Here is a 72,089-nt window from a genome sequence, read left to right as displayed (position 1 = left end):
TAGTAACAAAATCAACTGCCAAAATAAAAGTCTTAAATATTTAAAATAAAAGTTTGTAGGGATTTAATAAAACAGTATAAAAGCACTGAGAAGTGATTGTATGGAAAAAAACTTTCCATTTTTAAACTTTGCAGACGAAAAAAAATCGCAATTCAAAAGAAAGTTACTACGAAGTGGTTGGTGGAACATTTTATCAACAGACAGGAGCGATGGGACCCCGAGCTGTTACTGTAACCAAAACTGAGAAGCGAGCGAACTCAAGTTATAACTGAAATTATAGAAACCTAAGCTGCGAAAGCACATCGGAGTAGATATTTCATTAAAAAACTCTTAAACTTGCTTGAAAGCGTGAAAAATGAATGCAATTTACTGTGCAACCAAATCCGACGAAAGAATAAATGGAGCCACCAAGTTTTTCGAACTTTTTCACGGGATTATGGAAACTGGAAAAAATTTTTAACATTGCGAGTTAATATTCAAATAACGTAAATTTTAAATTATCTTTCAAAAAAAAAAAATTATATTTTAAATATCTGCAACAAGTATTATTCGTTTTGTTCTCATTGCAACAATTATACTTTAATGATATTTTATTTAATTAATTAGCATTTAAATTTTAATTTAAAATGTATAAATTATTGGGTATGAAATGTGTCGCTGCAGAAATTATGAAAATCTTATGCAGAATGGATTTTTCTGCTGTTTGAATTCTTGGATTTTATTTAAAATTTTATTAAAGTTGATTTTCAAGTAGATAATGTTTTTCTATAATTTTTTTTTATTTTTTGATATTTTTATACTTTGGCAAAAATATTAAAAATATAAATAAAATTAAATTATTCAATTTTAAAATAGAAGATAAAAAGGAATATTTTAAATGAAAGCACTGCAATTACAGCATTAAAATGTCTCTTCGTTAATTTCATTCTAATTTAATTTTTTTTAATTATTTTTTTTTTTTTTGAAAATACAAACATATACATCTTCGAATGTAGATATATATGTGTATATATATATGAAATTTCTTATATTTGCTAAAAATACTTTAGAAATATGTTGAGTTTTAAAAATTTTAATTTAAAACTGAACATGTGTGATTTAAAAATTTATTTTTAAATTAAAAAAAAAAAATTTTAAAAAGAATAAACGCAAGTGAATTGTTGGTGTCGAATGGGAACGACCCACCGGCATGAAAAGGCGGCGACACTATGATGTCTTTTTTTTGTTTTGTTTTTGGTTTTTCTAAAAAAGATTGACTTATTTTTTGAGGAAAATACATATATATATATATTTTATTTATTTTTTTCTTTATAAAAATAAGACACAAATAAACATCGTAAAATGGATAAACAATTTGGTTAGAGATCGAAGTTCAATCAAAACAAATTCAAACAAAACAGTAAAAGTTTTTGTAGTTGCAAAAAAGATACAGATACTATTGTTTATTGTATTTGTATTTGTAATTTACACAAAAAACATATATAGTTGCTTTGTTCGATTGTAAAATGTGTAGTTAATTAGGTGCAGTTAATGATGTAACGCAACCTAAAAAGTAACCATAGTAAGAGAAGCCAGTATTTTATATGATTGAATACTGTAAAGGTTCCCGATCAAAAATACACTGAATTGAGTAAATTAAATTAATTGAAATTAACCTAATAAAGGTATACATATTTTTTTTTTATTAGATTGGGTATAATGATTAGTCGCCTTTAACTGTTCGTATTTGTATCATATAATCTCTTTTGTAGAATAGAATAGAATAACTTTTGTACTATTATTCAACTATGTTACTTATATTAGGATATAAGTATCGTAATACTTATATTAAGATATTAGTATACTAATATTTATATCAGGATATTACTATCCTAATACTTACGTTAGGATATAATTATCTTAATATTTGTATTATGTTATAAGTATCCTAAACGGAAATAGAATGCTTGATTTTCTTTATTCTTGTTTACGAAACTAAAGATGTACTTCCTTTAGGAGTTATTAATTTCAGATAAAACAGATAAAGAAGAAGAACATTGTCCAGAGACATCACCTAGCAGACTGAGACAATATTCTGTCTTCATAGGTTGGTGAAGGTGAATCTATAAAAGCTTAGTGACATGCTATCTTCCATTTTGTCTTTATAAACAATTTTAATTTTATTTGATATTGACATCTAAAAACTACACTTATGTATTTGATACCGAGCTAAAAATTCAACATTAAAAACACTTTAATATTTAACACTGACTTATAAAAAGGTTCGTCATCACTACCATAGGTAGATGAATTATATTGAGATATAAACGTAGTTTCCTAAATCTCATCAGAAAATCCATCATAAGCGGTAACTTTATTCTACTAAAGAAAAGCGGCTTTTGGTATATAGTATCAAAATATAAGTACTTTGAACTATTAACGAAACATATATATCTGATATGCTGATATCGAGATCTTTTGTCCTATATATTACAGTAATTTGTCTACAAGCAAAACATAAAAAACCCTATTGATCTTAGTCGCAAATCAAATAGGTAAAATTAAGCCCACAGCAATTACAAGATTTATAAATAGTCTAGAATTGTTTTAGTTGGGCCTTTAGGCGCACAATAGATCTTTTAGGTCGTGGTGCATTCATAGCCTATTATTTAATAATAATAGTGTTCAATAGTCATCTTCAGGGTATTAAAAATATAATAAGAATTAAAACGAATGGAACTTAATTGAAGGGTACATAGTAATATGTTACACTATAGGTTGTAATGGAAACGATGAAAATATAGTGTAGTTTGCGTACTACGACGGCGGTTTGATAAGTCAGTGACTTTTTGAATTTCCCGCGAAGTTACTCCAAATGCAACAGTGCTGCCGTCAGCTGTAATCTAACAGTGGGCAACTTTCTAATTTTGAGCAAGCTACGTCGTTCAGATGGTGTTTGATAGTCGTTCAAAGCAGAAAACCCCATGAGTTTTTACGAAAATGGAAAAAAATGAATTTCGTGTGCTGATTAGGCATTACTGGCCAAAATCCACGAAACAAACGCGTATTTTGAGTGCGTATTTTGACAAAACCTATTATTTGTAGGGAATAAGAAAATTAGAAAAATGCTGGACTAAATGTATCGAGCTAAAAGGTGATTATGTAGAAAAATAAAATGTTTATTTGCTGAATAAAATATGTTTTATTCAAAAAGTCACTGACTTATCAAACCGCCCTAGTATATTATGAAACATTTCTACATCTTCCTTTTTTACTTTCAGATTTTTTTCCATGTTTTGGATTTCTTTAGATATCCAAAATATTTTTTTTGAAAAATAAAAACATTAGTAGTGTTATTTTAACTTTTTTTTAAATTGAAGAGTGTGACTATTGACAATTTATTAAAACTCTTCACCTTCAATAGTAGCTCAAGGAAGTAAGACTAAAAAAAAAATCTACAGAAGCATGAATTATGATTTTTGTAATATTTTGCTATTTTATGTTTTTGATCATTAATCAATTTATATGTGTTACATTTTTTTTTTTTTAAATATATTTTTAATATTCCATTCACCGTAATTTGGGCCACTGAACATGATGTCAGTGCTGTTATTGAGTATTTTTTTATAAACTATTGGATTTATATGTTTTCGAATTAAGTTCACAGATGTTCATCGCAACCATAAATCAAAACAAATCAAATTAAGAGGCGTGTAGGGGACAATTTGGCTTGGAAAATTGTTTCATTTTCGTTTTCAATGCTGTGGTCAGGCCAAAGCCAGATAAATTTTTAATATGCAGTTCACGAGGCAATTAAAAATGTTTCCTTTTGTTTTTGATTTAATAATTTAAATGCAGCAATAAATGTTCTTGTGCCATTGTTTATTGCAGTTCTGTGACAACATATGTAAATTCTCACACTGATTTTTAATAAAAAATAAAAACAAAAATGAAAAACAAAAGAATGAATGCTCATATATATATATATATACACTATATAAATATACAAACTAAACAATCATTATAGGTATGAATAAAATATTTATGAATAAAAAAATAACAATATTCAAACAGAAAATAAAAACTAAAAAAAGTCAATGAGTTTTTAATGTGACATTTCGATGGAAAGGGAAAATTCAATTAAATTGTGAAGAAAAAATTGAGCGCAGATACTTTCAATTGCATGAACTGAGTGAGGCTGAGGAAGGGCATTTTGTGGTTTTCTGTTATTTATTTTGCTATTGGTTTTGGGTTAAGAACTTAATTCATAATTACACGTTCTTCAGTTGTTGGCGAAATTATTTAAATTGTTTGCAGTTGCTGTGTATCGCGGTTGCGTGGGCGTGCGGTCGTGCGTTTGAATGTGTATGAAGGCATGTAAATCACAATTTGTTAATTACATTTTTATTTCGGCGTCAAGTCTCGAACTCAAATGGACGTTAATTAATTGATGCTTTCAAATTGACACAAAATTTTACAACAAAAAAGGCAAAAATTAAATTTATTTAAAAGATTCGTTTTTCACTTTGGGAAAAACTGTAATTGTTACTTTAAGCCAAACACGCGCGTCTGATGGCATTATTTGGTCACACATATTTTAGCACTACACACAAATTATTTTATAAACTGTGTAATTTTTAAATTAAAAATAATAAAAACATTTCCCTCTATATGCCTTCGTACAGAGCATAATAGACCAACAACAAGACTAAGGCAATCACACGTATAAAAATTTTGCAAATTGCAAAATGTGAGTATTTGTCACAGGTTCGCCTTTGCTGTGGTATCTGTTGGATACGACATCATTATAACCGACATCACACAGGTTTTATCTTTTTTCTGTTTAACTTTTTTTATTGTTTAATTTAATTTTTTTTTGTTTTATATTTCTTTGTTTACCACAAAATACCAATTTGCGTCATCAATGCGGAAAATGCCGCAATCAATAACAGTAGTTGTTTAAATTCACACGCGGCAGGTTGCACTATGCAAACGAATTTGTGGCCGATTCGTGGCAATGTAAATGTAACTGCTAAAACAGCAGATGGAAGGGCATATGTAAAAGCATCGCAACCGCAAAATGCATCAACACAAAAACACAACTCCGTAAAGTTGAAATTTAAATTCTTTTAGCGGTTTTCACTTCGCTAAAGTTCGAAAATTTTAGTTGTGAATCAAAAACGCGCGCACAGCTTTGAATTCGACATCAAACTAATATTCACTTTGCTATGAGCACCTTCAATTACGCGAGATACATTTTGTATCTGTGTATCTGCAGCTAACGTTTCTGCTGCTGCTGCTGCTGCTGCTTCGACTTCAGCTTCTGTTATTGTTACTGCGGGTGGTGTTCTTATCTGGCATGTATCTGAGTGTCTATCGTGCACAGATCGTTGTGATCATGCGACGCGATTGACACAGCGCCAACATTCACCACAATATCGTAACGCGACAAAAAGGTGAGATTCTTTAGTGCGGATACGTCATCAAATATATCTGCACATATTTTTGTGTTAATTTATGTGTTAAAGCTCAAGACAAAAATGGTTTTTACATACTAAAGAAAGATTTATTGAGATGATTGAGATTGAGATCAAATTAATTCTTTAATGAGTTGCACGCTTATCTTAAGCAGTTTTTAAATTTTGTACTTCCAGTAAATAAGTGCAAAAAGCCATATTGGAATTTAGTTCTACTTTATGTAACCATAAATTCAGCATTATATTTTTATCTTGATACTTGATAAAGGGTTGTTTAGCTATCTATTTAATGAATTGAAATTTTGTATGCTTATACATAAAAAGTACTGTACAATTTTTAAAGCATATCATTTTGTTTAACTTTAAATTAAAAAAAAAATTAATAAAAAGACAAGAAAACTTGTTTACTTTAAAATTGTTGTGGTTGAAAAAATAAAAAAAAAATACTAAAAAGATCTAGATGTGCTAAAGATATAAATGGAAATTATAGTACCCGTAATAAACAACTTAAAAGGCTTAGCAACTATATAAATCCACTAGGGTTTATACTGAGGATTTTCAAAGATTTAAGAGACTAAACATATCGAATCTTTTCTTCAGAATCTTTTCTTCAGCATTGAATAAATTTAAATAGTTACTAAATTATATGTAACATAATGAAAAATACTAAAAAAAAATCTAAAAGGGGTAGATGTGCTAAAGATGTAAATTAAATTAAATAAAATGACGAAATGGTCGTTATAAATAACTTAATAGAATTAGCAATTACATACATAAAAATCCATTGAACTTTATAGTTAAGATTTTCAAAGACTTAAAGGACTATACATATCGGATCTCTTATCAAATATTATTAAATTCAATCACAATAAACTATAAACTTCACTAGATTCAAATAGTTACCAAATAATATACAACATAATTAAAAATGTATTTAGTGAACGAATAAAGCACCTTAATTTAAGTCAATATTTTAATTAATATATTTATTATTAAAGTTAATTATTTTTGTCGAAAGCCACGCTTCTTATGCCGACAAAAAAGCTATTTTTAAAAATTAGAAAGATTCGAATACCAAAGTAAAGACAAGAACAAAAATTTTGTTAATTTATTAAAATTTGACGAACCATTGATTCTTTATATAACATATGAATTATGAATATTAATATTTTAATAATTTTATTTATTATTTACATAACATATAAAATTAATAAGAAAAACGTAACAAAAAATGTAGACTAATGATAAATGTGAGATTTGAAATGAAGATCTGTACAAAAGCTTAACTATACAACTAAATGGACTAGTAAACGACGGTTGGACGAAATTCCTTTAACTAAATAAGTGTTTGATTTAGTGACAGAACATTCGTATTTTTTTTACTAAAAAATAAGGTGGCAAATGATTTGACGTCCCTTGGTACGACCAACTCTCGACGATAAACTGTCTGGTAGATGCTATTGCAACTTACCAACTGTAAGTTGCAATTAGAGTATAGCTTTAAATAATATTCAATTATCTTAGCTCTTTTTTAAGGTACAGAGGGTGTTACGAGTTGAAGTTTTCTTAGAAAGACTTTTTTTCTCGGTACGACAACTCAGTTAAAATTAATAATGAAGTCCCGGCTTATAGTTTTTCTATATCCCAGAACAAAAAATAACTTAAGTCAGTTAATTACGAAGCACCCTATATATTTAAGCAATTTGAATATAAATTATATTATTTTAATTATGCCTATGTATCCTACAAAGATAAATAAATGGAAAAAAACGACAACAGGTATATTTTTTACTTAGTTCTGTCACACTAGACTGACTCAGCTTCTTATTTTTTTGAATATTTGTATGCTTAGTTTTGGATTCACTTTATTCTTTTATTCTATTTCTTTATAAAAAAAAAAAAAACTAATTTTCATTATTCCGGCAAACTGAATTCCGGCTGACTGCCTCAGCTTTTGAACTCTTCATTTTTAATTATATTAAAAGTTCACATAATACTAATACATTTTTGTCGATTTATTTTTAAGTCTTTAATTAAATTAAAAAAAAATCTTTTGTTTTTATTTATTCAATAGATTACAAATATATCTAGCTATAATATTTAACTGCCAAATACGTCACTAAATAAAAAAATTTAAATGTCACGGTGTGATTCAACTTGAGATTGTTTCTGTACTAAATCAGAAACAGTGTATTAGTATGCCTTTTTAATGAGCTTAGCTTTCATTAAAGTTGTGCAATAAAGTTCTACAAAACACATCAGTCAAATGCGAAATCTAAGTCAGATTGAAGTGCTTAAAATATTGTAGCTACTCAAAAATTTATTTTATTTTATTCCACCACAATATTTTTGTTTTAATTAGAATTTTTAGGTTTTTTTTTGTGACTGTAATGAGTAATGATATAATTTAATTAATGTGGGAAACCACACAACAAGTGAATGAATCTTTTAATAAAATAAAACTTATAAACATAAATAAACAAACACGTTTTTATTCACTATATATTATAAAAAAAAACGTATTAGATTTTTTATATACTTTGCTTTCTATAAAATTAGTATAAAAAAAAATTAGTTTAATAAAGCCTTGAAAATATTATTAAGTTTCAGAAGTAACAGTGATTTAGGGGAAGAGAATGTTAAACCTCAATTAACACGTGTAAAAATGTTTTTCAAACCTCAGTTATTTGATTTAAAAATAAATTATGTTAAATTATTGTAAATTCATAGATATTATATATAATCGGAGATTGTTAAAGGTCATATCAAATTCTGCAAGATATTTCTAATGCAGTTAGAAAATATCAGAAACATCATATCATATTTATTCTAGTCCAATGTGACAGGAAGAATTGATTAGAGATATATCTCTGTCTAATTTCCTGACTACCAGTGTGTCCATCTATTTGCTCTAATCATATCGGATACTGTTAGTGGGTAAACTAGTTTTAGAGTTTCTGAAATAATCAAATGCACATTTTTTTCAAAACTCTTTTATGAATCTAAGCATTTTAATTTAATAAAAAGCCTAAAAGCCTAATTTTCCACAAACAAAATTATCGTTTGTTACGAATGGGGCAGTGACTGTCGATAAACGATTGAATTCATATAAAGTCATTGTATGGGTAGAATTTAGTCAGAAGGTGTGATGGACCTACGCTTATCAAGAAATGATGAGTGATATTGAATTAAATCACAGTAAATTATAATATTCTATAAAATTAAATAAATAGAAACACTTAACTGATTTTGTGGGCTCCCGATATTTAAGTTAACATTTTATAAAATGTATATTTTATATAGATAATAGATATATTTTATTTATATATATATATCACAACAAAACAAAAAACATTTATTGAAAATAATGAAAAAAGTACAGTAAGAACAAAAGTAACTGTTGTTAATATTGAGCTGTAAAAGCTATACCATAACATTTAAATAGTAATAGGCGAATGCATAAATACGGTTCAACTAAAAACAAGTCTAATTTAGTGAACATTCGAATATTCGATGCATGAATCTGGTGAGAAATTATCTGACAACTGATCCAAATTCGATTCGACTAAATAATATATATTTTGTTCAAGTGACAAGTTTGTGGCATAAATTATCAATTTTAATCGCTACAGAACTCTGAACTTCAGTCCATTAACAGACATAGCGGTATAATGCTCTGATAATAATTCCAGTTGAAACCATTACATTTGGATATAGTTTCCTCCTTGGGAAAAAGCAAGATCTATCTAACACCTCTATTGTTATTTGGATTACAGCAACTGGTTGGAAAATCCAACTCTACATCGAACGAAAGTAAATGAATACAGTCATTATCATTATAAATTTGGGTTTTAAACATAACCACTACAATATTTCCAACTTCCATTGTTCAGAACAACCTTTTGTGGTACTAGATATACATCCCCAGTTACGTGATCCAAGAGAAACTTACTCACTCCTATTAACAGTGTCGTCTGTCGCCTGTCACGACAAGTGTGCTTTTCCACGAGAATATCTTAACTATATAATCAGAATATCACCAATATCTGATATTGGTGCGGTGTGAATTTATATTTATGGATGTGGAAAATATGTGGTTCCACCAACACATTACCACAAGCCATAGAACATATCCTCTTCGAGACTTTTTTGTAAGGTTAAGCAAAAAATTGTGGGTAAACTCTCAAGCATTCCTTAAGGTACTTCATCAAGCTTTAAGAACAAGCATCCCTTTAGTTATGTCCATATTATTGCTAACTATCTGTCGATTCGACGCTTTCACAACTATTAACCTAGCATTATTGCCAGCTATATGTCAATAAGTCAGAGAAGAAGTCAGAGTCTTACCTTCTGGTAAGACTTTAACAATACATTGAAATAATAATATAATAAAAATTTTAGTCACAAGTGTTTTTGTTTTTAGGTTTACTTTTAGATAACCCCAACGGATACGTCAGTGATTTGATTCTATTAAATTGGCAACAACAAAGTTAATCGAAATTGCTTTTATGTCTAATTAACTGATATATCTATTATAAATCAACTTCCTTGCTAAATAAATGATCTCAGCAGATAATTGTCTGCTTAAACTCAAACTTGTCTGCTCTAACCTTTGTACTGTACAAGTAAGTAATCAGCAAAAAATTTTGATAAATTGAACTAAGTTTTCTGTTTATACGAATAGGAAACATTTTTCACTCGCAATATAAATGATTCGGTTTCTTGTTCTACATTGTAATTAATTACTTGCAGTTCAAAGGAAAAATGCTATATCGTATAAATATAAAACAAAAACTAAAAACAGTGTTAAAAGATGATAGATGCAATACATCATTTACACCTGCTGCATACCGAGATTCCATTCAAAAAAAAAAAACAATGCCAAGAAGATATTGCAAATAATTGTGCAATTACAAGTGATTTTTCCTGGCACGTGCACACGTGCTGCGTTACTCAGCCTGTTACTCAGGCTTCAGATTGCCTACTTACAGATACTTTCACGCTTTTACTATTTTCTATTCTATTTTCTATTCTATTTTCTATTCTATTTTCTATTCTATTTTCTATTTTTAAAACTGACACAACTAAAATTGCACGAATCAATGAACTTTTCTAATATGAAAATAAACAAGTTCCAAGTAAAGAATAAACAATTTCAAATGCTGCTTACAGAAAGTGCGTAAATACAACGTAAATGACTTACAACAAAAAGATACATTCTGGAAATAGCAAGGAAAAAAATAAAGAAAATAAAAATATAAAAAAGATAAAAAACTGCAAAATTCAAAATTGAGAAATCACGTCTTTTTTCGTTTTGTTTACATTTTTCTGGTAGAAAGAAAATTTGCAGAGTGGATTTGTGGAAACTTGGCTGCGGGGGAAGCACCGCAAACTGCACGCCATTTTCCAGCGTCAAAATAAAGAAAAATTTACATTCGCTAAATAAATAAAAGGTCAAATTCAGACGTAATCAAGATTTTAACGATGGGTAAATGGAGAATGGAAATGGTGAATTGTTAACGGTAACAAAATTGCTAATAAAGATAAAGAATCTGTGTAAATAAGTTCAAATATTTGTGATTCATAAGTGCATATCGTAAGTTGTAAATTGCAAAAAGATACGCGCTTTTATTACATTTCTGTTGATTGCTTTCAGAGTTCTTAACATTTTTTTTTGTCTTAAAAATACCTTTTTTTATTCATCTTTTTTCTTTTTTTTTTTTTGTCATTTGTCTGTTGTGACTTGTAATTGAGATTGTATCTCTTAACTGGTATAATGGACTTCAGTGTGAGATAAAATCTTATTTATGCATGTCAAGCAGAGTAAATAAGTTTTTTACTCTTAAATTATACTTAAATCATATTCAAATATGCTTATTTATAAAAATTTATATTTATTTATTAATAATTTTATATTAAAAGTAGATTTGTAAAACTAAATCGTTTTAAACTGTCATAATTTACGATTAATAAATAATGGCATTAACTAAAAGATTTCCATTACTATTTACGTATGCAGAATTAACGTACGTATTTGTAATAATGTGATTTTATTAATTATTACAATAAATATAATTTTTTATTACATAAAGACAGTACTGTTTAAAGCATGTTATGTATAATAATTGTTATTCCATTTTATACTATTTTATATATAAATAATTTAGTGCCGTAATGACTAGAAATCTATTCTTACATTAAGTTTTCATATTGAAGAATATATAAATATATATATATCTATAATAAAACTGGATTGTCTCGTTTTGATTGACTCCTATAGCATTGAATAGCTAAAGATCTTAACAATTCAAATCTCCAAAAATCGTGACAAATAAACTCTCTTTGATTTTGACTGTAATAAAGCAATTCTTTTAAGCAAAAGAAGGAATATAAAAAGTGAACTAGGATCACTATTTACATTTTGACTCTATTAATGAAAAAATACTAAATACTAATTTTCTCGAATATTCTCCTTTATTCTTAATTCAATTTTGTATGCGTTCGAACCATTTGTCAAAGCATTTTATAAAATCTTCTTCAGACAACTCCAAAACATGGTTTTTAAATGCAGTAACGGATTTTTCCGCCGACAAAAATTGTTGTTCAACCAATTTACTCTTACGTTCGGGAATAAAAAGAAGTCATTGGTTGCTAAATCAGGATTGTATGGCGTTTGACCCATTAATTCGATTTTTTGAATGTTCAAACAATCGGTTGTTAGACGAGATGTAACATATGCGCACTCGCATTGTCTTGATGAAGAATGATACGACTACGCTTGTTTGTTTTCTGTATTCTCTCGCGTTAATTCCATTTTTTCGCGAACAATTAATTTACAAATCACTTAAAATAACACAAATAACGCTTTTTTGACAAAAAGTCTAAGGTAGGTTATGTTTAATAATGTCAAACTTCTATATGGAAACGTCGGATGACATCTGACAATAACCAGTGTTGCCAGGGATCAAAATATAAATATTGACTCCCGTAACACTGCAGCAAATATTAAGTAAATATACTGAGAATACTTTTGTTTTTATAACGACTTTTAATAATTAAATAATGAATATAAAAATAAAAAATAAAAATATTTTATACCATTTATTACAATAATAGATGATGATAGATGATAGATGATGCCACGGATTCAGACTACCTATGTCCTCGGTTACTATGCGACAATAACTTCGCCACCAAAATTCCTTCAAGAGGGGATTGGAAGGCGGGATTGCTTACAACTCCAGGAAAGATAGTGATCTACACCGACGGGTCTAAAATGGATGAGGGCGTTGGAGCCGGAATCTTTTCTACGGACCTAATGATTAGTAAATCATACCACCCTTTAGATTCTACCTCAATATTTCAGGCTGAAGTTTTTGCCATCCTTAGGGCAATTGTTCTTGCTTTAAATATGTGCCTTCACGGAAAAGAGGTCTGCATTCTAACTGACAGTCAGGCAGCTATTAAAGCTTTATCAGCAGTCTGTCTGTCATCAAGATTAGTAGAAGAATGTAAGGAAATTAACAGTGAACTAAGTGAGAGGTCCAAGGTTACTCTAGTATGGGTTCCCGGGCATTCTAATATTGTGGGAAATGAGCGCGCTGACGAGCTTACTAGGCTAGGCGCCTCTTCCACGGATACCCCTATTTCGATCCCTGCCCCTGTCAGCTACGGGCGTAGGCTGATTTGTGACCATTTTTTGCGACAGGCAGTGAGTGGACCCTTACTGTCTCAGCATCCAGGTCAAGGGCTACTTGGCCCATCTATTCCAAATATAGAACCTCTGACTTAATCTGTAGAAACAAATCTGAGGTTTCTAAGCTAATATCTGTCGTTAAGGGTCACTGGTCCATAGGACGGCATGGAGCTAGACTTGGCCTTCCCTGTGGTACCTCATGTAGTGCGTGTCTACCAATACTTGAAGAAATGACACCAGAACACCTGATGTGTTTTTGTCCAGGTCTGGCCAGAACGAGGTTTAAGTTTCTAGGAGCCCCCTTTCTTCAACTCACTTAGCGATATCTCCAGTATCAGCATTAGCCAGATTCTTGCCTTTGTTAATGCCTCTGGTTGGTTCTAGTTTCACCCTCTATCTACTACCCACTATTACGAGGTTTTTGTGGATTCAAAACGGCTTTCATCCTTAGCTATTTGAGGAGGATTCGTCCTCTCTCCACCACAACTAACTAACTATTACAATAAATAACAGTTATTATGATACAACTTTTAATCGCACAAGTTTAAAGAACGCTTTTGTCATATATTTGCTTAATCAACTTTAGTTCTACTTCAGGAGAAAAAACCTTTTTACTTTAATCTATAGCTATTGCATTCCTAATATTATTATTTTATTATTGTATTGTATTATACGTAATAGGATGTATATTTTATTGCAATAAATTCGAAAAATTTAAAGCAATAAGTGACATATTTATTTAAAAAAAAACCATACGAAAATAGGTGCTATAATATAGTACTATACTATTTCAGATATTCATAGAAAATCTTTTAAATTTTTAAAGCTTTTTCATTTTATTCAAAATAAAATTCTTTTACTAAGGAAAATTAACACTACTTATAATGCGAACGTTGTAACCAGGACATCCTGTTCTACAAAAAAGAAGAGAAATTGCTTTTTAGTAATTACCATATCGTGGCCTTAGATTATACATCATAAGTTTAGAATATTTAACGGAGGCTCCTTTAGAGTAAAGGAAATTTAATATAATTAATTTTTCTCTTTTATTTTTGCATAAATTTATACTTGTTCCAGAACGAAATCAATCAAGAAAACTCAGAAAAAAAATCTTTAAAGTTTTCAGTCAAAATTATTTTAGTTCCACTTTCATTATATCTTCGTTGTACGTGTAACACAGGGAAAAGATAATTAGAAATTTGTAAGTGTACGTTGAAGTTTGAAAAGGAAATTAAGAGGATTTCCTGAACGAATAGACGGTTTTTCATAGAACGTGAAACCATCGTAAAAAATTTACTATTTCGTATCGTAAAAAATTATTACTGATACGGAAAATAAAACAGAGAAATTTAAGTTTTATTGTGTGGTTAAAAAAATTACAATTATTATAGTTTTAAGTTACGGATTGGAATTTACAAGCTATTTCCACAGAGCTTTTTCAGCTGTTAGAGATACAGTAATGGAAATGTATAAAATTTTTTACGATATTCAAGTGTAACAACGAGAAAGATACTTAGAAGGACATCTTAAATCAAATAAAAAAATAAGAGTCCGTGAAATGACTTCAGTACAATAATTTATTGCAGGAATTAAACTTAGCGAAACAGTCTGAATATTTGAAAATAATTGTGAACATAATTGGTCTTCAGGTAGAATTCAATTTATTGCAGGAAATAAATTCAGACAATGCGTTTAAATCTATAAATTTTCATGCTACTTTTTGTGCCTTTTAAGTGTTGCGCCTAATAATGAAAACACAGTGGTTAATCAGTGAAAATGGTTTTATTGTTTTTTCAATGTATTCTTCATGTTGGTCAATACATTTTGCATTCGATTGAACTTCGAAACAGTTTTGCCACTCTAAAGTTGGTAACTCCAAAATCAGGATTTTGAATGTCTCAACGGCATTTTTGGGCATAGAAAAACGCTCACTATGTATATTTTTTTTAATGTTTGGGAATAAAAAGCTAATTGAGTGCCAAGTCGGAACTGTAAGGCGGATAACCCACCAATTCCACATTTTGAGTGCTCAAAAACTCTTTTGTATGAACTGATGTGTAGGAGCTCGCATTGTCATTATAGGGGATGACTTTTCTTCGACAGTTGGATTTTCTCAATTCTCCTAAGACTTCTGGCAATAAATAAATTGTTGTGTACCACTCAGAATTGACCGCTCTGGATTTGCTTTGTCCGCCGACAACTTTTGTCCGGTAATACTCACTTTAGAAGACCCAAACAGTAGATTGCTGTTTTTTTTTTCAGCAATGTTTTTTTTAAGCAGAGATTTTCTACAAAATTTTTTTAATTTTTATTTATTGCTATTGGTAAAAAGCGCTTGTCTAACTATTGAAGTCGCTTTGAAGTCACACTGATCAGTGGCGCTTAAAGTTTTTGATAGTTTCCAATACATTTTCATCATGGAAACTTCTACACAGTACACTTGTCAGAGAGGGTCAAGGTTCAAGCACTTGATACGATAGTAGAGTGTCCTGCTAGTTCTCCAGTAAGTTCACAAATTGCGGATTTACCGAAATTCAAAAATTCTTTCTTTCTTCTGCTAACAAATCTAGGGAAAGGATCTTAGTGATTTCACAGTTTAAAAGAATAGTATATAAGTTGTGAATGGATGCTTCTTAGTGAATTCAACTATGTTCCTTAACAGTTCACAGATTTATAATGAGGTAGCGGCTTTAATAGAAGCCATAACTTTTATTTATTTCAATATTTATGTTAAGTTAGATAGTGTTACATATACTGGATATAATAAGTAGTTTGTGTGTAGTAGCTCAATGTAATATAATAGCGTAACTAATGCATATAGTGGTATTTACAATGTATAAATTAATTGCTTTAGTAAATGATGTTAAGGATATATCTTGAATAAGAAAATATATAAGACATATAAGAAAAATTACGATTAACTTTTTTATAAGCATTAAGATTTAAATTATTTTTTTTTTTGTTGCTTTTTCATAAATTACAGTTATCATATGTATGATAACGATAGTCCGTGGTGGTATTAATTTCTACCTATTTCTCTTCATTTTTACGATTGGACGCCTACTGCAATCCATCTCAAACCGTATTCTTTAGGAATGCTTTTTAGTTGAAACTCGCAGACTCGTGTGCTTTGGAAAACGTGCTTCAAATTTTAAAATTTTCCATTTTAGTAAGTTTGATGGAATTTTTTGCTCTTAGCGTTTAAGATTTTTGCTAGTAAATACATTGAAATATTTATATCTAATATATACATTTCTATAAAGCGTACCACGTTCTTAATACATTTAATACCGAAAACAAAAATAAATAAATAAACATTGTATTAAAGCATTTAAGCGCACATATGTGCTTTGGTAAATTTTGTCTTAAGTATTTTTTGGAACCGCAATTTTTTTAATGAATCCTTAGGAAAATTTTCACTTGTTCTTCAAAGCTTTTGTGTATTTCCTGGAAAAATGAATGAACAAAATTCTTTAAAATTCTGTTGCATTGAATATTTCATTATTTTGCAAGTCACGTTAGAATTTGTTTATGTTTTTTGTAACAATATTTTATGGAAATTTTTTGCTTTGCTTTAAATTTAAATTTAAACATTGGAGAAGCACACATAACAATTTGAAGTTTTTGATTTACGAGTTTTCGGGGTAGAAACCTTTGTTGAAATTTTTTTTGTTAACTTCATTAAATGAAAATTTCTTTAAAATGAGTATTGTATGTTGTATTACATTAGTGAGAAAATGGAAAGTTTCTTAAATAAATAATGTAAAGTTAATTTAATTTATAAAAGTACTTATCACTTATGATTCAGCAAACAAAATAATTGTTAAAGGTACGTACCTGAAAATAAGAGAAATAATAAAATAATTTAGTAAAAATTGAAATTGAAAAAACATTTTAATTAATATAAAATATTTGTATTTTATTATAAAATAAAAATAGTACTGAGTTCGAGAGGTACAGCGTAGAACCTGTACGAGCATATAAAAATAATTAAAATGTATGTACTTCATTTCGTCTGAGATATTTAATCAATAATTAATACTTTATTATAAAGCAGGAGCTTTGTAGTAGTAATAATAAAGCAATTAAAAGTAGATGGAATTAGCTAACACAAAAAAAATCACCACAATGTTACCTTAAAATCTGTGGTAGGAAGAAGAACCTAGGTGTTATGACTGATTATAACAATAGATTACATCAAATTCCCAACAATGCCAAAGCAATGAAAAAATTATGACCAAAGTTCTTTCAGATGCACACTAATAATTCCTACTGAAGAAATTTCTGCGAACTAAACGATCAAAAGGCAATACCTTGCAGTTTTTTAAGATGCACACTAATAATTCTTACTGAAGATATTTCTGCGACATAAACGATCAATAGTCAATACCTTGCAGCGCTATTACTAATAGGATTTTAAAGAAAAACCATACCGAGAATAAAAGAATCATTGACAGGTTATCTAGGCGCAACCCTCATGTTGATATTTCAAAAGTATCATTATTATCAACGAGACTATTTCCATAGATCAACGACACTATTTCCTATTTTCAAACGTAAAGAAGTGGACATTCTTAAAGAAAGGCCATTCTTTGAGATTTAATGGAAGAATAAAAGGAAGTATTTAGAAGTATCAAAACAATAATTTTACATGGAAAAATCATGTGATTGAAATTAGATTATCTTGATACGGATTAAAATGTTCAACAGTAATTTAAGAACATTAAGAACAATGCTTTATTCTGCGTTATAATATGTTAAAAAGACCAAGATTATTGTGTGCATACTTAACTTTTGAAAAGGCAGAAAATAAAAGAATAGTACCAATCTGTACAGAATTTGGTTTTCAAAAGTATTTGGTATATTTTACATTATACCAAATGTCGTTGATGTTTAACTGATAAATTTTGGAAAACAAAAAGTTAGTCAGCATGACTCGATAGCGCTCGCCATTCACCGTAAATGCAGCTCCTTCCTCATTTCGAAAGAAATAAGGACCGATATGGACACCAGCGTGTAAATTATACCAAATTGTCAATTTTAATGAATATAATGATGATTTGTTAACGGTTTGAGAATTTTCATATACGACAATTTTGTTTATTGACGCAGCCATCTAGGTCGATTATGTTGACCGTAAAATGGATGAAGTGCTCTATGAACTTCGCGAGAAAATAAATTTTTTTTCTAAAGTTAATTTCCACAAAATGGAGGCATTGTTCTACCGTTGAATGATTTATGATGAATTGCCAAACTTTATTGAACAGAATTGAAAATACAGTTTGGCATTCTCAGCTAGCAAACCATACTCAAAGATATCGATAGTTCTAATGCAAGTAAAAAAACACTCTATATAAAGTATGTAGTATAATCAACTGTAAATCAAATTAGGAAATATTAAATGGACTAAAAATTAGTATTAAAGAATTTAATTTAGTTATTTGGATACATCGATTTTGAGACAATAACGTTAATTATGTAGTTAGATTTTTGAAACCGTTCAAATTAAGTGATATTTAAAGTAATATAACCAAATATGTGTTAAATTTAAGAATACTTAATTGTTGTTTAACCATTAACAAAATTTAATACTTGTTTAAGTTATTTGAATAAACTGTATCTGCTATCCCATACGGAAGGATTGACCTACCAAGCATTTATATATGAAACACCCTTATGATATTAAAAATTTAACTAGTATCTAATAAATTTTGTAATAAAAATTCCCAAAATTTATTCGAAACTTAAATATTTTTTAAAAACCATCCGGTAAAAACCATTTTACTATTAAGTTCAAAGCATATTTCTGAAATATTTTATTTTCGTTCAATTTTTGAGTTAAGGTCAATTACTTTAATGATAGGAAAAATAATATAAACTAAGAAATTTTATATTAAAATAATTGATTTTATTTCGACTTAATTAAGAAGGTTAAATATATGAACTCGAATGTGTCATAAAAGGAAAGCATTGAGTAAACTTCAAATATTTTATGCGATATTAAGTAAGGCCGTGGTTAGGCCGAACATAAAACAGTGGTTTGAAGTTGAAATAGGCACTGAAACAGTGCATAAAAATAGATAATTGAGTAATAAAATGTATTTAATTTTGAAGTATGCTTAAAATTCCGAGCAGCTCCTGTTTATGTGCGACTCAAGTATGTGTCAAATAAGTAATAAAAGACAGATGCCAACAGCAACAACAACAACAATTACAATAACAATAACAAGAAAAATAACTTCTAAGTTATTACGAATAAAACAATAACAACAACAGCCAGCATACTTAGAACGTAAAGATACATTTACCTATCTCAGTACCAACCACAAAACCAAAAAGATACATTTATAGTATACAAAGTATAAGATAAGATGAATTCATATAAAAGCCAAAACAAAAAAAAAAAAAAAAGAAAAGAAAAAATAGAAAAAGAAATTAAAAGAAAGGACAAGTAAAGCAAAAATCTGAAAAACAAACACAAAAACGCCATTTTGACACGTTTTGAGTGTGCAATAATGTTGCAAATTAAGTAGCGAATGAAACATTTTGTGTTTATTATGTGTTGTTGGTTGTTTAGTTGATTATTTGGTTTCTGAGAATTCTCAGATACATTAGCGCAACAACAAAATTAAACAATTCGTCGTAAGCTTCTATTGGGAACAACATAAAACTTGATAGAAAAACATCAAATATGTGCTTCAGAGTACCACGAACCTTATGGATTCACTTGTTTCCCTAACATTAAGTATTGAGTGAGGTTGTTTCAGTTAAACATAAAACCAATGAAATCAGTTAAGTAAGTAGAGGAGGGTAAGGATTTAGATAGTATAAAAGTGGAAATGTTTACAATATTGCCATAGCGAAAATGTTATATACCAACTTTATTGATAGTAGTAAAACCTTTGCTATGATAAAAGGAAAACTTAAATGTGACAGGAAATTGAATCAAACGAAAAACTGCGTTGTTGTCTATTAGCGATTTGATGCTTTGATGCTTTTTGTGGTGATATTATTGTGGTGTTGATGATGAATGTAATATTTGATTTAATTTATAAAAAACATATATATACTTTATATTGGCACAATAACAAAACATAAGAAAAATAATTCATTACATTGATTTAGAAACTTACTTCTATTTTTTGTTTATTATATTGCAATATACACGTAAATCTATGTTGCAATATATACTATAAATCTCTGTAAATCTCACTTATGTATACCTCGTGTGCTGATTTACTGAGCTGTCTAGTTTCATTATTTACCAGTACATGATGACAAGAAGTTACCAAAAAGAGCACCAAAAATAACCAATATCTAAAAAACTATTTTGACAATTTTTTTGTATTTCAAATCGTTTAATCTAAAACTTAATTCGTTCTGAAAGTTCATTAATTACGCCTGATAAATATAGTAATCGTAAGAAACTAAAAGCAGTAAACAATAAAATAATAGCAGGTAGAATTATTCTAATAATTTCAATAGTTTCACGGTGTAATAAATTTCGTTTAGTATATTTATTAAAAAATAATATAAATATTAAGTAACTCAATTTAATTTATTTGAAAAATTTTCTATAATTTGTTCAAAGTTTTACAAAATTTGTAGAGATATTAGGGATTATTCACTAAGGGTTTTCTTAAGCAGAGTAAAATATTCACCTCGCCTGCTTGTATATTTTCAATACTTTTTGTGTACATATTCCATAAAAAGTATGGATACTTTTTGTGTAATTATTCATCATATGGCGAAAATGGAAATTTTGCAAACATTTTCTTTTTAAAAATTATACTTTTCATTACTAAGCCTTACATATTTTAGTACATTAGCTATCTAATGACGAAAATGAAAATTTATCAAACATTTTCTTCTTAAAAATCTTTCTTACTATGTTTTACATATTTGATAAGTATTTTAATTATGTATTGGTGTGTATGCTTTTAATTATAATTTTTAAAATAATTTAATTGTTTTTTAAATACAAAGAATTTTCCAAATATAGTTAATTAATTGCATGGCTCACGGTGCGTATGAGTTATATTTTAAATAGTAGGTATGTGTATAAACGTTTGTGCGTATTTGATGCTAAATGTGTGACTGTATTTCAGTTTAACACAACTATACCACCGCTTGAAGCAATCTTCAATGCTAATTTAAGTCTTTTACTCCTTTTCTTTTAGAGACCACTATCGGATACAGGCAGTATTATGTCAAATTAATACGGCGTTTGGTCGTTCATAGTTGTTTAATTTTATTTATCTAAAACTTTTTCAAAACTCGCTCGTTTTTCAAATAATAAATTTATGACTTTTATTTTAATATTAATAAATTTCATTGCTTTCTGTTCAAAAAGACTTAGATGTGAACTTATTTAATATCATTATTAATATATATTTTCTATTTAATCAAAAACTTTAATAAATGTTAATCAGAATAGTATTATTTTATTAAGGATAATAATAGTGAACATGATTTTTGAACGTTAAATTTATGTTTTCAATTTAAAATCAAATTCTTTGATAGTAATATAAACATTTATATAAATATTTAAAAAAAAAAAAGTTCAATCTTCTCTATTAGTTAAAATAAGGAGACTCTTAGGTATATTATAACATACTATACCTCCAACTCAAAAAGTACGCGGATTTTGTAAATAAAACACACAAATTTAAATTTTATTCCAAATTTATTTTACCTCCTTCAAAGTATGCTTCTGAAGCGATACACATATGATAACGCTAAACCCAATCTTCCATACACTTTTCGTAGGCCCGTGCAGGTATGGCTTTTAGTTCCTTCGGCGAATTCTCTTTTACCGATTCAATCGACTCAAAACGCTTACCGGGAACAGAAAAAAGTCGCACGGATCGAGATCTGGCGAATATGGTACCTGAGCGATTACAGTGGTGCCGTGTTTGGTCGTAAAATCGCGTACAACAAGAATTTTCCATAGTAAAAATCGCTAAATGTACTTATGGTAGTCCCACAACAGCTGCTGTAAACAAACTAATTGACAGATGGCGCTTAAATTTGTACCATATGTCAAGAAAGGGTGTACTAATATAACAAAAACTTTTGAAAAAGGTCTATTACTTAAGGAGTAGTTAACAAACAACAAAATCCGAATACTTTTTGAGCAGAAGGTATTTATTAACTAGTAGAAAGCATTAGTATTTGGCTAGATTGAATATGTTATCAAATGAATTTAACAAAAGATTACCCAAAATTAGTAGTATTAAATACATACATTTGTACGAAAAAGCGTACTTTGAAAGAAATTGGAGTGTAGGCAAGTAAAAAGTTAATTTTATTAAAGATATCTCTAAGACAACTGTAAAAATTGTGTACATAAATGACACAAATTAATTTTTCTTAATCAAATAAAGATTTCTTTTTTAACTGTTTACATCTTAATAAAATGTAATACATATTATTGCATATTTTTAGGATTGTATAATATTTATTTATCAATATGAAACTGAAGACAAAAAATGTTAATTAACTTAATTATAAAACAGGGAATTAACAAAAAAAAAAGGAAAATACATTTATTTTTATATGTTCTACTACATATTAAAAACAAAAACTAGGTCTACTCCACGAATTAATCGTAGTAACTTCGAGTAACTCTGTATATACGCAAGTGTGTACCACCAGCAAATTTTTGAGTAAAACAAAGCATCTAAAAGACCGTAACATCCCTGTCGAAATTTGTAAATGCTACACAGAGTTTACTCGTACATTTTATTTCAAGTAAATTCGGTGTGATGCGTAAATCAGCTGTTTTGGTTTGAATGTAAATTTTTACACTAAGCAGGTCCATAAAAATCTGTTTGAAAAGCTTATTTTGGCTCTTTATTTGTGTTACGCTCTCAATTTGTACTTTACTTGTGTTTTACTCGAGTTTTACAATGAGTAGCTCGTGGAACATAGTAATGTGAAAGATAAACAGTAAATTTGCAACAATAATGATGGTGTCTTATAAGAATATGCTTATACTCGTATGTGTAAAATTTATTTAAATGGATTGCAGCGAAAAACTAAACTATTTATTGCCAGTAAGTTATTAGAAATTAAAATATTTTTCGTTAATTATTGATTTATAATATAACATTTTTTTTTAACGGTATGTCTACAAGGAAGTATCATAAAACCACTATGTAGTGAGGATTTTTCTTTTGAGAAATATAAGTTAAAGTAAAACAAAAATGTACTAGGACGCAGAATTTTTAAAGGTTTGATTAAATTATTACTTATATGTGTGCTTAAACCTTTTCATTCATTATTTTTTGAAATGAATTATTGATTTTTTTTTTTGCGTACTGAAATATTTTAAGTTCGTTATAATTTAATGTCTTTAAGGAGAAGTCCTTGTTCCCAAAAATGTTCAGTTATGTACCCATATTAATGGTTAGATATATACGTTAATGATACATATTATGGTTAGAATATAGCAGTATTGTAGTCATTAATCGTTTTCAATAATATTTTTCCTATAATATAATTATTTACAACAGGACTGTCTAAAGTACAGCCCTGTTTTTGCTACTCGCGACATGTTTTAATCTACTGAAATCACGCAAATTTTTTTTTGGTGTACTAGTGAAATTACATTATTTTATTTTTATGGTACACCAAAAAAATAAATTTAAATTGATAGATTAATAAAACTAAATTTAACTTTATAACCGCATTTTTATTTTTTGTCGAAAACAACTATGGTATTTACGTATATATTTCTTTCTGCGGCCACTCAATCTGTACAGTGATTTTTATTGACTCGCGATCACGTCTGGTCTGGACAGCCCTGATTTGCAATATATAAAATTAGTTTATCTCGCAATGCCTTTTCTTTGTTTGCATTTTTTTTTTTAAATTTGTGAATTATTATTATATAAGTTAATTAAAAATATATTGCCACTAGTCACTAATCGATTCTTTTTATTTTGATTATTTATAAATAGTTATAAATAAATAAAATAAATAATATAAATACGTAAACATCTAGATTTAGGATCAATTTTATTTTATTTTAACTTTTTCCATATGAAATAAGTTGTGTCAAGTGAAAATAAATGCTTACAAGGAATTTTCTCACTCATCCTCATGTATTGGTTGACAATCAATTGCGATTAAATGAAATCCTCCTTCACGTGCAAACATAAGTGAATTGCTGACATAATTGTGCCTATTTTGCGAAACGGCCTATTATCCTTCATTGAACTCATGTGTAACACAATTTGAATGATGAGCCAGCGATGAGCCAGCAATGAGCATGAATGAATAAATTTCTCATTTATTTTGGTTGTAGAAAAAAAAAAGTTCAAAGTTCAGTGAACTAGTGAACTTACGCTAGAACTGTCACTAATAAAGTTGAATACGAATATATTTATATTTAAATATATATTTAGTTATATATTTATATACATAAAGGACCACACATTTATAGCTCGAAAAAAAAAGAATCTTATAAAAACAAAATCAAACAAATGATATGGATTTCAATTGCTTAATTCTAATTTTTTTCTCACTGTTGCATATTTTATATGTTGGTTTTTATTATCCTGACATCTCTAACATCATAAATAAAAATGGAGCAAAGATAGCACAATGACAACTCAGTTGCCAAAATAAAAGTAGCATCAAAAGGAAACACAGCATCTTTACTTAAGCAAGTACGAGTACTTTATGATTTTTATATATAAGTATGTATATTGAAGGAAGTGTATATAGGGAGGACAGTATACTCGTATATATTTTTCCCAAAATTCCTGTTGCGCTCCTCACATAAAATAGGAAATGTGAACGAAAACATTCTACAAAAAAGAAAAGATAATTTATAACGCGGGTAATAAAACATTTTCCGGAGCAGGATACAGTTTAATTATTAAGCTGCTTACATACAGACGACTCATTCGTAGTGGCTGCTGGCTGCTTCCTGCGATGTGATTGCCCTTTAAAGACTTAAACGCTCCTATTTATTGTCACTAAAAGGAGCATTTTTGGAATTTATTGTGAAGTTTTTTTTTTTTAATAACTTTTCTCGTGACTAAGTGAGCTTTACTGTTTACTTGTTACTATGAATTTTTGGTGAGTTTCACTTTGAAGTCGTCTCCTTCAGCAATGAATTATGTGTTTTATAATTGAGTTGAATTATGAGAATATAAGAGTGAGTTACGGTATTTAATTACAAGCACAATACTCATATTTTTATGCGCAAAGTAGAGATGAAATTTTAGAATTTTTCTCAAACAAAACAATTTTGTTGAAAGTTTAGTAGAAAGTATGTAGAAGAACATAAACGTTTTCAATGAATTTTTGTTATATTTCGTAACTACATCAAGTTACTCAAAGGGAATTTATGTTTTCAGTTTGTCAGTTTTTACAAAAAACAAATTCTTTTTTTTGTGATTTTTTTTGTTATATGAAATTTTATAGGTACACGTGTGTAGGGAAAATTATAAAAATTTTGAGTCAGGAAGATATAGGAAGATGAGGTCTTCATATAAAATTCAATGAATCCAAAATTTGTTCTTTTGTTAGCGAAATTTAGAATTTGTTTTTGTGCAGCGGTGCTTCAAAACTTTTATTAATTTACGATATTGCTACTGAACAGCTTTTTATAAACATTTTTTTTGAACATTCTGTATAGACAATTTAGTAAAGGAGTTATTATAGAGAATTTCTATACCTATCTCTATCCAAACGTGTTATTAAATTTTTAACGTATTTTCAAAAGATGTTAGTGTAGTTGAACTGATAAAGAAAAAATATATACTGATATATATATACATAGCTGTGAAATATATAAGCAGGACTATAGTTGTCTAACATTAGTCTAACACGCGTAAAACTTAGAAACCACATTATAAATATATATTATATTATATATATATATTATATTATATATATTATATATTATATATATACTGATATATATATACATAGCTGTGAAATACATAAGCAGGACTATAGTTATCTAACATTAGTTTAACTCGCGTAAAACTTAGAAACCACATTATAAATATATGGTAATAACTAAAAGATAATATAGTTTACAAAGTAAATTATAAATGGGTCACTTGATTAAGGTGTGCGCTGACTCTGAGCTTCAAATTTGGCAGGACATGTGTTCGATTCCTGGTATTTACACTCTCAAAAAAAAAATAATTGTAAATAAATAAATACAGAAATTATTTTCAAGACCACTGATGATGGATATTTGACGATATTCGAAACAGCTGTATGGTCAGTCAAAAATTCATTTAATTAAAATAATGTAAAATGAATTTTTGTTATTGTAGTTCACTACTGTTCGAAAAATCTCTTTATTTATAAAGTAAAATATAAATATAATATAAAATAATTCTAAATAGAAAAGAATTACTATGCATTGAAATGAATTTCAAATCATAAAAATATTGGAACTCTTTATTTTTTATTTGATGCATGAGCTGAAATAGTTGGAATTTCATTAAGAATTTTAACTCGACATCCCGAATTAGGACGTCCTGAAGATTTAATTGGAGATTATCGAATTTATAATGTAATTTTTACCGCTAATGCTTTTTTTTTAGTACTATAAAACCTATTAAAATAAGAAGATTTTGAAATTGATTAGTTCCTTTATTTCCTTTAGGTGTCTTTAGGAGCCCTAGATATAGATTTTCCATAAATAAATATTATAAGATTTTTAATGATTGAAAATAAAAGTTTTGTTAGGCAAATATAAAGAAAAATGTTTTTAAACTGAAAAAATTATGAAACTATTTAAGTAATTATTATGCAAATATACATTATTATACGAATCCATAGTACTACAACTAGAAATTAAAGAATTTTGTAAAAATAATCAAATTAATAAGACTACTCAAAAAAATTTAGTTATAAGTAATAAATTCACTTTGCTAACTCCGCGTCTTATCTGGCTAGATCCGGAGTTGTGTCACCTTTTTACTAACAGATACAATTGTTTATATACACATATAATTGGAAAATAAATCGTATTAGATTTTAAACAGGATAAAACATGAGAATACCCTAGTTTTATACAATATAGTAGAAACATTTTTCGTAAACAATTGATGATCGAATCAGGATGGTAAAACATCAATGTGCAAAAATATAGACTTTTCTGGATATAGCTGAAATCAAATACAAAACTTTCGCTAATTATAGATAGGGTGGTATATAATAGTTCATCAGTGGACGCAGTACGACAAACAACTAAATTCGAAATTGAATGTGAAGAAGAAGAAGAAAAAGAAGTAGAGGTAGAAGAAGAAAATAAAGAAGGAGAATAAAAATGAAGAAGAAGAAAAATTGGAAGAAAATATAGAGGAAGAAGAGTAAGAAGAGAAAGAGGAAGAAGAATAAGAGTAAGAGAAAGACGACAAATGGAATGAAGATGAAGATAAAGAAGAATAGAAGAAGAAGAGAAAGAGCAGAAGAGAAACAAGAAAAAGATTAAGAAGAAGAATAGAAACAAGAAGAAGAGAAAGAGAAGAAGAGAAGGAAGGGAAAGAGATAGGAGACAAAGGGGAAGAAGAAGACAAAAAAGAAGACAAAAAAGAAGAAGAGAAACAAGAAAAAGAGAAATAAGAAAAAGAGAAACAAGAAGATGGAAACAAGAAGTAGAGAAAGAGGAAAAAGAAAAGGAAGGAGAATAGGAAGAGAAGGAAACGAGAAAGATGATGAAGAGACTAAGAAGAACAGAAAAAAGAGGAGAACAGAAAGAAGAAGAAAAGGGAATGTAGAAGAAAAAGTTGTGAAAGAACAAGAAACATAAAAATCTAAATACATCAATAATAGAATTGTAATGTAAAATTTGTCGAATATCTATCTTTTAGAAGAAAATCTCAATCTCAATTTGTCGAATATCTATCTTTTAGAAGAAATACTCTATATAATAGAACAATAAAGAATTAAATGCTTTTTATCGGAGTATTATTACGATATGGTGAGACAATGAAGATAAATTGCACGACAAGAGATGACGTTTTCGTTGTTTTACTTGTGGCATTTGTATTTTTTGATACAAAACTGCAATAAAATATGAGGTGATTTTATAAATCGCACATATACTAAACCAAACATTTCATATTAATTTTTAATTTACTTGTTTATTGCACAAATTATAATTGTATTTACATTTAACATAATAAAATTAATTGGCTGTGAATTGCAAGTTGAAAATGGAATATATTATCGTAATATTGATACAAATTAAATGAAATACCAATCACACCAAATTACATAAATCATTTGTGAAATGAAAATGTACGGAGTAATAAAATCATAAGTTTACTATATTTATATTGCATATATTTCAAATTATATTTATTAGTACACAAGTGCATACATTAAAGTGCACACGAGCATATAGAGAGTGAAGTAAATATTTACATATTGAATTTATGTCAAACTGTCAAAGCATCAAATGTCAAAACATGCTAAATGAATAAGTTCATTACTAGTCACACTTCATACATGCACTTCATAGCACTTACAATCGCATTATAACACATAATATGTATTATTAGGGATGCCAAGTATTTTTGACAATATTTTCAATAAGGGTTACCTACTGAAAAAAGGAAACTAAAAGTATTTGAAGTCAGAATTATAATAAATATAAATTATTCCATCGAATATCATATACGGATATTATCCTATTTGTAGCAGTTTTAATGCATATTAAAGCATTTCCCTTGAAGTTAATAGTTCTTTTAAATTATCACATTAAATTTCTTATATAGAAATCATTATTAAATTTCTATACTACAACATCTATTTTAAATGCACCTAAAACCGTTTACATGTAAAGATAATTCGAAGTTTCACTATTTCATTCTACACACTATACAATGCTGCAATAAATACCATCAGTCTGAAGGATAAGTGTCAATATGAAAAACTATAAAATTTATCTTTTCCACAAGCACACACTTTAAACTGATATTTATACTCATACTCATTCGTTTTAATAATCCTCCTCATACTAATTCCCATACCCATTTGTTCACTCATATCCATAACCATAATTTTGATGTTATATTTCGCGTGTTCATCGATCTTATTAAAAATTCAGATCATCATTTTTATGGGTACAACTTTTGCTTTACGGCTTCACTATGAAATTGACTTTTATGGTTAAGTTGACAGGAAAAGGCTGCTACGACGTATAGCACCAATGGGGGCAAGATTGGAGTGAATTGAATTGAACAGGACTGCATTCCACTGTGGAGCGATGAATATAGTTGCCTGACATAAAAAGCGTTTTTGATGATGGCATGTAATGATTGTGTTGATATGTGTGCACTACATATGAAAACCTTTCCAGCCCTGGCTCATATCAGCGTGTGATTAAATATGCGAATGTTGAGTAGGAGTAATGGCATCTGCAACCGCAAAGCGACTGTTAATACCTCTTTTAAGTGGTCAGCAGAGCACATCAAATATGCAACATGCGTATATGAAAAACTGTTATGAAAATGTGAACGCTTAAAATATGTTAACAACGATTTTGTAAATATTTTATGCAATTTTTTAAATTGCTGACAATATATTTTAGTTACAAAAGTATCTAGCAGAGCTGTAATTAAAAAGTGAAAAGAGATTACTGTAGTAAAAATGGACACAAAATGACAATGAAATCCATAAATGCATAAATTAAAATGGATATAACAACGAAAAATTTAATTTTACATATACAAAAAAATTGGAATATACGTTAATTACGTTAATATACGTTAAATTTGATAATGGCCTTATTAGCTTTAAATCTCAAATAATAACAATTTATTTTTAATGTGTACTGTTAAAAAATTTTTAAGTATATATAATAAAATAAGAAAAGAAACAAAAATTAAAGTCGTCTTAAATACTGCAATATCGTTCACAGCGTTACTAACGTGTTATAAATACAAATAAAATACATTTCTTATTGGATCTGATTTTACGATTTTAATTCCATCAGAAACAAACAAAAATTGTAACAAGACCAAAAAGAGTGAAAAAACAGCAAATACAAGCAAAAGTGCTATCTAACTGCATGAACAAAACTAGATGAACATATTATGTTGAAGCTATTTGAGCCAGTGCACTTAAGCACTTTTACTCTTTCTTAACTCGAGATATTTTGAAAACCCCTTTTCACACCTTGACTGGATTATTGTTTATCAATTCATCAGACTAAGCAATAATTGATTTCATTGATCATAATTGATCCCCGAGGACCACATTAAAATTTCTAAAGAAAACCACTTTACAAATATTCTTGACTTCCTTATCTATAAAATACTCAACTCTAACAACAGAAGTAAATAAGATAAAATGAGTCCTAAAGACATTAATGACTACTCCTATTAAACTTACAAACAGCATTTTTAAACAACTTCCCTTGTTTTATGTACCAGTATGACATCAAGAAATGCTGAATCAGTATTCTGCTGGTTTTATTATTCTAATTTACAAAAGCGATTAAGCATTCTTCATTAGCTAACTATTCATACAAATGAATTATAATAAAAAATCAACCTCTTTAGCAAACGAAATACTATTTATTTGGACTGGACGTAATACATGGTCATTATATTCTATCATATTAAACTTAAACTACATAAATATCCATAATTTTCTTATTTATATATTTTCCATCTATAAAAAAAAGTGATTCAATGTAACACTGACCTGCTACGTATGTTCAAGCTAATTTTCTGTGTAATTTTTTTACGATTTAATAAGTACATTTTTATTGACAGTAGCACTCACTTTTGTAATAGATTTTTATTTAAATATATATTTATATTTAAGTTTCTTTGTTAAAAGTGTACTTTACGCTTGCCACTTTCCATCAGTATATTACCATATTATAGAGTATTAATAATACTTACACACTATGTATAAAACTTAATTCACATTCATATATTTATATTTTAAACATAAAAAAAGTACTAGAAAGTATCATAATGTTGCAACTAATAATGCACTCAATTTGTTTTTCAAGTATTTTGGTTTTGATATGTAGAAATAAGATTATACATTTCTCATATTTCTAAAACTAAACAACAAAGAAAGCTGGGAGAGCATCAATCAAACCTACCAGCTAACGAACAGCACAATCGCATGGTTCACTGACAGCTCGCTTACGGAGGAAGGTGCCGGAGCCGGCATAGTCGGACCAGGCAAGAAGCATTGGGACAAGCGCTGTGAAAAAATACTAGCATCTTCCCAGCAGAAATTTACGCAATCTTAAAATACGTACTTATCAATATTAAACGGAGTTATCAGTGTAAAAATATCGCAATACTAGCAGATAGCCAAGCGGTGATTAAAGCACTAAACTCGCATCAGAAGACCTCAAGTCTGGTGCAAGATTGCCTTGATAAGCTAAATCTGCTTAGCGAATCAAATCAAGTGTCAATTCTGCGAGTACCGGGACATACTGGCATACACGGAAACAAATACGCAGACAAACTAGCCAAGCTAGGCGCAGCCACACTGATGGTGGGGCCCGAACCTTTCTGTAAATTGAGACATGCGTAATATGTTCTCTCATAAAAATAAAGGAGAATCAGAATAAAAAGGTTTACTGGGATTATATACCAGGATTAACATAATACAAATCACTTATTGGTACCTATTACAATAAGAGATGACAGAATTGTATGGACCTTTCAAAAGAAAAACTTAGAATCATCATAGAAATTCTAAACTAAAATACCACCTTACGAGACTGGACATACATACGGATGCAAACTGTACATTCTGCCAGGAAAATGAGGAGTCGGGCATACATGTGCTTTTAGAATGCCCTGCGATAATGCACCTACGGAATAGACTCCTGGGAATGACAATAAAACGGAAAAGGCAATAAAACTTCTTCAAACTAAAAAGTAGGTTCTATACTGAAGCATAGCTTGTTATTGTTGAGATCAACACAGAAGTAACAAAAGTATTTAAATTAGTTTTCAAATATGATGGTCGATTCTAATTATGGTAAGACCTATGCAGAATTATCAATCCAAAAATTATACGTTAAATTTTTCAATCTACTCGTGTGTTTAGGGTATTTTTTTTTTACTTTGAAACCTATTCAATTGTTACAACCTGTTTAGTTACCTTTTTAGTTATATACTATTTTGGATAATCTGCTTTAGAGACGTACATTTACATACATATATACATATAAATATCTATTTAATTTATATATATAAATAATATTTTAACTTGAGCACAAACAGAGCTATAAAAATAAGTTCCGAGAGATCTTCTTGATGTCAGTCCCTGAAAACAATTTTTCATAGTCTTGTTTATGCTTAAGTCAAATTTAATGACACATCAATGTTTAATTGACTTAAAACTCAATATTTTCATTTATTATAAAAATATTTCACATTCTCTATGGATTTCTAATTTATATAAACTCCTTTTTATAAATTTCGGTTGCAATTCACGATAAGTTAACATTAGTAACTAAATGGAATTTAAATTCAAAATTATTTTTCAATTTTTTAATCAAAACTCATATCTGGCAACATGTGATGTATTGTCCAAAACATATAAATTATGTTCCTCTTCACAATAGAATCCTTATTTCTGTATTTTGGTTTGAAAGTAAGTTAATCAATTTTCGTACTGACTTCCTCACGTTGACCCTTCTTAAATGTTAAGATACCATATAAGTAACTTTTAATGAACGAACATATGCAAGTGGATTTGTGACTTTAGTTTTGGAGAGTCTAAGGCTTAAGCAACTCCACTGTCCGTATAATGAGAACAATACCACAAACTCATTCTTTCCTGCTGATGTATGGCTTAGCTTGCTCCTATGCATTGTGGAATTTGACATGCTTAATTTGTTGCCTGTTCGAAAATTTGTGGTGTATTTAAGGAAGCTTTGCAATTTTGGGCACAGAAAGTAGCATGTTAACATCCAATAAGTTGTCCCTTTCAGTTAGGAAAGTAATTTTATGTTTGAAGAAAAAAAACAAAAAAAAAAATGTTTTGCTCTGAAGGATTACTTCTATATTTAGAAGATAGGATTATAAAATATTTAAAATGCATTTAATTAAATTTCGATGTGGCTTCCAGGGAATATTGAGTAAATTATTACAATAGAAATCGAAATAAATAATTGCAAGTAATACGTATATATGTGAGCTTACAGGTAACACGTGTATCTATAATTTATTTTAGATAAGTTGATATATATTAGATAGATATTAAAACTTTCAATTGACGTTTACCCAATAAAATTGAAAAACAGATTTGGAATTAAGACATATTTTGTGTTCAAGCAAAAAGTGATTATTGTGAGATAGAAAGTATACTTATATTATTTCATAATAACAATATTCCATTAATAAAGTATACAAGATAGTGTTTTATCTTATTATTCAAAGGAATTATTTTAACTTCTATTAGAACAATGAAAGCCACTTTAATGTACAAGAACATGAAAATGGTAACATCAAGTCTTCAATAGAAAGCAATGTTCATTATAAAGTTAGTGCAAGTGTATTCCAAAAACGTACACTGATAAAAATTAATCAATCTTGAATTAAGAAAAAAAAATCTGAATAATTTAGCTTCAATGCAGTGCCTTCTTATTTTAATTTTGAAAAATATGTGAAATAAAATCCAAAACTATTGATCGTTTCCATTGGCATAAACTGATTTATGTTTGTTTACATTTTACATATAAAACATATGACAAGACAGGTATTGTTTTGGTAATTTCCCATGTGGGAAATTTATTTTATAGGCTGCATTCGACATTTTTTGCCTTAAATCAGTTGATTTATTTATAATGAGTTAATTTATATGAAAGCTCTTTGTATGGTAATACCATGTTTCCACTGCTTTTTTAATAAGCTACTTATGTAACTTTAGGTAACTCTAGTAAGTTACCTGGTCTAACGAAGGCAATGGAAGGTCACTATCTGCATAAGCGGCCTAAAGGAGACAACTGGATAAAAGGTAGCACTAGTCACTAAATATGGTTCATTGGGCTTAATTTAAGTTTTTAATTTATTTGATGAGTTTTTAAAAATTTGTATATGTATTACTATACTTGATTTAAAAATATTTTTTGAATATATATAAAATATAATTCAAAAAGTTATAGAACAACTTATATTAATATATTCTGCAAGTAATAAATGTATAATAAATATTTATAAAAACTTTATATAAACTCTGTATGAACTCAAAATATAACAAAAACACAACACATATGTCAAACATACCCGTCTCCATACATGCCAGATGAACCGGTCATTGCTAGCGCCTTATAACGCGCTTGCTCATCTGTTGGCAAAACAATATCCACAGAACGTGAACGAGTTGCATTTATATTAGGCACCGTTAAAAAACAACCATCCTCACTTGGTTGTAATTCCTCCGTTTTACCTCCAGACGAAAGTTTGGAAAAGCATGAATCGACTGATGCAGCACGATCACGCTTCAAATCAGGTACAGTTAAATAAATATCACGTACAACAAGTGCGTGTTTCGCTGCTGTTGGCGAACCACAAGTAGCCACTGTTGATGCTTCATCAATTGAATCAACCGTATCGACTGAAGATTTTTGTTCCTCTTCCTGTGAAACATTTTCCAATGAATTGCCAGTAGGCTCAACAAAAATAGCCTCTTGACGGGAAATTGAACGACGACGCGGTCGCATAGCAGATGGTGATGGTGGCATAGCATTATTGCCATCATCTGCAGTATCAACAGTAGAACAGGTACTAAACGCGGGTGGTGGTGGTAATGGCAAATCGAGTGTTGATTGTGGCAGCAGTTCTAATGGTGAAATTGGTGGTGGTGGTGGCAATTCTAACACTGGACTACCGCATACCGATAATGAAAATGAAGGCGAGACAGGTGGTGAACCTGGTTCGATGGGAAATGAATACGGAAAAGGCGGGTAATCACCATTCGTTGGCGATAGAGTAAATGTAATGCCGCAAGGTGTTGTTGGCAATGGCGGCAAAAGTGTATTACCAAAATGTGGTGAATCATGTTCAGATTCCTCAAGGCCTTCATCCTCAGATGTTGTTACCGAACTGCCAATTGTATGACGTCGCATTTGTCTTGGCATACGTGTACGTGCTTCATCTATACTGCTGCCTAAAGCGCCCAGACGTATGTCCATTTCTAGTGCAACATCATCGTAATCATCAGCAATGCCAACTGCTTCAGTATCATCATCATCGTCAGCATCATTATCATCTTCATTATCATCATCATCTTCGTCATCGCTATTTTCTGAGCTAGTATAACTATAACTGAGCGTATTCAGTTCACGATGGTCAATAAAATAACGCTGTTCAGCAGTCACACGCTTTTGATACTCTTCCAAATATAGACAGTGTATGCAAGGCGGTGGAGTTTTAGTAGAAGAACTGCGACGGGTTTTGACACGTCGTGGTACTTCCAGAAATGTGCCGGAATCGTCACTACCCGCAGAAGCTGCTGCAGAATCAAATGAATGCGAACGTTGTGTATGCGGTTGCGGCACTTGTAACAAACAGCCATCTGAAGAACGATCTTCTGCTGATGAAGATGATTGTTGCTTCAGCAGATGCGAGGAGGAGCGTTGTGCTTCAAGTTTCATTTCATCAAATGAAGCGGAGCGCACCTAAAATATATAGAAATTCACAAAAAAAAGACAAGAAGAAAGATTTATTACAAAAATTCTGCAACTTTGAGTATTTTTGCTTTAATTAAAAATGCGGACAAAATGTTGCATGCAATTGAAGTTATAATTAAAAGCTTGCAGTAACATGGAGTGCAAAAATTAGAACGGAAATGCAAAGCAGCAAAATTAGTAACACAAAACATGAAATGAAACGTAATTAAAAAATGAAAAATTGTGGCAACACTCACATCTCTAGAGAAAAATTACGAAAACATAAATCATTTCAAAATCAAAATAAACAATTTGATGTGTGTATTATTAAAGCAGATTTTCGACGTTTCCCATATAATTGAGCAAGCAATGCACAATGCACACGAATTCAAAGTCAATAACTCGTTGCATGTCAAGTTGCATGAAACAGAAAATGCACAACTCCCTGAATAATTATTCCCCGTGACGGAAATGCTGGAAAAAAACGCGTTGAACATGTTACAGTGCAGTAATGCAAATTTATTTAAATTACGGTTTTCCCAACGATTCCCAGCGGAGCAGTGAAATGAAATACTTTTTTACGCAGACTTTCACTTTTCGACAGTGCGGTTCGCAAATTTATATTCGTTACACTTACTGTTAAGTACTGCTATAACTCTGGGTATATCTGAGGGGGATTAGTAATTCATTTGTTGTTATGGTAACAAGAAAAATTATACTTATACAACTGTCAAATGGATTTAAAATGAGTTGTTGCATTTTTAATTGCGTCGGTTTTTTTACATGTAACCCACACATATAATTTTATTGCACTATGTTGTGGTGGACTGGATTTATGGGTCCTCTTGCATGTTAATATGGTCATTGGTAAATATATATGACATATACTCTGATGTGTTATTTTAATTATAATTCTCTTCCCGTGGGTGGCTTACACGCAAAGAAATGTGTTCACCATCGTCATGCATTTTTCATATTTTTATATAAATTTTTTCAAGTGGACTTTAAAGGATTAATTTTATTTGTTTAATTTCCTTAATTAAAATATGTTGTGCGAAATTAGAATAATATTTTTTCTCTCAAGTCGGAATGTATTTTACATACCTATATTGATATTTATATCATATATTTATATGATTTATAATATTGCATGTACACAATAAATATTTTAATAAATCTGCAATAATAAAATATTAAAATGGCCGCAATAATAGCAGATTAAAGGTGTGAAAAATAACCCAAATACTGTTAGTATGAGCGACATTATCGGACAGAAGATAGCAGCAGAACTTAAGACTTACAAAGATCTATAATCGGTGTTATCTGAAAGAAGATAGCGGCAAAAGTTAAGACTCACAAAAACCTATAATCAGTGTTATCTGAAAGAAGGTAGTAACAATAGTTAAGACGTACAAAGATCCATAATCTGTCTTATCTGAAAGGAGGTAGTGGTAGAATTTAAGACTCACAAAGGCCTATAAATGGTGTTATCTGAAAGAAGGGTACTAGAAGTGGTAGAAGTTGAGACATATTTAAACCTATAACGTTATAAAAAAATATAATTTTTATCCTTGTGCTATCTATAAACTATAATCGAAATGTTGATAAAAATAATATATAATTTTTAAAAATAATTTAAAAAGTTGTATATTATTTGAACAATTGGCTAATTAGCTCGTTTTGAAAACATAAAGAACATTAAAACAATAAATTAAAAGAAAAGTTATTTAAAAAATTTCTCTTTTCGACAGAAAGAGAAAAAACTTTCAGAAAGACTGATTAAGACAAAATGTTTGTCAATTTATTCGTAGCAACTTTACTGAAGATATAAAATTTGTATCTTTTAAAATAAAAAATTTATCAACACTTTAAAACCTCAATTTTTAAACTTTAAGCTATAAGGGAAACTTTAAGAGAATAACGGGTTGAAGATTTGGGCTCAGTGGTTCACCTAATGCTAGTTTTTTTTTTACTAATTTTCAATTATAAAAATAGGGAAATAATTTTTATCATTTAGTTATTATTTATTTATTTATTATTATAAAGAGGTTTTTCGAACAGTAGTGAACTACAATAACCAAAATTCTTTTTATATTATTTTCATTAATTGAATTTTTGGCTCACTATATAGCTCAGCCAAGTATTGCTAAATACCCATTATTAGTGGTCTTGAAATTATTTCTTATGCTTAATTATTCGTAAATAATTTTTTGTGCTTGCAAGTACCAAGGACTAAAGTCGTGCCCTGTCAAATTTGAATTTCAGAGTCAGTGTTTATTAGTCAACTGACCCAAAGCCGTACTTGACTTTTTTGTTCGGATATTTTTCTGGAGTTTCGTTAATCTGTTGTAAAAGTTTTATTATCAAAATCACTTGTTGTGTTTATATAAGAACGAAATCATAAACCAGTTCTAGAATAATTGAAATATTTAATAATATTTTTATTTTTAATTGCTAAATTTTTATAATATTCTGTTTGTAGAGGCAAACATCAAAATCATGTTTGTTGCATGATTTAAATATTCTTTCTTATATATAGAACCTAATCTAGGAACGTAATACTAAGAAAGTCATGCTAATGTTACTCCACGGGGGAGACCAATATTTTGTGAATATTTATTTATTATTTATAATTAGAACTGTATTAAAAATTAAATATTGGAATTTAAAAATTTTTTCAATATTCTTCCTATTTTTATTCGATGATACATTTTCTGTCATGGGACTTTGACGAAATTACAGAATTTTTAGTTATAAAAAAAAAGTAATTAAGATATAATTTATTAAAATATATATTATTAAATTTGGAATAAGGTATGGACTAAAATATTGGACTCAAAATATTGTTAAGAAAATTTAAGGAAAGCAAAAATATTATTTTGGACTCAAAATATTAAGAAAATTTAAGGAAAGCATATGCAAAGAGGTAGGTTGAAAAAAAAAATAAGTTTTTTAAATTATACGAGTATAAAAAAATTTGTTAAAATGTTGTAATTATATACTATTATTATCATTCCTTTTTTTTTAATATGTTTGATGTGAAATCTCAATATAAAATGTCGAGTATTTATTTACAATTATAAGTAATTGCAATACTTGACGTATGAGTAACAAATTGCAAATGCTTAACTTCTTTTAACAAAATAAAATGCAGTCATATTTTTAATGAAATTGCAACGTGAAAACGGAACCATTCAGCAATTTTAAACCAAATTAATTAACATCGTTTTAATAACAAGGAGTAAATTGAATTTCATTTTTATGAGTTTATAAAGTACATAAAAACACCATTAAAGGGACTCCACGAAAATAAAAAATTTCATGCATTTTAAAAAAGGGAAATTTGCCGGAAACAATGTTTGGCAAACATAAAAACGACAACGACAACGGCAAAAACAAAAACAAAAACAAAGCATAAAAACTAAGAGCATAGAACACAAAGGCACTATGATGAGAATAAAAACAATTTAAAAAAAAATAAAAAAAATGTCAATAAAATATAATTAAACATTGACAAAAGCAACAATGCTCAAATGAAAAGCGACATTTTTTTTTATTTCAGCATAAAACACAATCGCACCTGTTTTGGTACCTCCAGGCTGTTTTGGGTTTTCATCTCGGCGCCAGTTGGTGTGCGGGACCGTGTAAAAGTTGTGCGTAAACGCTGCATATTTGTTGTAAAGGCCTCCAACTAACACATATAAAATATATATATAAGTAAATTTAATTTTTGTTGTGTTGTGCTGTATGTATATTTGTTTATAAAACTTTCTGATTGATTGTTGTTGATTGTTTTCAGTTGTTGTTGTTGTTTTTATTTTTATTTTTATTTTGTCTTATTTTAGGCGCTGTTTTTGCTGCTTTGTTGTTTTGTTGTTGTTATTATTACTATATTATACAGAAGTTTAAATTTGTTGTTTTAAACAGCTATTCGTTGTTGTTCTTTTTGTAATTGTTGTTGGATTTTTTGTTGTTGGTTTAATTATGCTTTTCGCAAAACAGTTTTTTTTTAACGTCAAATCGTCTTTATGGTTTTGCTGCGGTGTGTACGAGTTTGTGTGTTGATAAAAGGATTTTATATTTTCTCTTAAATTATTTTTTGCAAATTTCTTTTTGCGTTTTTGCTCCAGCTCCACAGTTGGCAAGAGAATTGTGGCAGCAGCAAAGGGTACAGCAGTTGCAATGACTGAAGTATATCCCATTGTTCAAGTGCAAATGATGACGTTGACTTTTGTATTTGTATTTCCTTTCTCCTTGATTGCGCTTGTTTATTTATTGTTACTCTGCTGCTTTTGCTATTGGTGCTGCTGCTAGTATTGCTACGATGTACGTTGGCTTAAGTTCTGTTGCTTATGCTACTTGCGTTGCAACTTCACGTTAATATTTTCACGCTGTTTTTTTTTTTTGTTTTTTCTTTTTGTTTCCAATCGTGTATTCTCTGTCAAATGCTAGTAATGCTGCAATGGAGTAAAATAAAGAGCGACAAATAAGCTTTAAAGGTTACAAAGTGCTTTTAGCAGGATATGAATTTTAATACCAAAAACGTGTTTATAAAATTCTTCAGAAAAAAAAATTAGAAATTGTGAAAAGTATTGTAAAAGTAAAATCTTCCACTTATTTTTCATTTTAATTTAGTTTTTCTGTTTTCTTTGCCAAATTCACTAAAAAATATTAATTCAAAAAATGTTCAATTCCATTTAATCTTGGCTCATTTGATGTAGGGACCAGATTGAATAAAATAGAATAGAATTAAAAAAAGTTAATTAAAAAAGATTTGTCTTAATCCTTAAATGAACTAATTTTGCTAAGAAATATTAATCATAATAGGATATAAGATTTAACTACATATACTAGTATTTATAAATTAATATGAAGTCTTTGTTAAAATACTTATTAAATCAATAATTAATTAATATTTTCGATTTATATTTTAATAAGATTTAGTTTAATCGGGCTTAAGGCTTAATACTCATATTATTAATAAATAATACTTATTATTATTTTTAGAGGATGTGGCACTGCGATCTTCAAGTCTATTGTGCCCCCTTCTGGGTTTAGAGTAGGTCTCTAAGCTTTATTGCGTCAATAAAAACTAGTATAGAACCTTACTTTACAGAGTAAAGAAGCAATAATCTTCCGTAAGAGTATATATTCCACAGGAGTCTCTATTCTGTTTGAGCATTAGCGCAGAGTATTCTAATAGCACATGTGTGGCCAACTCCTCATTCTTTTCATAGAATCTACAGTTTGCATCCGTAAGTACACCCAGTCTTGTAAGGTGGTATTTTAGTTTACAGTGCCCTATTAGAATTCCTGTGATGATTCTAAATTTTTTCTTTTTAAAGGTTCATACAATGCTGGTATCTCTTATTGTTATAGGTATCAATAAGTGATTTGGATTGTGTTAATAAGACTTGTTTTTGTTAAAATTTTTTATATAAAATTTGATTTTAACTTCAATGTGACAGTAATCACAACTTTATGTATTAATAGAAGCTGTGGTATTTAATAGAGAAGTTTCGAAAAATAGTGAACTACAACAATTTTAATTTTTTTATTTTTTCTTTTTATATTAAAACTCTTTTTATGTTATTTTAATCAATTCAATTTTTGGCCAACCATACATGTGTTTCGAATATCACTGAAATATATATACCCAGATATGTACTTGACAATACTCAAAACAGCGTTATATTGTCATCCAAATTTCAATAAACCAATCAAATTGTTGTTGTTATTTCTTTATTACTATTTGAACCGTTCTAGTTTCTTTTCATCATAAGACACGTCACATTCGACAAAAAAAAACGTTGATATATTTCTTTTAAAATTGGCTAATAGGTCTATATTAAATAATAAAAAACATTTTAAATAAGATTTTTAAAAAATATATATTATTTCTACCGATATATCCACTATAGTCTATAGTCGTCTTCAGAGTCTTTAATAATATCACTCATAATTTGATTTTAATTTCTATAAATTTTTATATTATTTTTTATTTAATACTTGTATAATATATTATTAAATTGATTTAGAAAATTTTACTTCATAATTAATTACTTTCTACCTAACATGCTATTACTATTTAAATGAGTAAATTTTCCCTTAAGAGAAATCTATAACATAATAAATATATTATTTATTATCATAAAACACTCGTAAATATTCTTCAATGCTATAAGTACAAGTAATACATAAATTTATTCACTTTATCTATTCGCATAAATATTTTCATGTCGATAGACGATATCCTATTTTATGCTTAGCTCCTTTAATGCATGTTTTTATAACAATTTACAAAATCATTTGTAATTTTATATCTTATTTTTATGCCAAATAAAAAAATGTTTTTCCTCATAATCTTTTTTCCTTGATTCGCAAGAAGAATTTCATATTTTCACTTTGGTAAACCGCACGAAAATGTTAAAGCAAATAAATCAGTGCTGCCAACCAATGCGGCAGAAGCAAAGTTACTTCTGTGTGATTTCCTTTGATACAAAATATGTAAATCCAAGCATTCAGTAGGCATAAGAACAAGCATTGAAGCGTAGGCCCAAAGTTAAATAGTCATAGTTATGTGAGTGCACTCAGACAGAATAATATATTGAGCTGAGATGGGGTTCGCTCAAATGAAAGTGTTATGAAGCTATAAATAGAATGCGAAATCTTCAGAAATCCCCTGGTTTTGTGTATTTTGGTAATATTTGGTTAAGTTGTTTTAAAGTTATTTATTTTGAGATCCACAAAGGATACAAGGATAAATGCAAATAATTATTTAAATTTTAATATGTGGTTCGGTTTAGTATATACGATTTATTCAAATTTGTTTATATAGGAACTTAAATATCAAAAGCAATTAATAATATGTATATATAATAACGTATTTAAATAAACCAAAAAAAAAATCTTTTTTAATGTAACTTAATAATTTCAAACGTTAATTTTTTTTATCGAACGTGATGCGTCTTATAACGAAAAGATACTAGAAGGATTCGAACCGTAAAGAAGAAAGAGCAACAAGAATTTTTTGAATGTAAAGCAAATATTAATTAATTTATCAGCAATTTGAAAATTAATAGACTAATGTCACTCTAGCTGCATATGTTGAAGTTTACTACATGGCTACTTAGAGAGTTTCTTTAAGGAATATCATTAATAATCTACATAACCGAAACTGTAGCCGTTAAACCCATATTACTAAATCTTCTACATACAATCTTTATACTACCACAATCGGATAATCTTAAATTGTATTATACTTGTATAAACCAGCAACTAAAATCAACTCAAATATTTGGTGTGTACTTAACGCACTACTATATCATGATATATTAAAGAAAATCAACCTATGTTAGGCCAGAGGTGGTATTTATATATATTTTCAAGTTACATAAAGTGCTAAAATGTAGCATTATTGTACTACCACTAAAACAATAAATCATTTTTTGATTGATATGAAACTATTACGTATATAACAATATATCTTAAATAAATATTTAAATTATATGTATGAATTATGAATTAATGATTTAATATTAAATTAATTTATTTTCAAATTTTTTTCTTCTTCCCATATATAATTGATATAAAAATAAATTAATATATATTATCTATACAACCCCATGTTTTCATTAAAAATAAATTAAATAAAAAATATTTACAAGAATTTAAAATAAAAATAAGAAAAATTACATTCGAATAAAATTGGGAGAAATGGGAGAAAGCTCAAATACAATGAATTTAGTGTGGAGACAGCATTAAAGTTCCACAAAATTTATTTTAATAATATGCAGGATATTAACTTCACGCAGTGCAAAAATAATGACACCACAATAATAACAAAAAATGACTATAAAAAAATAATAAAAGGAATCTCACGCTGATTGTGGAACCAAATATTAAGATTAAATGAGGCAGTTTGAAGTCAATTCTAAGGTAAAAATTATTAAAAAATTACGGCACTAAAATAAAGAAATGTTACGCACAATAATCTGTATCCTTTATTTTCATTCAGAAAAGAAATATTTTTTAGGAAAATAAGGAAAAGAAAGACATTTATTCAATTTGGTAATATTTTTAAAATAATATAATTTAAGTTAAAACTGGAATCTATATGAGAAAGAGGCTTTCTAAAAAATATATAAAAATATAATATATATATACTTAAGTATTTAAGTACATTATATTAGTATTGAAGTATATTTGTGTATAAATAAATAAAATGCAATTTAATTTTTTTCTATACAAAAAAGCAAACGTCTTTTTAATTTATTTAATTACAAACTTATTTTTAGAAAATTCATTTTTACTGTATAGCAGAACACAAAAGATAATTACGTTCACATATAGTATATTTTTAAATATTTATTTTATCTTTGGCAGTTGTTTATATTTTACAACATCTCTTCGTGTCAGTATAAACTTAATTTCCTTAGTTTTGAACTTTAGATCGAAGGAAAACTTTTCCATATTAGAGAAAAACTTCAAAGATAAAAGTGGTAAAAGAAAATAATGTGATTCAAAAGAAAAACAAAATAATATTAAAAGCAAAATTCCTATCCTTAGGTAAACACAAACTTTATTTATTGGTATTTTATTTTTATTTCTTAAGTCCTTATTAATTAGCAAGTATTAGGAAGGACAAAAGACAACTGCAGACATGCAACCGCAGTTGAAAGGATAACAGCTTTGAAATTATAAAAGTGATAAATATTTCTGAAATATTCACTGAGTGTAAAATTACCTTTTCTATAAAGTAATTTTGAAAATTTCAATTTTATTTGATCTATAAATAATTAAGTATTTACGATAGAAACAACGTGAAAATATTGATTTCATACCAACTGCATCAATAAATTCAAGATATTTTATTCAAATGCTAATTGAAAAAAGACAACTTTTGACGTTTCAAATAAATATACTTTACATAAATTTTAAAAATTATTACTTTTATTAACCTTATCATTTTCTAATTGATTTGCACGAAATCAGTTTGTTAATTAAAGAGCTTTGTGGTAGTGTGGTTAAGAATTGATTTTAAATAAAATTTTGAAAGATAAACGAAAATAATTTCTTCTCATAACTTTGTTGGGGTTTATATGTTCAGTATATAATATTTTTATAATTTAAAATCAATTATTATATTCAATTTACTGAAAGTAAGTAACAAACAATTTTTAAAACTGATAATATTTCAATTAATGAATTACACTTAAACTTAGCTCCTTAATAGTGTCCTTTCAGAAATGAATGTTAATAAAAGCCTATTTAACAACGACATCAAATTTTGTCGATATTACTATATAAAGTGTCAACGCTTTAAGATCGTCGTTCAGAAAACTTAAGAGCGTCACTGCAAAAATCAGGTTAAAAGTCAATCATCAAAAAACAAAATATATGCTGAGATCAAAATTCAGAATCTGTAGTAACCACTTCATTATTGAGTACGATCAACAAACCAAATACTTGTAAGAAACCTAATTGTATCGCAAAAAAGAGGCAGATCTAAAAAGAGGCTAGATGATGATTAAGAAGATCTAATGAAGTTACGCGTTAGCGATTGGAAAAACTTGTTAACGGATTGAGTCAAATAGCAAAAATTGATTGTGGAAGCACTCAGTCCACACAGGACTGTTAAGCTAAGAAAGAAGAGAAAGAAGACATAAACGTAGCAAAGTACTTAAAATCAATAATAAAATAGCATAATATAGAATACGACGAGCAGCTGGACTTCTACTGAGGCAGTGTAGTGCGATCATAGCACTAACAAATGACACTACCTTCACAAACGACATTATAGATATTGAATTAGGGTTAAATTGACTCATTAGGGTCAGCACCTGTGCTAATGTTTTCGTACTGGTAAAGACCCGACTCTTAGTTTTATAGATAGAGATGACATTAGTCATCTCTATCTATCACTGTTAACTTAGGCGGACCCATATTGTTTAACTAATAGTACAAATCTAAATCTGCCACCTGTTTTATTTAATAGGGGCATGTTTTTGGTTTTAAAGACAAATTATTGTAAATAAAATCATTCTATATACAATTTAAATAATATATTAGCATAAAAAAAGCCATTGAGAAAAAACTATTTGAGATTATTCAAAGTACCTTACATTTTTCATTTAATATTAATACAATGAAGGTATGAAACCTTGCTATTAGTTTAAATGCAAAAAAAATATTCTTGATTGTTTATTTTTTTTAAATGTACTATTTAAATATTCATTTAAAAGCATATCACACTAGAAAACAATGTTAAATAAACTAATTTAAAGGGGAAATTTTTTATTTATAAAAATTCTCATAATTGAAAATTGATTTTCTACTTAAATGTTGAGAACAACAAAGAAAAACTTTTTGCACAATTTTTCTTTTCCAAAATTAAATTAATTTTATGAAAAACTGAAAGTTTTTCTTTTTATGCCGATTCATACAACAGTTTTTATTTTAATATTGAAAATCCTTATAGAAAACATTTTCTATAGGAATGTTAATGACATAACATTTTCTTTTTGTTTTGTTTGTAGTGTTGTTGACTGACACTTTGATTGTTGTTCGTTTTCTTCTTATTCCATTTTAAGTGCAGTTAACCAACACTTTTTTTCAATGTATACATTTAAATTAAATGAAATAATGATTACAGATACAAGTAAATTGGTTTATTGAGGCTGGAAAGAATCCACGCTAAAATGGTTAGACAGAATTAAGTTTAAGGTGAGAAAACTTCATTGCTTTATTAAATGATTTTGACGATTTCTAATTTAAATAGTTATTTGTTATATTATTTAGTGTTTCAGTAAAAACCAATTTTTATTAAGTTACGGAAATAATTTAAGTGTATTTAACAAAAGAAAAATCGTATAGATATTTTGAGAATTGAAGTTATGAGACTAACAGAAAATGAAGGACGTAATAAATATCGAAAAAAATAAGGTAGAATTCTAAACGTAATTAACAATTAAGTTATATTTAGAAAATGTTATATTTTATATGAATTGTTTATTAATTTCACTGATATCAAATGTGAAGTAAATCGTTTCACTTCATTAAAGCTTTTGAACAGTGTTCAGTTTATTTGAAATATAAACGGCTATATCAAAATAAACAAAAGTTATTTAGAAATTGCTAGGTTAGTATATTGTACGTTATCTACTATATAAGTGTTTTCTTTTTCAAACTTCAATATTACATAATCTAGTAGCATCATTGAAAGACTGGTTATCGACCCTTACCAGCACCTTCCTAGAAAAATTAACTAAATTTATAAAAGAATCAAGCTGATTTCCAATAAAAAAGAAGAAAGGGATTCTTTTGGTCAGTATTATAATAGGAAAGTAAATGGTCAATAAAAGGTAAATGTTATCTAACTTAATCTTACAGTAAATACTTATCAGTGGTGCTACGACGGCGGTTTGATAAGTCGGTAACTTTTTGAATTTTCCGCGAAGTTACTCTAAATTCAACAGTGCTGCCGTCAGCTGTAATCTACCAGTGGGCAATTTTTTAATTTTGAGTAAGCTAGCCGTTCAAAGCAGACAACCTTGTGAATTTTTACGAAAATAGAAAAAAATGAATTTCGTGTGCTGATTGAGCATTGTGGCCAAAATCCACGAATTGGAATACGAACTCCTACCCCATCCAGCATATTCTCCAGATTTAGCCCCCTGCGACTATTTTCTGTTTCCAAACCTAAAGAAATGGCTGGGCGGTAAAAGATTTGAGTCGAGTGAAGAAGTCATTACCTAAACAAATGCGTATTTTGAGAGCTTTGAGAAAACCTATTATTTGGAGGGAATAAGAAAATTAGAAAAACGCTGAACTAAATGTATAGAGCTAAAAGGTGATTATGTAGAAAAATAAATATTTTATTCAAAAAGTCACTGACTTATCAAACCGCCCTCGTAGTAAACATGTTTATATTATAACAAATTTTCCTATTCTCATATTAGAAATATTCAAATATACATTCATTCAAATATCCAAGATTCAATGCAGGTAAATATTATAGAAGCTTATAATCTAAGATATTTTTATTTTAAAAAAACATTTCGATAGAAGGCAGAAGATATATAAACAAAGAAAGCATAAGCAAAATATATAATTCAAAAAATTTGCTTAGAATATTCAAATTATACAAAAGGTTCTTTCGCTTTTATCTGACAAGGTACCCGTACTTTTTTAATATATATTTCCTTTAATCTGCAAGGTACCGGTTAATATGCAATACACAATTTTTCATATAAAAAATCAATCAAATAAATTTTCTTCTCTTTGCAGATTAATTTTTTTTCTTTATATAAGTCTCAGCCATACAAATTAAGAAGTACAAAAAGGACTTTTTGTGCTTTGTAAGCCTTTAAGAACTACAATAAATGTTTTTTGCATTTGCAAAAATTTGCATATTTTTAAGAAACAATTTAGGGTTACCTACTTGACATGTTGAGAATGACAAGAAAATCAAAAGAAGTAAAAAAATTAAAGTCAGTATGAAAAATCAGGAAAGAGTAAATTACACCCGTACCTACCGGAAAATATACTGTTGGAAGTCAGTTTTCCCCAAAAAATAAAAAAAAAATAAAACTTTTAAAAAGTTATTTTAAAAATATTTACATTTTCTTTTCTTTTGTTTTTTTTTTTGTGATACAAATATCAAACCTAAATAAACAGCGTGGTTTGAAGCCGGCACAAAAAGAAACTACAGTACCAAATACTCGTACATGACTTCTTTCAACCTAACCTCGAAATGTATACAATTTAAATACATTTTATGTCAAACTTTTCACTTTCATTTTATGTAATTTTGTTTTTTCTTATTGATGTCTTTGTTTTTCTTAACAACTCGTTAATAATTTGTTGTTGTGTATTTTACTTGATGTTCTCTAAATCTTGGGTTAGTGTTCGAAATGATACCTTAAGGGTTTGGCAATTTCATAAGCTCTTACAAATGAAATCTAAAACCGCACCAAAAAGCTTTTATGGAAAGGTAAACTTTATATAAAATTACTGATATACGACTATGTTATTAATTGAAAAGTTAATTACAAAATTGCGTCTTGAAAATATTATTTAGCCTTATGTCACTATTTTGTTATGCATTATATTAAATTAATTTTAACGTTCGTTTTGATGAAAGAAACTATATACTTAATATAAAATATTGTTTTCCATAGAGAGGTTTTTTTTAAACAGTAGTGAATTGCAACAACACAAATTTTTTTTATTATTTTTTAATTATAATTTTTACTGTTTCGAGTATTGCCAAAAATGCCCATCATCATCATTATTATTTGTAAATAATTTTTTACGAATATGCAATATATAAAATTATGAATTATTTTTATATATATTTATTTTTATAAATATTTTATAAAGGTTTTTTGAACAATAATGAACTACTACAACAAAAATTAATTTTATATTATTTTAATTAATTGAATTTTTGGCTGACCATACAGCTGCTTCGAGTATTGCCAAATACTCATTATCAGTGGTCTTGGAAATAATTCTTGTATTATTTAATTATTCGTAAATAACCTTTTGAGATTGCAAGTATCAAGAGTCTAACTCGTGACCTGCCATATTTGCAGCTCAGAGTAAGTGCTCGTTAACCAACTGTCCTAAAGCCGTATTTGACTGACTTTTGTGTTCGCACGTTTTTCTAGAGTTTTGTTAATTTACTGTAAAAGTTTTATAAACAAATTTACTTGCTGTGTTTATATTATTTATTTTATATATAGTAGGTAATATTTTTATAAACATTATTTTTTGATAACGTTTATATAAAACATTATTCTTAAAAATCTTAAAAATAGGTGTATTTACCTAGATATATCTAATAGATTTTATGATTGAAAAGCAATTTAATTGTAGTTAATCAAGGCAACTTATTTGTTAAAATTTAAATAAATTAATAATATTAGTATAATAAGATTAATATTAATATAAATTAATATTACTCATGTGGAAATTTTTAGTACTTGCATATATTTTAACTTTTAATTTTAAATATGTCATAATGTAACTTTTATGATTATTATATGAATTTTTTATTATTCATTATTATTTATTTTATAATAATATATATTATTAAAAAATTTATGTCTTTGAATTATAGTAGAAATTCTTTACTGGTAATAACTTATTGGTTATTTTTATACAAGCAAAAATAATCATTTATATTTAAAAATATTTATTTTTCGCAACCTTATAAATATACAATTAAAATACTTTTATGTACATTTTAGTTTTAAAATTATTTGTGTCTATTCTCATATACTGAATAAAAATAGTAGGAGGGTTTCCCCTCCTACTATTCTATGACACTATTCTACTATTCTATGACAGAAAATAATTATGCGAAGGAAGAAAGCTGATGCAAGCATCCTATTTTTACTAAATTATTATTTATTCATTAAAATTAATTAATAAAAATAGTTAAATTGTATTAATATAATATAATATTAATACAATATAATATTAATATAATATAATATTAATATAATAAAATATTAATAATAATTACTTTTTTTATTAAATTATTAACTTAATTTTAATATATTTAAGTTGTTATATAATAAATGTTAAACAATAGACATATAACATACAATACCATTTACGTTATAATATATAAAATTCAAATAAAAAACCACGCTTCCACTTTGTTTAAATAAAAATCTTCCAATTTAAATTTAAGCAAATAAAAAGATTTTTCTGAGAATACTTAAATAAAAACTAATTTTTAAATATTCAGACTCTCCATAAAATTTAAAATAAAATTACTAGAATAGTTTTTATAGACTTATACATATATAAATATTGTACATCAAAATACGTTGATTACAACTTTTAGTTAAATATTTTTTCCAGTCAGTTATTCAGTCAATAAAGATACTGACAATCGCTTTCCGGTAGTTCTTAAAAAATAAATGGCCTCATGTGATTTCAGTATATAAAGCAAAAAATGGTAAATATGTGCTAAAACATATTTACAGAGTTTATTATATTTATATAAAATTTTAAGTAGCTTACATTTTACTCTGCCAATTTTCATAAAGGATAAAATAAAATATTGTGGTACTGAAATGCATTTTTCTATTTCAGAAAATTTTAATGGACAGTCAATTTTTTACTGGTTTGAGTGCTTTTTCCACAAATGATTTTATTTTTTATTTAATTTTTTTTTATACGTTTTTCAATTTTTTTTTGGGCCAGTCTTTTGAATGTATCTATAGAACTCGGCAATCTACAAGATATTTAAGTTTTTATTGAACTCACTAAAAAGCTGCCTGCTATAAATGTTGTTAGTATGCGGTACAAATGAGAATATCTTATAAAATTATTTTCAATAGTTTTATTTTCACTTTATACAGGGTTCTTAGATTGTTTTTTTAACGAAATTATTTTTCAGAAATATTTATAAAATGGTATTTTAAGTTTTTTCACTCAACTTAATTAAGGTTATATTGTAAAAGAATTATAAATAATGAAAATATAAATTTGTGAAATATATTCAATTAATACAATAAATAATAATATTTCATTTTATGGTTTCGAAACCACAACCTTGTCATTGAGATTTTCATTAAATTCTGAGAACTGAGTTCTTTTAAGATAATTTTGAATGAAATCTCGGTATACAAAACAGTGTCGTATTTCCAGATACAATGGTTTTCTTGAAAGTTACTTTCTTCAAAATTATTAAACAGTCCATATACTAAAACATCGAATCGTAAACTAAACATGTAATCCTTTGGATAACAATCGTATGTTATTGGACGAGAGGTCAGGTTCAAGAAATGAACAACCCTTTGCAATATATAAAAATTTATGAAGAATCGACGACACTCAACTCATGACCAAAATGAGAAAAACAATATTTAAAAAAAGTTAGCTGTAAAAACAAATTTACTAATTCATAATAATTGAACTAAATATATTTATGTATAAAAAAATTCTAAGCCAATTATTTAAGTGAGAGATTTGTGTCTACAAGAGAAATGTGTGAAAACCTTATAAAATAATATAGAGTGAAAACTGCTTCGAATGACTTTAGTCATCAACTCAAATCATCCATTTAAATAGAGTCTCCATATATAATGGGTGTCAGTTAGGATTTTCACTTTTTAATATGTAGTTTATTTTTCCGCATCTAAAAATGCATGCCATTAAAGGGAAATTTTAACTATTTTTTATGTAAAAAATTTTAAATTAAAATCCACCGCAAAGTTTTTCATATAAAATAATTATTACTATGAACGCGTTTACACTTGCTGCGAAATAATGCCATGTCCACAAGCGATAATTATATTTATGCTAGAAGCCGTAAAACCCACAAAACTAAGAACTATTTTTCTCTTAAATTCGTTCTTTATGTGAATAATCTGTTAATGATGCATTAAATCTGTGGCTTACGGGGTAAAGTGTCCTTTAAAGACGTTGTTGTATGAAAAAAAACCAACAGAAAATATTGTGTCAAAATAGGTCAGATAAAATCGTTTAATTCATAACATATACGTATAAATATTTTCAAACATGATAAAAATATATATAAACGTTTTGACTTTAATTTATAGTAAGCATGATTAAAAAATCTATCACTATTTTATATGTCCATATATATAAAACACAGCTATATGAATAACATACTGTAATCTTTATGCAAAACCCACTACTTCTGTAAATTTTCGGCACATATATACTTAGACTATTGATTTCCTTACAAATATTTCTATGTATATCCTTATTTCATATTATGTAGGACATTATATATAGAATTTATTATATATAAGATATATTATATATAGGATATATTATATACCGGATATATGGTATTATATATAGGATATATTATATATAGAATATATTATACTTCGGATATATTGTACATCGGGTGTATTATATATTGAATATTTTATATGAAGGATATATTATATATAGAATATATTTTATATGGAATATATTATATATGGGATAAATTTATATACTACTTATATATTTAAATTTATATCCTACTTGATCTGCTAGTTAAACAAATCATTTTCATACACACCCTGTATATAAATGAATTATGTATTTGAAATAAATTCAAATAATTTCATCTTTATTTGCCAAGAATACTTGAATGACATGGCAGAAACTCAAGAAACCAACTTTTTATAACGCGTTTAGAGTAATTTTTTCCCAAAACCTTGACCTAATTTCCTTTAAATACTTTCAAGTAAGGACTTGACTATGAGGTAACTGAAGTACCACTGCAATTTTACAGCAAGTAAATGTCATACACTTTGATTTTTTAAGTAGTATTAAAGTACATATCCGAACTAATAAAATATTTAATCGCTTTTAAGATATTTCTTAAAACGTTACGTTACGTTTCATTGCTTCAACGTATGCAATCCGTTACGTCGTATTAATAAAAGCAGAATACGTAAGATACACACAAATAACTAAAGTAATTTTATGATGAAATAACTAAGAAATAATTCATGAATAACATTTACAAAACTACTTGTACTTTAAGTTATCAAAATGAAGTTAGTTTATTTAGGTTAAAATTATATATGTTGAAATATATTTACATATATACATATACGTATATTTCAATTTCATTTCGACATTATGACAACTGCATTTACAAGTATGTGTACTTGTAGTATGAAACACTTACGTCACACTGACTTCAGAGATGAAGATATTAGTTTTCTGAGACTCATAAATTCAGACAATTATGAAGACATTTTCAGTAAACCCAACAATAAATTTGACAATTTAGTTTCTATGGATAGGGATAAGTACAAGGCTTACGGCTATAATTACAAATATCATATGTTGTCCTCTCGTTCAAATATGACATTGTCTTGCATTTCGTACACAAATTCGATAGGTCATTTTGACTAGAATTTCGTTATTGCAATACGATAATTTGACTTAACATTTTCTGACAGTTGCAACTGACAACACTTTTTAGAGATATCCACATATGTGTAGGATTAAGAAATGGCAATAAATTAATTAAATTTTGTTAAGAGGAGCAGGTTAAGACCAAGTCAATGTTATTGTCGCTATTACTTAGTGTATTTATACATAATTTATAGCATTTCAATTTGCTCGATGTCAAGATTTATACCATGGATTATTGTGGAATTGCACTGAAGTATCATTGTAAACGCAAGAGAATAGAAAATAAGTTATTTAGTAGCTCTTAAGATACAATTCTATTAATAATAAATTTGTATGATTTTGACATTTGTAAAGAATAAGTTTAAATAACTTAAAGGCAATTTATAATTTTATAAAGTGTTTTATAAACAACAACAGATATATATAAATAATTATGACACATATAGTTCTGAAATTAATTTCAAATTATATACAAAGAAGACAGTAAATAATAGTGATTATTAATTAATTTATTTTATTAATAATAATTTTGTTTTTTGTTTATTAATAAACTTTTTTAAAAATTTTTCATTTGTTTTTAAAAGATTTTATTTTAACCGATATTTCGATTATAATCTATAGTCATCATTAGGAACTAATGGTAAGGGTACTAAAAAAAGTTTATTATTTAACTATTGGCCAATTAGTCAGCAAAAAAACGAGGTTATTATTAAAAAATTTTTGGTTATTAAAACACTAAATTATTAATTTTATTAATTAAAATTTTTAGGTGACCCTACAGTTGTTTAGTGTCTTTTCAAACATCCATTATATTTGGAAATATTTTCTAAACAGTTTGATTTCAAGGCGTTTTCCAAACATCCATCATTTTGGGAAGTATATTCTAGATTGTTCGATTTCAACGCTTGGTAGTGTAGTCTAAAAATTATATTGTAGTGGAACAATGAAGTCCAAACACTAAAACAATTGTACCCAAGATCATTGATAAAGTGGGTGCTTGACAATATTCGAAACAGCTGTATGAACGATTAGTAAAGAAATTTCATTAATTAAAACTAAAATATTGTTGCTATTCATTACTATTTACCCACACTTTTTCAATTTAAAATACAGGTATAAATATTTTCTGGTTTTAAAAGTAAACACTAATAAAACACACTGGTGGTCCTTGCCATAAGTTACTAAATAGAGTATCGTCGCAACAGTATGACAGTACTGAATCCTTTTGAGGTAATTTTCAATAACTTTTCGAGACATAGTTGGAAATAGTTCGACCATAACTAGACTAAAACTAGATGGATTTCAGTTTTTAAATCATCAAGAGTTAAAAGATTGTCGACATAAACATAGTATTTTTCGTAAGCCATAACATCTAGAGGTGACTGAAAAAGGTTCAGTACTGACAAATAGCGTGATCTTAGTATAATGATTCTTCGAAACGTCCCAAAAACTTCTCGAGCAACAAAGCTTAAACAGAACGTGTGCTAATCTGCTATTAAAACCATATATCTTCTTAAATCATATTGTAAGTTTCATGAAATTTAATAACATTGTGACTCTACCGATGATAATTGACGGTTTATGATATTATTTTGTCATTTTAAAAAAGTAGGAGCATATTGAATCTCTAGACCTAATGTGACACAAAAGCATACATTAATCATTTGTGAATCAAATTCTCTTTTAAGGCAATGTGTATTCACTAACTTGAATCAATCATTTTGCTTCGCAACATATCCACCAATCGAAAAATGAGTCAAATTAGTGAATAAAATTCGATGTAAAAAGAACCCACTATAGCATCAGCATTTTTATTATTAGTTTTCACATTTTTAACATGTTGAGCGGTTAGGTTAGGTTAGATTATACCGTCGATCACTGGTGAAACCACTTAGGACAATAGCCCATTGTATTATAGTATCTGCAGGAAAAACGAAGTTTTTGAAGTTGAGCGGTTGCTAAGCGCTTAATTTTATACAATGGAAATCTTTTATGTAAACATATAATGCTTTATTTATTAGTTTTGCTTGAGACATGTCACTGAAAAATTCAGGATCATGACATGAATAGCAATTTAATTTTTACGTGATATTTGAATTATAAAAATTTGATTATACATACATTAATATATTTTCGTAGACTTCAAAAATAAATAAATATAAAAAACATATATGGTCTATTTATTTTTGATTTATTATTTATTATAATCCTTATTAGTTCTGTAATCATTATGATTCCATTGGTTTCAATATTTGAGTATATTGTATATTTTATTTAAATAAATGAATTTAAATACAAAATTATTTCCGTAATTAACTTAAGAAAAATATATTTGCTATGAAGAAATCATGAAATTTTTCCACATACTCCTATTCCAGTGAGAATCAAGTAACCGAAAAGTATATAAATCACACATTGGTGTTAGATATAACTATGTAACCATGTAATGTTGACTTCACTCTGTGATTACAATATGGTAACATTGCAAAGCCTATGAAAATTAGGCCATTTAACACATCAAAACTCAGTTCAATAAAAAGCATAGCTAATAGAATTGCGGTGAGAATTGATAATATTGAAAATATTTAAGAACTAATAAAAAAAAAAATATGTAAGTAAAAATTTGAAAAACAGATTTAAGAAAAAAAAATGTGAAAAATATACAAATTAAGCTAAAAACAGTGGCGATAAATTTTTATAAAATATTTCAAGCGATACCGCAACAGACAACAATTGATTCATTTTTTCCAGCAACGTCAACGTCAAATTCAACGTCAATCGTTGGTCAAATGGTTACATTTTTTTTCTCTTCTTGATTTTGTACTATTCGAAACTAGGTGCTAATTGCTTAAGCACACAACAACGAGTTATATGGGCTAAGATATATTAAAAACTAGTTAACCAAATGTGGTAATTTGGTACTTGTTACCCCGAAAAAAGGCGATAATAAATCTGTTTGCTTACTAAAGATCAGGTTAAGAAGAATTTTTTAAGTTTATTTCAACTCAACTGGTTAAGTAGATCGCATTCGTTAGTACGAATTTGGATTTGAACAGTTGATGTAGTGTAGCTTTAAAAAAATTTACAAAAATTGTATTAAATAATATATTGAGAAAATATAATTAAATATGTTAAAATATAAAAAATTTTAAATATTTAACAAGTCAATAAGTGTCCTTCTCGACTAACGCATACAATTGGGGAACTTGGCAAGATGTCGGAATAGCTGAACGCCTCTGTATTGTTCAAAAACACGGCTATGCCTCATCTAGTCAATTGCTACAATTGCATAACAACATTGCCAACATGACAAAGTGAAAATTTGATTAATTAATTTTATAAATGGCTTATAAGTACTATCCTAACCTATAAGTGTTACTGTGCAATATAAAAATACTAACAAATTAAAAAAAAAACTAGTTTTTGAATAATTGAAATACTTTAAAATCCTTTACTCCATCCTATCAAAACTCACTACGTTAAATGAAAAACTTTTCTATTGTCACACTTTTATTTTCAGTAAAAGTTTTTATGTTTTTCACAGTGCTCGGCTTTTCCGGCTCAGAGACTTTCATTGCGTCTGCATACTTGGATTTATGTAATTAAACTTTGCTGATTATGAGTTTTTAATTATCATCACTTTTCAAAAATATTTTCAACGTCGCATAACACAGACAACACACCAGTCTCCATACCAGTCGAAAACCCCACACATATACGAAAATCCTAGCAAATAAGGCGACTAAGCAGTGCTAGACTTTGGATGTGTGTACGCCTGTGTGAGATACTTTCTGAAAAGGATAAATCCTACGTAATTATAAATGTATCTGCTACCATTGTTTTTAAGTTTCAGGCATGTGTTATAGATATGAGCAACTATTTTGGTTGCTTAATCAGAATTCTGCGTGAAATTGCATTTTTAATTGAATTTTGTACATAATGTTATATACTATAGATTGTGTCTAGAGTTGCATAAAAATATTCAATTAAAAGTTTTTTTTCTATATGTAGTCATGGATTTTTAGTATTAGTTTGTAGATGTGTTATGAAAAGTGAAATAGAAATTAAATAACAAATTAATTTTCATTATTCGAATATAGATGAAAAGTATACTTTAAAAAAAAAATGAATATCTAAACTTTATAAAATGAAGTTATTTATGCTGTTAAATAAGTCTACTAACTTACATAGGATAAAATCAAAATCCTTAATATTAATTAATCAAGAAGTTAACAGCCACAAACTTTAAATATACTAAATGCGATATATGTATCTAATAAAGAAACTTTTAAAGTATACTAAATAAAAGCAAGTTAAGACATAAGCTTTGACTTTACCGAGCTAGGATATCATTTACAAGGAATTTTGAATATATATTAAGGTTTCATTTATGTGATTAAATATATATAATATAATTTATATATATATATATATATAGTATATAATATATATTATATAATTTAATATATTAATATTTTATAAATTTTTATATTTTTATTAATAAAAATATATTTTATATTATTACTAGATAATCCGACAAACGTTGTTTTGCCTTATAAATTATTTCTAGTTTCTAGATAAATTCTAGTGTAGACAAAAAGTAACTTACTTATTATAAGTGTGTAAGTATGTGGTATATGCATGAAATAGGCATGGAGCGCTATGAACGAAAAGGAAAATAAAAATAAACGCCAAACAATATTATTTTTAAGTTATTATAGTTCATTTATTAAATTATTAATTTAAAATCAATAAATTTGTATGATACCAAGTTCCCTGGCAACAACTGTTGTATCTTCAAATTTAAATTGTCTTGGATTGACTGTAAATAATAATAATGATAATTGGCCAGTAACATTAACCAACAACAGTCGAAGATAAAAGCACTCAGTGTGTCTTGGATTAACTATAAATAAGCGTTCGATTTAAATAAATTGAGACATGCATAAACTGGTGAAACTTGCTTGCGGGGCATCCATTTTTTTTTGAGCCCATGTGAAATAGCGTGGTACTTGTGAATAGAGTAATGTTCTTGCAAAGGCACCAAAATCATCCGTACTATTACACAATTAAAAAAATGCAATGAGTGTAGATTTAGGTGGATTTGTACCACGATCAATCACTGTCTCGTTCGTGAAAAAAATACGCTGACCGTTTTCAAGATGAACGGCTACCTGAACAGCTGCTGGATCCCGTTCATGAATTAGAAAACCGAAGATACGCCAAGCAGCTTCATTGGAGCTGATGTACCGACCAATTTGGTAGAGCGTAATTTCACCGTTTTTGTTCATTGGAGGAGCATTTATATTAGTATTTTCTACTCTAAACACAGCCATATCACTGCCTTTATGGACATACTTATATATTTGATGCTCTTCACAGAACTGCAAAACTCAACATTAATAATGAGCATTGTATGTTTAGCTTAGCAGAGGCGAATACGGCACCACCCGCCATTGTCCCCCATTATCGGGATTTCTTCGACGATATATTGGATATCCGTCGGTATTTGTTATAGTATCATTAGTGAAAGCTTTAGATTTCAATTTTTAGTACATTTTCCATCTGCCATGCAAGGCGAAGACGAAGAACGAAGTGTATGTAAATGCTCGATGTACTTGTTGGCGTAGTTACATAAAATATTAAGAAAAAAATTTTTCTTTTTCAAAAATATAAACAAAATTTATGTCAAAAATAAAAAAATTTTTTGTTAAAGCAATAAGGATATTTTTGCTAGGTTGGGACTCCCTAATCACTTTAGCGGTATGAAAAATAGATAGTAGCCGATTCTCAGACCTACTGAATACGCATATAAAATTTGGTAAAAATCGGTAAAGCTGTTTCGGAGGAGTACGGTAACTAACATTGTGACATGGAAATTTTATATATAAGACCGCAAACAGACATCGTTTGGCCTTGTGACTTATTGATGGTCTTTGCAAATGCCAATCTAATAGAAAATTGAACGTGTTTGAATTAAATTGGCTTGTCTGTGAGAATCATTGGAATTCGTGGCAATAAAACTTTTTCGTTTCGGACCTTGCGATTCAAAATGGTGGCTTCGATAATGTTTTTCATCAATTTTTTAATTACCAATCGCGTACTATTGCATAGCCGTGGTGGGTTCAAATTCCGAAGTAAAATAATCGGTGATCCAACTTTCAGTCGTAAAATGTGTGGTGGGATGCCTGGCAAATCCAGTGAGTTTAAAAATTCTGCTGGATAGTTTACAACTTCGTTGGTATCACAAACTGTATCGATCGATTTGTATGATATTAAGTCGCCTGGCAATGTCTGCTTTCTCTTGAAGTTTAATTCATCAACGTCCACGTTTTTTTTTGCTGCTAATGGCTTTTTCTGCCAGCCACCCATGATTTATGTATTGTATGTGTACATCTGGAAATACGCGGTCAATGAGAGCATTTTGGGAATCAACGATAGTGCAAAAATTAGGGGGCAGTTTTATGAATTCAGTATTTTCATAGACAACAACTTTTCATATTATAGCAAGTTTACTTTTTCAAAAATATAAAAAAATTTATGTCAAAAAAATAAAAAAATTTTTGTTAAAGCAATAAAGATATTTTTGCTGGATAGGGACACCCTAATCACTTTAGCGGTATGAAAAATAGATAGTAGCCGATTCCCAGACCTACTGAATACGCATATAAAATTTGGTAAAAATCGGTAAAGCCGTTTCGGAGGAGTACGGTAACTAACATTTTGACAAACTTAATTTTATATATAAGATATAATATATATAATATAATACATAAAAATATATATATAATATACTATACAGGAACTTATATGTAATATAAATATATCATAACATACAAGGTTAAGCGATTGAAGTGCTACCTATAGAAGTGACCATATCTGTTTTGTGTGTAATTATTATTTATTGATTTAAATTACATAAATTTGTAAAAATACTCTAAATTTCAGAATCCATTCATTTTAATTCGATGTGGTGACCCTTTGCCTTGACTATGACTTTCAGCGCATCCATGCTGACATATTTTTTATTCCTTTCCTGGCTCTCCAAAATGGCCCACATAGAATAGTCCATCTGATTTGCATATAGCAAATTCGAAAATTACTGTGTGGACAAAATGAAGTGTGAAACATGATTTTTTACCCATTTTGGGTTCACACGATGTTTATGAGATGATGTCGAGTCTTGTTGGAACGTCTATGGTCTACGACTGAAATGTCTGTGCGTCATGGCTCTAAAGCAACTTCGAAAACTTTTTTCCCGATAATAAATCGCATTGACTTTGACACCAGGCTCGATGAAAACTATCGGAGAGCGTCCATCGGCGGTCACATTTGCCTATACCATTACTTGAGATGGAAAATTACTTCGGGTGGTCATTTGTAGTCTCAAATGACAGTGAATAGCAGTGCAGTTCATAAACTCGATTATTTTAAGAGTTTATGAACTGCTCAATGAGAAAATGTTTCTCATCAAAGAACACAATGTATGAAAATTTGCAACTTTCGTACAAGCGTAACAACTTCTTTGCTCTTTCGAGTCTAATTTTCTATTGCTTTGGTATCACTTCAATCCCCTATATTATATATTATATATTATAATGTATAATAACATATATATAATATAATTTGTATCTAATATAATATGTAATATTTTAATACTAATAAGAATTTTTTTTAAAGCTTATATTTCATTATCTATTAAAGTTGAAAGAACTGTTGGTGTGGATATAACATATATTCTTAAATAATCAAGATGAGTTCTGAAATAATGTGCGTTTTCTTATTCTTAATCACGTCAAGGCCTTTTTTTTTTATATGGATTGCACTGAATATAACGTTTAATTTATTTATTAGAAATTGTGGTAATATTGAATAAATGAACTTTGAAGTTTGGCAATTTTTATTGAAAATTTCTATATAAACATATTCAATGTTTCCAGAAATTTAATCTTAAATTAAAAGGTTTAGTAAAAAATTTACGCTATAAATAATACACAAAGTTGCAAAATTGATTTACAAATAACAAATATTTTTAAATTTACGATATATAACAAAAATGTGAAATTAGCAAAAGAGATGGAATGGAAATCGATTGTAATTAGTTACAAAAAAAGCATTGTAATCAGTCACAAAAACTAAAAACAAAAATTTATAAAAGTTCGTAATTAAAAATAATATTTAATTAGCTATTTAAATATAATTGGAAGTCACAGTGGATTGATATTTTAACACAATGAAAATCAATTTCTATTTATAAACTAAAATTTTGTTAAATTTTCAATTAAAAATGAATTTGTTAAATTGAAAATCCTTTTTTAATTGCACATTTATCAACAAAATTAATTAGTAGAACTTAACAATATGGCATTTAAAGTTAAATTATAGTTTATTGAATATACTGTATGCATATAAATTAATTAAAATGCAATGAACTATGCACTTAGCGTCATCAAAGTAATTTATTTTAAATAAACTGCAACAAAATCTATGAAAAAGCTGATTTATTAGTATTTTCGAAAATACACTTGAAAAGCAATTAATTATCAAAAACAAAAACTTTCTAATGCCACAGTTTGATGTATGGATAAATTTTATAAATTAGGTTTGGAAATTGTTTTTAATGAAAGTCAATTAAAATTTAAACTTTTTGTCATTAAAAAGTTAAAGTAGTAATTGATGATTTTTGATTAAATTTTTGAAATGCAGAGTTATATTGTATCAGAAAATTTGATGAAAAGTTGTTGTAATAAATAAATTATTATAGGCGAAATATAAATTTAATATAAAATTTTATATTAATTTAATAAATAAAAAAACAAGAAAAAAGAAATAATTGTTTAAATTTTGTATCTTTTGTTCATAGGTTTGCAGTCATCAAAATTTTTTTTTTTTGATGGACCAAATTATCTTTGAAGCCTAATAGCTTCAGCTGTGTTAAGCATCATCCCATCAACACCGATGATGTTGAACGCAGTCACCTAAAATCGATAATTGTTCTAGAAAACATAAAGAGTAGGTTTAAAAAATCGTAAAGTGAATTTATATGAACTAATGAACAAAAGGTAGTTATATTTACTATATTTAGATATATATTGATTCACTCTTATGCTTCGTTAATTGCTTGACAATAAATCCTAAACAAGTTTTAAATCTTTGAATTTTATATTATTTATATTACAATTTATTTATATTTATATTTAAATTCACTTGTATTTAAATTTATTTATATTATTATTTTTTTATATTTAAATTTACTTATATTTAAATTTACTTATATTTGAATTTATTTATATTTTTATTTATTTATATTTTTATTTATTTATATTTTTATTTTATTATATTTTTATATATTTATTTATATTTTTATTTATTTATATTTTTATTTAATTACATTTGAATTTACTTATATTTTTATTTATTTATATTTTTAGATTTTTATATTTTTATATATTTATTTATATTTTTATTTACTTATATTTTTATTTACTAATATTTTTATTTATTTATATTGAAATTTAGTTATATTTTAATGTATTTATATTTTTATTTATTTATATTTTGATGTATATAGTTATAGTTTTATTTATTTATATATCATTTATTATATTTTATTGTTATATTTATAGTTACTTTAATTTTACTTTTTTATATTTTATTTGACTTATATTTTAGATTTATTATGTTTTTTAATATATTTATTTATATTATTTATTATAAATTTTCATTTATTTATATTTTTGAATTTATTTATATTAAATTTACTTGTATTAAATTATTTATTTTATTATTATACGTTATGTATTATCCTTAATAGTTCATATTTTGCTTTATATTTTTATTTACTTATATGTTTATATACTTGTATTCTTATTTAGTTATATTTTTGCTTATTTATATTTTTATTTATTTATATTTTTATTAAGTTGCATTTTTATTTATTTATATTTATATTTTTATTTATTTACATCTGCATTTATTTGTATTTTTATATATTTCTGTTTTTATTTATTTATATTTTTATTTACTTATACTTTTATTTATTTATATTTTATTTATTTACGTTTTTATATATTTATATTTTTATTTATTTGTATTTTTATTTATTTATATCTTCATATATTCACATTTTTATTTATTTATATTTTTATTTGTTTTAATTTTTGCGTATTTAATATTTTATCATTACAAATATTTTCAACTATAAACATTACCACAAAACCATTTAATAATTTTAATAACAAACAAAAACATGTTGAAAATAGTAACACTTTCCTGTTTAAACCATTTTGGTATTGAATACTCCGTGGTTAAGAATATACAAAAGTTTCTGCATTGCGGTAAAAATATTAAAATTTCTGCATATAAAATTCTAACGCGAGGATAAAATGTAATATGAAAGCAAAAAAATAGTTTAAAACTATATAAATATTTAAAGGTCGTAAACTCAAGTGGAAAAAATTACGCTTTTCAGTAAAATTTTGTTTACAGAATTTTCACATAGAATTTTCACATAGAATTTTGAAACATTGTTTACTAAATTCGAAAATTTTTTTTTATTTATGTATATAGTACCAAAATAAAATTGAATATCTAATCACTTGTAAAATATTGCTAATATTTTAGAAATGAAAGGATGCAAAATAGCTTTAAAGAAAACAAAAGTATCTGAAAACTACACGACAACTGTGGGCGTTGTGTACTCAATTTTTTAGTTAAAATTTTTAATTAAAACTTTCATGAATTTCCTAAAAATTGAAATTTTTTGTTTACACTTTTTATGGAGTGAACAAGCAAGACTTAATCTTTTTTAACATACTTCATATATCACTTCTAAGCGAAATAAAAAAAACTTAATTTAAAAATATTAAACTTAAATTAAAGCATATTAAAAATAAGTTTTGAATAATTAATTAAAATCTAAATAGCAGTAATTTCTTTTATGTCGTTAAATTTAAGTACAAATAAAAATATTGTATTGAATACAATAAAAAAAGGAAACAAGAATTTTTAACACTGTATTAATTTCATTAAAATAATTTATTAAATATATGATTAAAAATAAAATAATTAAAAATTTAAAAAAATATTAATCAGATAAAAATAAATAAATAACAATACAAAAACAAATAAATAATATATAAAATAAAATAAATATAAAATTAAGTAAATAATAAATAAAAATAATAATAAAAATAACAAAAATTTGGTTTCAAAATTAAAATAAACTTAAAGGCTTTTGATATTAAAATATTTAAATATAATAAGAAAAAGAGCACTATACAATTTTCTAAATATTGAAAAAAAAAATGTTAATCATCATTCTCGGTAGTATGATATCTGATCAAAATTAGTACAAAAAAAATGTAAAAACTTTAATGGAGAAATTAAAATCATTTAATTATTTAAATAATTTTATATATATAAAGCTTTTAAAAATACATAAAACAAGTTTCAAAGAATAGAAAAGATTTATTCATTTATGTTTATTATTAGTTTTTATATTTAATGTTTTGCATTTCTTTTTTTATATTTAGTTTGTTTCTATTAATTTTTTTTAAATATTTTTGTAATTTATTAAATATGTTCAGTTACATATACTTTTAGCACTTATATCAGTTAATTTTAATAAATTTCTTCTATAATTATATTTAATTGCTACTGCCATATACGTCATAAATCGATAAATTATTAATGCATTTAAGTGCATTGCAAAATATGACGGTGTCATATTTACTCCGATTTTTTATTCATTATTTTAAATTTGATTCATGCTGGCAAAGTTTTTATATTTATTATTTAATACAGTTGAACAATAAATTGATAAAAAGTTATTAAATTTAATTATAAAAAGATAATTTTTAATTGAAATGCAAACTATTTAATTGAGCGAACCAGAAACCAAATAAGTTGTGTTTATTTATAATTTTTAATGAAAAAACTTTTAAATATGACAAATCAATTAGATATTAATTATAAAATTGAATTAAAAGTGTAACTTTTATTTTTTTAATTTTTCATATATATATTTATATATAAAAATTAAATTTGAATCAAATTATTAAATTTATATGCTACGTATATTTGTTTCGAGTGCATTTCGAAGATATCGGAATGATTTTGATGATATCTTTGTTTCAGCAAACTATTGCTGTATTTCAGAGAATTTGATCTGATCAATATAATGCAAATTTAATTTGCAATCAATACTGTTTCAATAGGGGTATTCACTCTGTCCTGCAAAGTCATTATAAGATACACGAAACTCAACTACTATTAGATAAAAGATAAGAATGGTAGGCTATCTACTGGAGAAGTGCCGCTAATGCAATGTATATTTACGTTAAAAAAATATTTTTATTTTTTATTTAAAGAAAGAAATGTAGGACACATTTTTAAGTTATAATTTTAATTTTATTTTATATTGTTAAAAAAAAAGCAAAGCTGTCACCAAAAAGTGGCTATGCAGAGCATATTGTGAGTGAAAGAATGGACATATTAAAACATGTTGATTAATACAAATATCCGACCATTACTAATAATGGAAATATCGCAGAGTAAGTTAAAGAATGAATCGTCCAATAGTCTAAGTCTGATTTTAGACACACCTGGATATAGACATAACAAGTGTTCCGGTGTCTTCTTTTCATGCGATGGTAGACATGCACTATATGTTAGACGATTTGACAGAACAGGAGGAATCTGGCTCCATGCTGCCTTATCATCTACTATTCCGTTGAAACAAAAATCAACCAAGCTACTTCTATATTTCAGGATATAATCGGGTTAATATTCTACAGATATTGAACCGATTAACTTTTATGCCAAGTCGGAGCCACAAGTTATGGTAAAAGTAAATTTAAAAAATTTGATTTTAGTTATACTGAAGCGTACAAGTCAAACGTACAGACTTGTATTCCTAATTTCCTTTCAATTTTCATCTCAGTTATGACTGTTAATACCGATTAATCAGGATATCCATCAAGTTTGTTATTTATAAGCGGTAATATTTTCAATTTTCGTTCCAACATTAAATAATTTTTAATTTTAAAAAAATTATAGTATTAAAGAAATTATAATGTTAAAAAAATTATAATATTAAAAAAATAATATTAAATTAATGCCAAGTAATGAGATTCGTTAGTAGTTTTGTTAAGGTTTGTTTTTGCTGCATTAGAATTAAAAAAAATTGTTTTACAACAGAAGTTGTATCATTTTATCCTTTTAATATATCCTTTTAGGAATGTGATCATGTCACTTGATCTTAATACTGTTGTGTGTAATTAAATTTGTAGTTAATTTTTTGTAATTATCTTCTTTGTTAATTCTCTTTTAAGTGTCGACATTTAGATTTTGTTCATGAATTTTTTTCAAATTTTTGTATAAATATCAAATTTATTTTTAAATTCAATCTGAACCTATTTATAAACTAAGAAATACAAAAATAAAACAATTTATGTCTTATTAAAGTAAAATATTTTTTGCAATTAATTAAAAACATTTTTATGTCAAGTGTTCATGGTACGCATTTAGGAATATTCACACGTAAGCTAACAGCTATATAGGAACATAAACAGAAGGCAGTATTGTGATTAAAAAGGTTAAGTATACGCAAGCACTTAACGCCAACTCATGTGTAGAGGAACAATCTACATATATACATTTATACTAATATATGTATTTGTATATATAAAACAATATTTGCAGTTGTACCTTGAAATCTAATGACCCGTTTTAATTTTTCTTCAATGTCATGACATTTTCATTTCCAAACACTTTCTCATTAGTTTTGCCATATACTCTGTTCAGTTGCCTTCAGTTATTATTTTTTATACAAACACTTGTTTAAGGAATCCAGCAAAGTCACGTGATTATGTGATATTTATGTTCTGTATTATATTAGCAAAGGAAAAGCTCAAGTTTAGCACACAAATAAGAAATGCTAAGGTTACCGTTGGAGCAACAAATAAACGTACCACTTGTGCATCCTCATCAAAAATGCTGGTATGTATAAACACAGTATATCCGCAAAAGCGGCACAAGTATCTATTAACAAATTTTTTTTTTCCTTATGCTGTATTCGTAACAGGATACTGAGATACTGTTTGTTTAATACATTTGCAACAACAAAACCGAAACAAACTCATACGGCCACAAAATGGCCACTCACAATTTTCATTATTTAAGCTACGAGCTGTTACCCAAAATGAAATAGGAAACAGCAATATTTTTAAGGAAACGGAAAAAAGCATCGAGTCAAGAAATGTGTTATGTTAAAATGAGATTGATAGCCGCAGTGCGGTTTATTAATGAACGGAATAATAAGAAAAATTTTGCGTTCCTCATGACTGACGCGGCGGAACAACACGCAGTTGCTTGGAATTGGATAATTCTTTTTGATTTCAGTACGGAAAAGGAATAACGTTTCTACACTTGAATAAGTGCAGAAAAAAAATGTGTTATTTAATTAAATTTCAGTCTGTGTTCGTTCGGTGTCAAAATATCAAATATCATACCGTTTTTGTTATGGTGAAAATTAAAAAAATAATATTAATAATCTTTTTTTGTTAGTTAAGTAAAACCAAAAAAAAATATAATTACAAAGAAATTGTTTGAAAAAATTTTTAAAATAATTTAAATATTTAAGGTTTTACAGAAATTAAATTTCCACTAAAATGACAATTTAAATCCTTTGAAGTGTTAAAATATTACTTAATTTGCATTTACGATTTGCATGGCTAAATAAAATAATAATTTCACATGCATTACAAGTTTTGTCAATTTCGTAAATATAAATAAGCCTTTATGCGTCGGAGGATTAAAACAGCCTGAAGGAATATTTTCCAATTTTAATTCAAAGTATCATACAGGGTGGAGAAGGTAGGAATATGAATGGAAAAGGCAGGAATATGAATGTAAAAGCATAATTTATTTATATCAAGAATTCTTCAGTTGAATATGTTTCACTTAGTACTTGTTATTAAAAGTCATTGTAATTAAGAAAACCCATTACCATATACGGCTAATAAAAATAAACTACCTGAAATTCTATTATTGTATTATTTATTTTTAATAATACTACGAATTACAATTCATTTGTTTTTTTTTTTTGTTATATAAGAAGTTCTGTTTATTATTCATTCTGTGTTTTTTCTCCAAAACATTTCTTATATATACATAATTTAACTAAGGCACACTAACAATAAAAATATTAAATACTTACTAATAATAAAATACGTATACAAGTATATATACTTACTTACTTATGTGGCCATAACAACCCGTTACCGAGTTTCGGCCTGACGCAGCATACAAGTATATATACATATATTAATTTATAGAGAGGTTTCGAAAAGTAGTGAACTACAACAAAAAATTTTTTATATTATTTTAATTAATTTTGGCTGAACATATAGCTGGTTCAAGTATTGCCAAATACACATCATCACTGGTCTTCGAATAATAATAATTTATTTAATAAATACATGATATATATCTTAACATTATATATCGAAATCTTTATTGTTCAAAATATTCTATAATCAGTCCAAAAGAGACTACGTCACTAAAAAGTTTATAGGAATACATATAGATGAAGCTTTTATAGCCAAAATCATATAATTTTTGAAAAATAGACACCTTCGAATGATATGTATCCAAACTTTAAGAGAATCTCGCGTTTAGTTGTTAAAACGGTACTGTGGTGTCAGTGGTAGTAATTTTGTAATTAATACAAAAATTTTTATAAAAGAAAGAACTATCAAGGAAATTTAAAGTACATCTATCACCATGTTCAACGGAGGCTCACTGATTGACCTAAAATTTAATTTGGTACACAGCTGGATCAAAAATGGTTGTAGTATGGTGTAGGTCTATACCTACCACCAGAATTTCGAAGGCAGTGAAAATATGGCAGACTGTCTTTCAAGCTGATATTCATGCAATGGACTTGTGCTTGCAATCCAATATATTGAAAAATCGTCTGGCTTGAGAAATGTTATTTACTCTGACAATCAGACTGCTCTTAAAGCTCTGACTTTTTGAATATTCAAGTCCTACTGGTACTTGTAATTCGGAATAAGGTAAGTCTTGGATATTGGGTTCCGGGTCACAAAGGGGTTTTAGGTAATCAACTTTACAAGTTTTAATCATTTTTCATCGTTGCCTCTGAATTTTTCCCGATTCTTTTTTATTCAATTAAAGAGTTTATAATAAATAAATAAATGAATAAATTATAAAATATAGCATAAGTGCAAAATATTCATAAAATTAAATCTTATCACACCCTTTATAGTTCTATAAAAAATAATTTAAAAAAAGTAGTAAATATATGAGAATATGTTTTAATTATAAAATGACGATAAAAAATTTAAGAACAATTTACTACCCTTGGTGGTATGTTGCATGGCATACGGTTGCATTCTGTGGTATGCTAATTTAGTTTTAATAAATTTTAAATGGAATTTTAACGCTATCAATTAAATATAAATTTTATGCATAAATGAATTACAAATTGACATTTAACAGCTTAAAAATTCATATATGTTGCCACCAAATTTTTTTTAACGAATATTAAGTTTTTAAAAATTAAAGCAAAACTGCTTAAAAATAAATTACTATTAAATTTTTAAGAAAAAAAAATATATTTAAATGAAAGCATTTTTTAATTTATGTGTTTTTATATACAAACTTTATTTTCTTTTTTATATTTATATACTATTTTCATACCCCTCATACTGTCTTTAATATTCTAATACCTCACAATGAAATTATATACAAAAGCATTAATCTGATTAATTTACTTAATAAAACAATTTGTTAAACAATTATAATTACAAGAAATGCATAACGTAAAATAGCCTTAAAGCTACAGATGCAATTATGAGATGCAGTCATGCCAGTAACTTTCCTAAATTAGAATGTTTTGTTTTCTGATCATTTTGTCCTTTGCCCTTTTGATTAATATATGTATATTTAGATATGTATGTATAATGCTAAAATAAACTTTTGGTTTAATAATTATTAGTCAGTTTTCAATTATTTTAATTTATTGTATGCTTATATTGTATGTAAACCAAAAAATCGATAGAAAAATTCATAAAGCAAATATTATTGATTCGATTTAATTTTATAATTTTAAGCAATAATTTATTTATATTATACAATAATTTTTTTTTTTAATTTAATTTTGGAGATGTATTTATGTCAATATGTATTTTCAAGTTTTTTTTTTATATAAGTATCAGTAATTCTCTTTAATAAATTCAATCTACATAAAAACTACAAATTCAACTAAACTTTAATGTACACTAGTTGAAAATAGATATGTTTATAGGACGTTATCCGCAACATATATGTTCCGGAAAAATCACACTTTTACTTATTAGGTTATGATTACCTAACTCTACCTGATATCGATTAGGTTTCATATACTAATTGGATCATTTTTTTATGTTCAGTACAAACTAGGTCTTTAGGTGCCTCTAAGACAATTATTTAATATCATATAATATTACAAGTTAAACCGTTATAGAACATCGTCCATATAAGAAAAAAAAATTTAATCATAAGTTTTCATATATAATCAGTTAATCATATAGTTTACATTTCGTATAAGAAGCATAACAATTCTTCGTAATATATAATTTGATAAGAATATCATAGTTAAAAATTTTGTTCTATATCTCTGGCAAAATCACCATATATGGTCCATATAATACAAAGTACTAAAATTGGTTTTACGTTTAAGGTAAGAGTATTATAAATGGTGCGACAATAATTTTGGTATGGATTTTCATATTAAGTTGTTTCGTTTGAAGATCGTATTGAGTGCAGAAAAGCATTACGTATTGCAAAATGTCCTAGTGTACCCGATGAAGTTAAAAAAAGTGTTTACTTGAACATATTTGAAATTTTCCAATATAATTGAACAAATCAAAAACTAAATACGATCTATGATCCTGACTGACACTTTTATTCAGGACGTATAATGAACCGGAAGAATAAATTTTGATGCCGGAAAAGTTGAGTGCAGGCGGCATGGTAAAAGAGGGTACTCGAGAAATGATGTTAGAATTCTGATATACGATTATACTTGTTCTTGTAGTGAACTTATAATGAATATAAAAATGTAAAAAGAATGAGTATAAAAACGTAAAAAATTACATATACATATATATAGACATATATTATACGTATATATTAATCAGAATAACCATCAGAATGTAATAATTTGAAGCAATTAAGACTTTAATACATATTTTATAAGAACGTGATCAATGACCTTAAAAACAAAACATTATATTTTGAAGAAATGATTTTTGTGTTATTTAAATTTAAGGACATTAAACTTTCATATCATAAAAAGCAAAAATGAAAAAAAAAAATTACTTTA

At 27.2% G+C, this 72,089-nt stretch overlaps 1 protein-coding gene across 1 annotated transcript; it reads right to left on the bottom strand.

The window, feature by feature from the left end:
• Positions 1 to 16,949: 16,949 nt before the first annotated feature.
• LOC119666636 (eye-specific diacylglycerol kinase-like) lies at positions 16,950 to 39,587 on the bottom strand. The gene is made up of 3 exons (XM_038075917.1): positions 39,369 to 39,587; positions 34,404 to 35,797; positions 16,950 to 16,989 (listed from the first exon to the last, which is right to left on the bottom strand). Exons 1-3 carry the CDS (start codon positions 39,456 to 39,458, stop codon positions 16,950 to 16,952), a joined length of 1,524 nt encoding a protein of 507 aa, XP_037931845.1. The 5' UTR covers positions 39,459 to 39,587.
• Between the last annotated feature and the right edge of the window lie 32,502 nt (positions 39,588 to 72,089).

This window comes from Teleopsis dalmanni, chromosome 1 (assembly GCF_002237135.1).
Source record: "Teleopsis dalmanni isolate 2A chromosome 1, ASM223713v2, whole genome shotgun sequence".
Classification (NCBI taxonomy): domain Eukaryota; kingdom Metazoa; phylum Arthropoda; class Insecta; order Diptera; family Diopsidae; genus Teleopsis; species Teleopsis dalmanni.
Note: the sequence above shows the minus strand (reverse complement) of the source record. Positions and strands in the feature narration are given on the sequence as shown.

Coding starts and splice junctions, on each gene's coding strand:
- LOC119666636 (XM_038075917.1), bottom strand. CDS start 39,458: ATGCAGCGTTTACGCACAACTTTTACACGGTCCCGCACACCAACTGGC. Junction 35,798..39,368: donor GCCTGGAGGTACCAAAACAG/GTGCGATTGTGT, acceptor TATATATTTTAG/GTGCGCTCCGCTTCATTTGA. Junction 16,990..34,403: donor TCTGGCATGTATGGAGACGG/GTATGTTTGACA, acceptor TCTTATTTTCAG/GTACGTACCTTTAACAATTA.